Source organism: Balaenoptera borealis (assembly GCF_965194805.1).
Source record: "Balaenoptera borealis genome assembly, contig: HAP1_SCAFFOLD_626, whole genome shotgun sequence".
In the NCBI taxonomy this organism is placed as follows: Eukaryota; Metazoa; Chordata; class Mammalia; order Artiodactyla; family Balaenopteridae; genus Balaenoptera; species Balaenoptera borealis.
The window spans coordinates 4,311-76,399 of record NW_028123573.1 but is presented as its reverse complement, the minus strand read 5'-3'; the positions used below and the strand labels follow the sequence as shown (position 1 = coordinate 76,399).

The window sequence follows — 72,089 nt, the reverse complement described above, 5'->3', positions numbered from 1 at the left end:
GGGTGGTGATTCCTTAAAAATCTAAAAACCAGAGCTTCAGAGCATATGGCGCTTCCACTCCTGGGCCTGTATCTTGGAAAAAACGTAAATTGACAGGACCCAGGCACTCTAAAATTTATGCAGCCCTGTTTACAAGAGCCTCTACTCGGAAGCTACCTAAAAGTCCTTGGAAGGAAGAATGGATAAAGAAATTATGGTAGATATGTACAATGGAATATTACTCAGCCATGAAGTGAATGAAAGAAGGCCATTTAGGGCCACTCAGAAGGACCTACATACATTCATACTAAGTGTCATAAATCAGGCAATGAAAAATATCATATGATATTACTTATCGGTGGAATCTAAACATTGATAGAAAGGTACTGTCTTACAACACAGAAACAGAGTCCCAGACTTAGAACACAAACTTATGGTTACCAAACTGGAAAGGTGTGTTGGAGGCATAAATCATGAGGTTGGAGTTAGTATATACATATTTACAGAGAGAAAACTTGTAATCAACATGGACCTGCTGTAGAGCACTTGGAACTCTTCTCAACACCCTTTAGTAACCTCAATGGGAAAATAATTCTAAAAAGAATATATAGTTATCTCTGTATAAATGAATCATGTTGGTGTATGACAAAAATGAACACAACATGATAAATCAACTATATACTCCATTATAAATTTAAAGTTAAATTAAAGAAAAGAAAAATGATCACTAAATTTGTTTAGTCGCAGTGAACGTACTAGTGTCACATCCCTGGACACAGACACAATTTGGTCCCAAGGCTGGACTGTTGTGGGCCTGAGGACCTCGGGAGGATATGCCAGCTAATTCGCCCCCCTTGAACATGTAGTACCTGGTCCCCTCTGCATGGGATCACTATCTCCAGATCTAAGTGTGCCCTCATACTACTAAACCAACCCTCTGACACCCAAAGGATGGTGGACTCTCTGGGCTGGATGACATTTGGAAAATCACCTGCTCTCAACATATCCTGGTGTTTGGGTTCCGACCTCCTGACTCCTTCGTAAGGGTCATCCCACTCTACAAGACAGCACCCTCAACAGCTGATTTTGCAGGGGTTTATACTTGTTCGGGGGATGAAGGGTAAGGGGGAAGAAGGAATGGGACAGAAGCCCTTACATGTTTGGTCAGGCACATTCCACTCTAATTTAATACCCAAGAACAGGACTTGCCCTACATCTAAGGTTGTGTCAGTAACCAGAGAGGGACAGTAGAAATCCTGCCGCCTTCTGTTTCCCATAACAACAATTCTAAAACTGGACCTTATACGCACTTCATATTCACAATGCCTGGGGAGCTGTAAATGACAACAGCCCTCAAAAAATGTCTTGGGGTAGGTAATCGAAGTAGACTTCAAAACAAGGCAACCTTTCAATAACCCTTTTTCAAGGGATAAATCTTACTGACACTGTTCCAAAAAAAAAGCACATATGAAGATACTCACCATTGCTTTATGTTAGACAAATGCAAATCAGATGTACAAAGAAGTATCACCTGGAACCACTCAGAATAGCCATCATCACAATGTCTACAAACAAGAAATGCTTCAGAGGCTGTGGAAAAAAGAGAAACCTACTACTTATTTTTTTTTTTTTTTAATCTGCCTTGGCTCTTCGTTGCTGTGCGCGGCTTTTCTATAGTTGCAGCAAGCGGGGGCTACTCATCGTTGTGGTACGAAGCCTTCTCTTTGTGGTGGCTTCTCTTGTTGTGGAGCACAAGCTGTAGGCACACAGGCTTCAGTAGTTGTGGCTCGTGGGCTCTAGAGCGCAGACTGAGTAGTTGTGGTGCACGGGCTTACTTGTTCTGTGGCATGTGAGATCTTCCCGGGCCAGGGCTCGAACCTGTGTCCCCTGAACTGGCAGGCAGATTCTTAACCACTGCGCCACCACTTCTATGCTATCGGTGGCAATGCCAATTGGTAACAGCCACTATGGAGCACAGAATGGAGGTTACCAGAGTAAGGGGAGGTGGGAGGGATAAATTGGAAATTGGGATTGACATATACACACCACTATATATAAAAGAGATAACAAATAAGGGCTTACTGTATAGCACAGGGAACTCTACTCAATACTCTGTAATGACCTGTATGGGAAAGGAATCCAAAAAGGATTGGATATATGTATAACTGCTTCACTGTGCTGTGCAGCAGAAAGTAACACAACATTGTAAATCAACTCTATTCCAAAAAAATTGAAATTGAAATGAAATGAAGTAAAATAAAATAAAATAGAGCTACCAGATGATCCAGCAAGTTCACTCCTGTGTGCATATCTGGAGGAAAGCATAAATCGAAAAGACACATCTTCCCCAATGTTCACTGCAACACTCTTTACAATAGCGAAGACAAGGAAGCAACCAAAATGTCCATCAACATATGAATATAGGTAAAGAATATGTGATACATACATATAATGGAATATGACTCAGCCATAAAATAGAAGAAAATAATGCCAGTTGCAGTAACATGGATGGACCTAGAGATGATTGTACTAAGTGAAGTAAGTCAGACAGAGTAAGACAAATATTGGATGATATCACTTCTAGGTGGAAGCTAAAAATTGATACAAATGAACTAACTTACAAAAGAGAGGCAGACTCACAGACCTGGAAAACAAACTTATGGTTACCAAAGGGGAGAGGTGGGGGGTAGGGATAAATCAGGAGCTTGGGGTAAACATACGAATACTACTATATATAACAGATAAGCAACAAGGACCTACTGTATAGCACAGGGAGCTCTACTCAGTATTCTGGGAATACCGTTATCAGAAAAGAATCTGAAAAAGAATGAATATATGCATATGTGTAACTGAATCACTTGCTGTGCAGCTGAAATGAGCACAACATTGTAAATCAACTATACTCCAATAAAATTTAAATTTCAAAATAAAGAAAATCACCTATATTTCAAAAGAAAAAAAAAAAGAATTCCCATCTCTTTATATGGCTTGATAGCTTACTTTTTTAGTGCTCAATATTATCCCATTCCCAGAATATATTAATACTATATCATTTCATTCACCTATTGGAGGACACCTTAGTTTCATTCACATTTTGGCAATATTGAATTAGGTGCTATAAATATCCATATGCAGGTTTTCCTCTGGAAGTATGTTTTAAACTACTTTCAGTAAATATCCATGAGAACACTTGACGGATTGTACAGTAAGGGAATGCTCAATATTCTAGCAAGTGTCAATCAGACTACCAAAGTAGCTGTATTATTTTTCATTTCCACCAATGACAAATGACATTTCCTATTGTTCCACATCTCCTACAGAATTTGTTCTTGTCATTGTTCACATTTTAGCCATTCTAAGTGTTACATAGTGGTATGTAATTGTATTTTTAATTTGCTTTTTCATGGCAGCATGTAATCTGGATTATTCTTCTGTATACTTATATGCATAGTGTCTATTTTCTTTGGTGAGGTGTCCATAAAGTTTATTGGTCCACATTTTATTTAGGTTGCTTTCATTTTTTTCTACCCAATCTGTATTTGTTTTGTTGATTTTCGTGCCTTATTGCATTAACAAGGACTTGGAGTAAAATATGGAAAAGGAGTCATGAAAGGGGACATCCTTGCTTTTACCTGAACTTAGTGGAAAAGCTTCATGGTTTTGACCATTAATCATGATGTAAGATAAAAGTTTCCTGTAAATCTTTGTTATCAACTTGAGAAAGCTCCAGTCTATTTCTTCAACTGAGAGTTTTTATGAAGAATGGGTGTTAGATTTTTTCAAAGGTCTTCTGAATCTATTGATATGCTAATGATTGTCTTCAAGGTGTTGATATGATGGATATAATTATTTGATTCTAGAATGTTGAACCAGCCTTTCATACCTGGGATTATTTCCTCTCATTCATGATATAAAATTCTCTCAAAATATTGTTGGATTCGATTTGGTAATATTTTGTTGAGGATTTTTGCATTGATGTTCCTGAGAGATACTGGTCAGTTTTCTTTACTATTCATATGTTCTTCTAAGTTTGGATGTTGTGGATTTAGTGTCAGACATTCATTTGGGGAGATTCTCAGTCATTTTTAAAAATATTTTCTGTTCTTTATTATCTTTATTCTCCTCCTGCTATACCCATTATGTATAGGTCACAGCATTTTTCATTGTTCCACAATTATTGATTACTCTGTTCTGTTGATTTCTTTCCTGCCCATTTTCTCTTTTCTTTTGAGATTTAAAGGTTTCTCCTGATATGTCTTCAAGCTCACAGATATTTCTCCTCAGCCAGCTCTTTGACTGCTAGAACAAAATACGAGAGACTTGGTATTTTATAAACAACAGATTATTTTGGTTTTCTCATAATTGCTGAGGCTGAAAAGTTCAAGAACAAGTAACCAGGGGCTTCCCTGGAGGTGCAGTGGTTAAGAATCTGCCTATCAATAAAGGGGACAAGGGTTCGAGCCCTGGTCCAGGAAGATCCCACATGCCATGGAACAACTAAGCCCGTGCACCACAAATACTGAGCCTGTGCTCTAGAGTCCACAGGCCACAACTACTGAGCCTGTGAGCCACAACTACTGAAACCCACACGCCTAGAGCCCATGCTCCGCAACAAGAGAAGCCACTCAATGAGAAGCCCGCGCACCGCACCAAAGACCCAACACAGCCAAAAAATTAATTAATTAATTATCTAATTATTTTTTTAAAAAAAAGAACAAGTTGCCAGCTGACAGTGTCTGGCGAGGGACCAATTTCTGGTTCATAATGTGGGTCTTCTCGCTCGGCAATGAAATCATGGAATGGTCATAAGATCTTCTGTGTGCTACATTTATCAGGTCACTAATCCCATGTTTGAGGTCTCTGGCCTCATAACCTAATCACCTCCCAAAAGCCCCACCTCCTAATACCATCAACATGGGAGCTGGGTTTCAAAATTTTAAAATTAGAGGTACAAAATATTTACACCATAACAGGGACCACAGAGTTAACTGATTTTTCCTTTCATGTTAAAGGTTTGCACATTTATATTTATTATATAATCCCAAAACCCTTGTTTTTTTTTTATAAGATTCTTTTTCCGTATACGCCAGTACAGACCACTGAGTAGAGTTCCCTGTGCTATAAAGCAGGTCTTTATCTATTTTATATATAGTAGTGTGTATAAGTCAGTCCCAATCTCCCAATTTATCCCTTCCCCACTTATCCCCTGGTAACCATAAGTTTGTTTTCTATATCCATGATTCTATTTCTGTTGTGTAAATAAGTTCATTTGTACCTGTTTTTTTTCTTTTTTAGATTCCTCATATAAGCAATATCATATGATATCTGTCTTTCTGTGTCTGACTTGCTTCACTCAGTATAACAATCTCGAGGTCCATCCATGTTGCTACAAAACCCTTAATTGTTAAGGATAACTCTCAATTTTTCCCAGTATCATCAGCAATTCTTTCTGGCAGACACGTGATAACACTTTTTAAACAGGGATATTGAGACCAAGGCTCCTGACCTGCAAACAGACAAAACATCATTCATATAGTGAAAACTTTGCAAATCAAAGGATGAAAGCACTTGGTCTAAATCCCTTTGCACCCACTGCTGACAGAGGGCAGAGGAGTTTGACTCACTAATCTTCCTTACGTGCACTTCTTCCTAATGGGGTATTCCATCTAAAACTTATAAGAAGCGGGGATGTATCATGGAACACACCAATCGCTACTACAGATTCTGAAGCAGCAAAAAAAAAAAACAAAAACAAAAACAAAACATGATGAATCCATCCAAAGGGTTCTGTCCACATTGTTACAATAGTTTCCCTCACACTGCGAACCCTTTTCAAACCCTATCACTTGAACCTATTTTTATTTTTTTCAACAAAAATAATGTTAATCTGCAGTCAGACACTCCAGTAATATTACACTATCCCTTGTGCAAGTATGTAGGGATTTGAGGAGCTATGGGAGGCCACCATGAGAGGTTGCCTAGAGTAATTAGGACATTTCATTTAATGTTGGTTCTTCTCCCTAAGATGTCTGCTATCCTCTTCTTTTTGTAGCTACTAGCATTGAGAAAGTGATCAAGATGAGGCCCTTCTCTTTTACTGCCCATGAATGCAACTGTGATTAACCCCACAGAACTTGGTGCTTCCAGAATCCCCTGAACCTACTGACCCTCCATGCATGGCATGACATAGATAAGGATGGTGACGTGTATCCTTGTATAGAGCATGTTATAAAATGTTTGACTCTTCCCTTCCTCATAATTCCAAAGAATAGATTTCTTTGGATTTCTGCTTAATGCTGCTGGAGTTGGTACATAAGTTGAGGGAGGTATCAGGGCACACCAAAAGAGAGGGTAACTGCACAGAAAATACAAGCAGGTACATTTCTGTGTAGTTTCAAGCAGCTTATTTGCTATATCAACCATGGTGACATGTTGACCCTTCCTCTTTCTACTAGTAGTACAACAAACATAAAGGATATTTAGGCTGCTTGTTTTATCCCCACCTCTCACAATTGATCTGCATTAACATATAGGACAATGAAGGGCCCTTTCTACCATCTTAACCAATATTTGAGAACTAGAAAATGTCCAGATTTTGGGGGGTTTATTTTCATATTCCCCAATCAGGCCTATGAAGGAATCTTACCTATTGTGTTTAATGAAGTCATATCTCTGACGGCATCCCATCATCAACAAAACTGGAAAGAAATTTGAAGGGTCTTCGATTTTACCATATTTGAAATAACAATATTTTAGCCTGACACGTTTTTGGATTTTAGAAAAAAATATTTTAAATGAGACAAAAAATCATTTTTATGACACAAAAAGACAGCAATAGTTTTATATTTTTATCTGTTCCACTTGCACACAAGTGTCTCATGGGGTTATGTAAAGCTCTCCTGTTGGGTGCTGTGCATGGTGCAAGTATGGATTAAAGCTTAGGAATCTTAAGCTTCAGTCACCTGAAACATTTAAATTAGGATGCAAGCAATCCTGTCCAACATTTGAAAAGAGCAAGACACTCTCTTTATTTTATTTGTTAGGTAATTAATCTGTCTTTTCCCCAAGGAGAGAAACAAGTGGCATCTTCCATCAATGTGTTGCACAAATATCTTTGAACAGAGAGTGCAAGCAGAGGCTGATACAGGATGTGAAAAAAAAAAAATGAGAGACCCTCTTGTGGCATTTTCTCCTAACTTATTGCAATCTCCCATTTAAAATGTGGGAATAATCAATCTTCTGAGGAAAAAGGCCCAAGGAAGGTTTTTGCTTCTGTGGAATAATGGGATTGCTAAAGATTTCAGGAGGCAAGACGAGTTAGTGAGAATGACCATGAGAAATCAGAGAAAAGTCAGATCCATGGATGAAGTGATGTTTACCACTGTGAATCAATGAGAAGTAGGAGCAAAGGAAAAGAAAGCTGATACAACATTTTCTGAATAAATGTAACCTTTCAGCTGTCATAGAAAAATTAATACTCACTATGATACAACATATTTAGTTTAGAAAGTTAACTTAAATTTAAAGCTTAATAATTACATTTATTGAAGAAATGAAAACATATTTGTGGTTTAGAATAAATAATGTGCTCTGCTACAGGTAAGAAGACTACATAAATCAATAGAAATAAGACTAAATAAATAAAGAGGAAAATAACAAATTAGATGTTATTAACATTAAAAACTGACACTCATCTAATGAAAGAGAAGGAGAGACAGAAAGAGAGAAGAACTCATCTCAAGCATGTATTAAAAACTCCTAAATAAGAAGTCTTCAGATGTTAAAAAAAAAAAAGGAAGTCTTCAATAAGAAGATAATGGAATAGCAAAATGGGGGAAATATACCAAAAGATATTTCAAAAAAGAGAGTACAGAATGTTAAGTAAACATATCAAAAGATGCTTGGCTTCTTAGTAGTCAATTAAATGCAAAAGCGTGATACCTGGAATTATCACTCACCAATCAGAAAGTTCAGATGAAAATGACAGGTATTATCAAGTTTGACAAGAATGTGTATAATCCTTGAATCTCATTCACTGCTGCTGAAGAGGAAAAATCATACAAATGTTGTGAAAATATTTAGAAATATCTAAAAAGATAAACACAAGAAAGCTATGACTCGAACATTTTACTACTACGTGTATACTGAACAATAATTTATACACACATCACCAAAGCTCAAGTTCTAGAATTTATATACCAGTGCTGTTCTCAATAGACACAAACTGAAAATCACTCATATTGTAATACATATTGGAATAAATTAATTAATAGTTAAATATTTACATTATGGAATCCTATGCAACAGTGGCAATGCATGATCACAGCAATAGACAACCATATAGGCATATTCACAAACAACATAAAATAAAACAGCCCAATCCAAAAGTGATTTTACTGTGCCATAACATTTATATAAAATACAAAATACAGGTAAAGTTATCTTTTTGTTAGATACCAGAACAATATTAAACCTTAAGGGGAGTCACTAGAATGGGACCAGGGGGCCTCTGAGTATCTGGCAATTTTCTGTGTCTTTATCTAGAAGCTATGTTTAGAGTGTATTCAGATGCTGAATTTTCTGAAATTTGTCATTTCCTTACAAACCATGCATGTTTTTCGTTGTTTTTTATACATAACAAAAACTAAAAAAGATAGACCAGGGAAGGTAATTGTATTAGCACTTTAATATCCATGCTTTTCAAGGTGGAAGTGAAAAGTATTAAATACTTGACATTGTGATTACTTCTTAAAAGTAAGGTGAAAATTTGAGGTTAATAAATAAGACATACTTCTTCATATATAATCCTCAAAGAGGAGGGGTAGAAAGGAGTATTATTTTTTTTTTCTTTAATACAGAATCGTTAAGATAGAAAATAATGAAAACAGACTAGGTTTAAAAAAGAGCACACTGGACTTCCCTGGTGGCACAGTGGGTAAGAATTTGCCTGCCAATGCAGGGAACAGGGGTTCCATCCCTGGTCTGGGAAGATCCCACATGCCGCAGAGCAACTAAGCCCGTGTGCCACAAGTACTGAGCCTGTGCTCTAGAGCCTGCAAGCAACAACTATTGAGCCTGCATGACACAACTACTGAAGCCCATGCACCTAGAGCCCATACTCCACAACAAGAGAAACCACCGCAAGGAGAAGCCCGTGCACCACAATGATGAGTAACCCCTGCTTCTCTAGTAACAACTGGAGAAACCCTGTGCAGCAACGAAGACCCAACACAACCAAAAATTTAAAAAATTAAATCTTTTGACTTCTGAGATGACTCACTCACGTGGCTGTAGGTAAGAGGCCTCAGTTCCTTGCCACATGGATCTCTCTTTAGGGCTGCTTGAGTGTCCTCATGACATGGCAGCTGGCTTACCCCAGGATGAGTGATCTAGCAGAAACCAAAGCAGAAGCTGCAATGTCTTTTATAACTTTGGAAGCTGCACTTTGTCATTTCTGCAATTTCTTATTAGTTAAACAGTCAACCCTTTTCAAGTGCGAGGAGCCACACTGGTACATGGAGACTGGGAGATAATTAGGGGATAATTAGGTCCATCTTGGAGGCTGGCTACCAAAGTGGCTGACTAGCCAAAGTCTGAATTTTGTTTTCTTCACTTCTGGAGAGAAAATGGTCAGTGAACCTCATTGGTGGTCTTTGAGATGTACCAAAGCTACCTCTTGCTCTCACCCCCAGCTGTGTGGCTGACAGGGTCTTGGTGCTCCAGCCGGGTGTCAAGCCTGTGCCTCTGAGGTGGGAGAGCCGAGTTCAGGACATTGGTCTACCAGAGACCTCTGGCACCTTGTAATTTCAAATGGCGAAAGCTCTCCCAGAGATATCCGTCTCAACGCTAAGACCCAGCTCCACTCAGAGACCAGCAAGATCCAGTGCTGGACATCCCATGCCAAACAACTAGCAAGACAGGAATGCAGGCCCACCCATTAGCAGAGAGGCTGCCGAAAATCACAATAAGTTCACAGACACCCCAAAACACACCACCAGATGCGGATCTGTCCACCAGAAAGACAAGATCCAGACACACCCACCAGAACACAGGCACCAGTCCTCTCCATCAGAAAGCCTACACAACCCACTGAACCAACCTTAGCCACTGGGGGCAGACACCAAATACAATGGGAACTACGAATCTGCAGCCTCTGAAAAGGAGACCCCAAACACAGTCCCCAAAGCCAAATGAGAAGACACAGAAACACACAGCAGATGAAGGAGCAAGGTAAAAACCCACCAGACCAAACAAATGTGGAGGAAATAGGCAGTCTACCTGAAAAAGAATTCAGAGTAATGATAGTAAAGATGATCCCAAATCTTGGAACTGGAATGGAGAATAGACAAGAAACGTTTAACAAGGACCTAGAAGAACTAAAGAGCAAACAAACAATGATGAACAACACAATAAATGGAATTAAAAATTCTCTAGAAGGAAACAATAGCAGAATAACTGAGGCAGAAGAATGGATAAATGACCTGGAAGATAAAATAGTGGAAATAACTACTGCAAAGCCAAATAAAGAAAAAAGAATGAAAAGAATTGAGGACAATCTGAGACATCTCTGGGAAAACATTAAATGCACCAACATTCGAATATAGGGGTCCCAGAAGTAGAAGAGAAAAAGAAAGACACTGAGAAAATATTTAAAGAGATTATAGTTGAAAACTTCCCTAATATGGGAAAGGAAATCGTTAATCAAGTCCAGGAAGCGCAGGGAGTCCCATACAAGATAAACCCAAGGAGAAACATGCCAAAACATATATTAATCAAACTATCAAAAATTAAATACAAAGAAAAAATATTAAAAGCAGCAAGGGAAAAACAACAAATAACATACAAGGGAATCCCCATAAGGTTAACAGCTGAACTTTCAGCAGAAACTCTGCAAGCCAGAAGGGACTGGCAGGACATATTTAAAGTAATGAAAGGGGAACAGCTACAACCAAGATTACTCGACCCACCAAGGATCTCGTTCAGATTCGACAGAGAAATTAAAACCTTTACAGACAAGCAAAAGCTAAGAGAATTCAGCACCACCAAACCCGCTTTACAACAAATGCTAAAGGAACTTGCCTAGGCAGGAAACACAAGAGAAGGAAAAGACCTACAATAAGAAACCCAAAACAATTAAGAAAATGGTAATAAGAACATACATATCAATAATTACCTTAAATGTAAATGGATTAAATGCTCCAACCAAAAGACATAGACTGGCTGAATGGATCTGAAAACACGACCGGTATGTATGTGGTCTACATGAGACCCACTTCAGACATAGGGACACATACAGATGGAAAGTGAGGGGATGGAATAAGATATTCCATGCAAATGGAAATCAAAAGAAAGCTAGAGTAGCAATTCTCATATCAGACAAAAAAGACTTTAAAATAAAGACTATTACAGGAGACAAAGAAGGACACTACATAATGATCAAGGGATCAATCCAAGAAGAAGATATAACAATTGCATATATTTAGGCACCCAACATAGGAGCACCTCAATACATAAGGCAAATGCTAACAGCCATAAAAGGGGAAATCGACAGTAACACAATCATAGTAGGAGCTTTAGCACCCCTCTTTCACCAATGAACAGATCATCCACAATGAAAATAAATAAGGAAACACAAGCTTTAAATGATACATTAAACAAGATGGACTTAATTGATATTTATAGGACATTCCATCCAAAAACAACAGAATACACTTTTTCTCAAGTGCTCCTGGAACATTCTCCAGGATAGATCATATCTTGGGTCACAAATCAAGCCTTGGTAAATATAAGAAAATTGAAATCGTATCAAGTATCTTTTCCGACCACAATGCTATCAGACTAGATATCAATTACAGGAAAAAAATCTGTAAAAAATGGAAACACATGGACGCTCAACAATACACTACTTAATAACCAAGACACCACTGAAGAAATCAAAGAGGAAATAAAAAAAAATACCTAGAAACAAATGACAATGAAAACATGAAGACCCAAAACCTATGGGATGCAGCAAGAGCAGTTCTAAGAGAGAAGTTTATAGCAATACAATCCTACCTCAAGAAACAAGAAATATCTCAAATAAGCAAGTTAACCTTACACCTAAAGCAATTAGAGAAAGAAAGAAAGAAAAAAAAACAAAGTCAGCAGAGGAAAGACATCATAAAGATCAGACCAGAAATAAATGAAAAAGAAATGAAGGTAACAACAGCAAAGATCAAAAAAACTAAAAGCTGGTTCTTTGAGAAGATAAACAAAATTGATAAACCATTAGCCAGACTCATCAAGAAAAAAAGGGAGACGACTCAAATCAATAGAATTACAAATGAAAAAGGAGAAGTAACAACTGACACTGCAGACATACAAAGGATCATGAGAGATTACTGCAAGCAACTATATGCCAATAAAATGGACAACCTGGAAGAAATGGACAAATTCTTAGAAAAGCACAACCTTCCAAGACTGAACCAGGAAGAAATAGAAACTACAAACAAACCAATCCCAAGCACTGAACTTGAGACTGTGATTAAAAATCTTCCAACAAACAAAAGCCCAGGACCAGATGGCTTCACAGGCAAATTCTATCAAACATTTAGAGAAGAGTTAACACCTATCCTTCTCAAACTCTTCCAAAATATAGCAGAGGGAGGAACTCTCCCAAACTTATTCTATGAGACCACCATCTCCCTGACACCAAAACCAGACAAAGATGTCACAAAGAAAGAAAACTACAGGTCAATATCACTGATGAACATAGCTGCAAAAATCCACTGCACAATACTAGCCAACAGAATGCAACAGCGCCTTAAAAGGATCATACACCATGATCAAGTGGGGTTTATCCCAGGGATGCAAGGATTCTTCAGTACATGCAAATCAATGTGATACACCGTATTAAAAAACTAAAGGATAAAAACCATATGGTCGTCTCAATCGATGCAGAAAGTGCTTTTGACAATATTAAACACCCATTTATCATAAAAACCCTCCAGAAAGTAGGCATAGAGGGAACTTTCCTCAACATAATAAAGGCCATCTATGACAAACCCACAGCCAGCATCGTTCTCAATGGTGAAAAAGTGAAATCATTTCCCCCAAGATCAGGAACAAGACAAGGTTGCCCACTCTCACCACTATTATTCCACACACTTTTGGAATTTTTAGCTACAGCAATCAGAGAAGAAAAATAAATAAAAGGAATCCAAATCGGAAAAGAAGAAGTTAAGCTCTCACTGTTTGCAGATGACATGATACTATACATAGAGAATCCTAAAGATGCTACCAGAAACCTACTAGAGTTAATCAATGAACTGGTAAGGTCGCAGGATACAAAATTAATGTACAGATATCTCTTGCATTCCTATACACTAAAGATGAAAATTCTGAAAGAAAAATTAGGGAAACACTCCCATTTACCACTGCAACACAAAGAATAAAATACCTAGGAATAAACCTACCTAAAGAGACAAAAGACGTTTACTCAACAAACTATAAGACACTGATGAAAGAAATCAAAGATGACACAAACAGATACAGAGATATACCATGTTCTTGGATTGGAAGAATCAACATTGTGAAAATGACTCTACTACCCAATGCAATCTACAGATTCAATGCAATCCCTATCAAACTACCAATGGAATTTTTCAGAGAACTAGAACAAAAAGATTTCACAATTTGTATGGAAACACAAAAGACCCCGAACAGCCAAAGCAATCTTGAGAAGAAAAACAGAGCTGGAGGAATCAGGCTCCCTGACTTCAGACAATACTACAAAGCTACAGTAGTCAAGACAGTATGGTACTGGCACAAAAACAGAAATATAGAGCAATGGAACAGGAGAGAAAGCCCAGACATAAACCCATACACATATGGTCACCTTATTTTTGATAAAGGAGGCAAGAATATACAATGGAGAAATCACAGCCTCTTCAATAAGTGGTGCTGGGAAAACTGGACAGCTACCGGTAAAAGAATGAAATTAGAAGACTCCCTAACACCATACACAAAAATAAACTCAAAATGGATTAAAGACCTAAATGTAAGGCCAGACACTATCAAACTCTTAGAGGAAAACATAGGCAGAACACTCTATGACATCAATCACAGCAAGATCCTTTTTGACCCACCTCCTAGAAAACGGAAATTAAAAAGAAACATAAACAAATGAGACCTAAGGAGACTTAAAAGCTTTTGCACAGCAAAGGAAAACGTAAACAAGATGAAAAGGCCACCCTCAGAATGGGAGAAAATATTTGCCAACGAAGCAGCTGACAAAGGATTAATCTCCAAACTTTACAAGCAGCCCATGCAGCTCAATATCAAAAAAAAAAAAAAAAACCCAATCCATAAATGGGCAGAAGACCTAAATAGACATTTCTCCAAAGAAGATATACAGATTGCCAACAAACACATGAAAGAATGCTCAACATCACTGATCATTAGAGAAATGCAACTCGAAATTACAATGAGGTATCACCACACACAGGTAAGAATGGCCATCATCAAAAAAATCTACAAACAATAAATGCTGCAGAGGTGTGGAAAAAAGGGAACCCTCTTGCACCGTTGGTGGGAGTGTAAATTGATACAGCCACTATCGAGAACGGTATCGAGGTTCCTTAAAAAACTAAAAATAGAACTACCATATGACACAGCAATCCCACTACTGGGCATATACCTGGAGAAAACCATAATTCAAAGAGTCATGTTCCACAATGTTCATTGCAGCTCTATTTGCAATAGCCAGGACATGGAAGCAACCTAAGTGTCCATCAACTGATGAATGGGTAAAAAAGATGTTGCACATCTTCAATATAAAATGGAAGATTACTCAGCCATAAAAAGAAATGAAATTGAGTTATTTGTAGTGAGATGGATGGACCTAGAGTCTGTCATACAGAGTGAAGTAAGTCAGAAAGAGAAAAACAAATACTGTATGCTAACACATATATGTGGAATCTAAAAAGAAAAGGAAAAGAAACGGTTGGGAAGAACCTAGGGACAGGACAGGAATAAAGACGCAGACATAGAGAATGGACTTGAGGACATGGGGAGGGGGAAGGGTAAGCTGGGACGAAGTGAGAGAGTGGCATGGACTTATATATACTACCAAATGTAAAATAGCTAGCTAGTAGGAAACAGCTGCATAGAAGAGGGAGATCAGCTCAGTGCTTTATGACCACTTAGAGGGGTGGGATAGGGAGGGCGGGAGGGAGATGCAACAGGGAGGAGATATGGGGATATATGGATATGTATAGCTGATTCACTTTGTTCTAAAGCAGAGACTAACACACCATTGTAAAGCAATTATAGTCCAATAAAGATGTTAAAATTAAATAAATAAATAAATAAATAAATGAATAATTTATGCCCCCCCCCTCCAAATTAAATCTTTTTTAAAAATAAATAAATAAAAAAGAGCACTCAATGACATGGAACACTAAACCTAAGTATTTTCAGTACTATAGTAAATGTAAATGGATTAATATCTCCTATTAAAGTGTAATTTTTTATATTATGTGCAACTAAATTTTTTTCACAATATACAGGTAAAATAAAAGAATTACATTAGAAAGGAGAAAACATGCCATGTATTTAAAAACAATAAAACAATAAGCATATAATATGCATCTTAGATATAAGTAGTCTTTAAGTTCAGAACAATTTGTCATTATTGTAATTAGTATTATTATACCAATTTCTTTAAAACATTTCAATACTTGTTTATTTGAAAAAATATTTTAATATTTTTTCTTCTCTCTTTTGTGGTCTAATACATGGTAAGTATTTAGCTGCTAACATAACTTAAAAATATATTTTGTTTTTTTACAGCCGAACAAAACTGAATCAAGAAGAAATAGATAACTTGAACATACTGATCACTAAAAGCAAAATAGAGGGCTTCCCTGGTGGCGCGGTGGTTGAGAATCTGCCTGCCAATGCAGGGGACACGGGTTCGAGCCCTGGTCTAGGAAGATCCCACATGCCGCGGAGCAACTGGGCCCGTGAGCCACAACTACTGAGCCTGAGCGTCTGGAGCCCGTGCTCCACAACAAGAGAGGTCACGATAGTGAGAGGCCCACGCACCGTGATGAAGAGTGGCCCCCGCTCGCTGCAACTAGAGAAAGCCCTTGCACAGAAACGAAGACCCAACACAGCCAAAATAAATAAATAAATAGAATTTTTTAAAAAATAGAATCTGTAATTTAAAAAAACTCCCTACCAACAGAAGTCCAGGATCAGATGGTTTCACAGGCAAATTCTACCAAATATAAAAAGCAGAACTTACACTGATTCTTCTCAAACTCTTCGAAAAGATTGAAGAGTAAGGAATGCTTCCAAAGACATTCTATGAAGCCACTATCACGCTGATATCAAAAACAGATGGGGAGGGGGGCTTCCCTGATGGCACAGTGGTTAAGAATCTGTCTGCCACTGCAGGGGACATAGGTTCGAGACCTGGTCTGGAAAGATCCCACATGCCATGGAGCAACTAAGCCTGTGTGCCACAACTACTGAGCCTGCGCTCTACAGCCCACGAGCCACAACTACTGAGCCTGATAGCCACAACTGCTGAAGCCCACGCACCTAGAGCCCATGATCTGCAACAAAAGAAGCCACCACAATGAACAGCCTGCGCACCACAACGAAGAGTAGTCCCCGCTCACCACAACTAGAGAGAGCCCGAGCACAGCAACGAATGCCCAATGCATCCAAAAATAAATAAAGAAAGAAATTTACTTAAAAAAAAAAACAAATAAAACAGATGGGGACTTTTCTGGTGGTCCAGCAGTTAAGATTTCGCCTTCCAGTGCAGGGGGTGCCTGTTCGATCCCTGGTTTTGGAGCTAAGATCCCACATGCCTCACAAGCAAGAAACCAAAACATAAAACAGAAGCAATATTGGAACAAATTCAATAAAGACTTTAAAAAAAAACACAGAGAAAGACACTACCAAAAAAGAAAACTGCAGGCCAATATCGTTGACAAATATAGATGCAAAAATTCTCAACTGAATATTAGAAAACCGAATCCGACAACACATAAGAGGATCATACACCATGACCAAATTTGATTCACCCCAGTTTCACAAAGCTGTTTCAACATATGCAAATCAATCAACATGATACACCCCATCGACAAAGGAAAAACAAGAAACAAACGACCATCTCAATAGATGGCGAAAAAGCATTTGAAAAGCTTCAACATCCATTCATGGTAAAAACACTTACCAACGTGGGTACAGAGGAAACATATCTCAGCATAATAAAAGCTATTTATGACAAACCCACAGCCAATATAATACTCAACGTTCATAAGCTGAAAGCCTTCCCGCTAAAATCTGGAACAAGACAAGGATGCCCACTCTCACGTCTTCTCTTCAACATAGTATTGGAAGTCCTAGCCACAACCATCAGACAAGAAAAAGAAATAAAATCTAACCAAATTGGAAGGGAAGAGGTAAAGTTGTCATTATATGCAGGTGACATGATAATATATATAAAGGAAACCCTAAAAATTCCACACAAACACTACTAGAACTGATAAACAAATTCAGCAAAGTAGCAGGATACAAGATTAACATATATAAATTGGTTGCATTTCCTGGTTTTTCTTTCTTTTTTTAAAAAATTTATTTTGGCTGCATTGGGTCTTCATTGCTGTGCACGGGCTTTCTCTAGTTGTGGCCAGTGGGGACTAGACTTTCTTGTGGTGCGCAGGCTTCTCATTGCAGTGGCTTCTCTTATTGTGGAGCACGGGCTCTAGGCATGCAGGCTTAAGTAGTTGTGGCACATGGGCTCAGTATTTGTGGCTCACTGGCTCTAGAGTGCAGGCTAAGTAGTTGTGGCACACAGGTTTAGTTGCTCCACGGCATGTGAGATCTTCCTGCATCAGGGCTCAAACCCGTGTCCCCTGTATTGGCAGGCGGAGTCTCAACCACGGAGCCACCAGGGAAGTCCCTGGTTGCATTTCTTTACACTAACAATGAAATATCAGAAAGGAAATGTAAACAAGCAATCCTTTTTTTAATGGCATCAAAAAAATAAAATGCTTAGGAATAAACCTCACCAAGGAGGTGAAAGACTTATATACTGAGAACTACAAAACATTAGTAAAGGAAGCTGAAGATGATTCAAAGAAATGGAAAGACATCCCACGCTCTTGGATGGGAGGAATTCATACTGTTAAAATGGCTATACTACCCAAAGCAATCTACAGATTTCATGTGATCCCTATCAAATTACCCATGACATTTTCCCCAGAACTAGAACAAATAATCCTAAAATGTATCTGGAACCATAAAAAGTCAGAAATGTGAACACAATCCCCAGGAAAAAGAACAAAGCAGGAGGCATAACCCTCCTAAACTTCAGAAAATACTACAAAGTTACAGTAATCAAAGCCGCATTGTATTGGCACAGAAAGAGATACATGGATCAATGGAATAGAATAGAGAGCTAAGGAATAAACCCACACACCTATGGTCAATTAATCTTTGACAAAGGAGGCAAGAATATACAATGGGGAAAAGACAGTCTCTTCAGCAAGTGGTGTTTTGAAAGTTGGAGAGCCGTATGCAAATCAGTGAAGTCAGAACATACCCTCACACCATACACAAAAATAAACTCAAAACGGCTTATATGCTTAAATATAAGATAGGACACCTTATAACTCCTAGAAGAGAACATAAGCAAAACATTCTCTGACATAAGTCATACCAAAATTTTCCTAGGTAGTTCTCCCTAGGCAGTACAAATACAGTAAGTCACCTACATACGAACCTTCAAGTTGCAAACTTTCAAAGATGCAAACGTCCATTCGCGTGTCCAATCATGTAAGTTAGTTCACGTGTCTGGCATACATTGTCACGTGCGTGCTTCCTCTATATGTGGTTGTGCTTTTGTGTACTTTACAGTACTGTATAGAGTACAGTAGTACAGTACCTTTATTTCAAGCCCAAGATGTCTGGAAGCAAGCGTAAAAGCAGAGGTGATGTAGCTGGTACTGTTAAGAAGCGCCAAGCGATAATGACGGAAACAAAAGTGAAAGTAATTGAGAGAGTGGAGCGAGGCAAAAAGATGTTAGACATCGCTCATTCTTACAATATGAATCATTCAATCATTGGCACGAATCTAAAGAACAAGGACAAGATCATGGAACATGTGAAGTCTGCTGTGCCGACGATGTTGACACAATATCCAAGAAGCATGGAAAAGTGATGGAGGAGATGGAGAAACTTCTCAGTGTGCGGATGCAGGATCAACATCAGCGCTGAGTCCTGCTCAACTTAACGCTGATTCAAGAGAAAGCTAAAAGCCTTTATGAAGACTTGAAGAAGAAACATGGCAAAGAATCAGAGGGCACATCTTTTAATGCCAGCCATGGCTGGTTTCATCGGTTCAAGGCTAGAGCCAGCCTTCACAATGTAAAAGTAAGTGGAGAGACAGCAAGTGCAGATAGGATAGCTGTCCAGGAACTTCCAGAAACACTTTGAGAAATTATTGATGATGGTGTGTATTTACCCAACCAGGTTTTTAATGTGGATGAGACACAACTGTACTGGAAGAGGATGCCAGACCGAAGTTACGTCAGTAAGGAGGAAAAGTTGATGCCGGGCTGTAAAGCAGCAAAGGATAGGCTAACTGTTGTTTGGTGGCAATGCTTCCGGTGAATTGAAGCTGAAACCTCTCTTAGTTTATCATTCACAGAACCCAAGAACCCTTAAAAACATAGCCAAGGGCTCTCTTCCTGTTGTGTGGAAGCGTAACCCCAAATCCCGGATTACACAGGCCACGTTCCAGGACTGGTTTTGCCACCACTTTATCCCAGATGTAGAGAAATATTGCTTGGAGAAGGACGTTCCAGCAAAACATTCTTTTGCTGCTCGACTATGCTCTGGGCCACCCCCCATTCATGGATGACTTTCATCCCAACGTCAAAGTACTGCATCTGTCACCAAATACTACGTTGCTCATCCAACCTATGGACCAGGGCGTTATAGCGACTTTCAAGAAATATTATTTATGTCACACTTTTTGTCAGGCAGTAAAGGTAAGTGACAAATCAGGAACAACCTAGGGACAGCTTTGGGAGGACTATAACATCTACAAGACCATAAAAAAAATTGACTTTGCATGGTGTGAGGGTATGGCGGTCACGATGAATGGGGTTTGGAAGAACCTTTGCCCACAGTTTGTTCATGATTTTTGTGGATTTGAGAAGGTAGATCAGAAGTCCGAAGAGGTCTTCAGCAACGTAGTGACCCTCAGCAAGAAGCTGGAGCTAGATCTGCAAGAGGACGATTTCGCTGAACTCCTTGCTGTGCAACATGAGGAGCTTACTGATGGAATTGGAGGCCCACAGAAAGGATGAAGAGGGACAGGAGGAAGAAAAAGTAACTGAAGAACTGAAGAGATTCACGACACAGAAAATGGCAAGGGAATCTTCGTTATCTGAGGAAGCACTGTTAGTTTTTGAGGCACAGGACCCGAACCTAGAATGGGACCCAAAGGTGGCAGCAGCCATTCAGATTGCAATCCAGTGTTACCTTGTCATCTATGATGAGAAAAAAAGAGCTACTACCCAGACATCAATGGATCATTCTTTCAAGAGGGTAGATAGAATTAAATCCAGCAAGGAACCAGAACCTTTGCCATCAACGTCAGGTATGAGTGAAATTGCAGCTTGCCCTCTGTCTCCTACTGTTGATAATCCTTCACCCCTACCATCTCCCACCTCCCCTCCCTCCTCCAATCAGTAACTCTGCTCGCCTGTTCCCTCGATGCCAGCCCGAGTATCCTAGCTGTTGTACTGTATTACTGTACTTTTCAAGTTACTGTACTGTAAGATTAAAAATGCTTTCTTTGTTTTTGTGCTTGTTTTTTATGTATTGTTTGCGTGAAAAGTATTATAAACCTATTACGGTACAATACCATACAGCCGACTGTGTAAGTTGGGTACCTAGGCGAACTTTGTTGGACTTACAAACAAATTGAACTTACAAACGCACTCTTGGAACAGAACTTGTTCATATGTAGGGGACTTACTGTAAAAGCAAAAAAGAAACAGGAACTAATCAAACTTATAAGCTTTTGCACAGCAAAGGAAACCATAATCAAAATGAAAATACAACCTATGGACTGGGAGAAAATATTAGCAAATGATGAGACTGACAAGGGCTTAATTTCCAAACTATACAAACAGCTCATACAACTCAATAACAAAATAACAAATAACTCAATGGAAAAATGGGTAGAAGACCTAAATAAACATTTCTCCAAAGAAGACATACAGAGAGCCAATAGGCACATGAAAAGGTGCTCATCATCACTAATTATTAGATAAATGCAAATCCAAATTACAATGAGGTATCACTTCACACTGATCAGAATGGTCATCATTAAAAAGAAAATCTACAATTAACAAATGCTGGAGGGGGTATGGAGAAAAGGGAACCCTTCTACACTGTCGGTGGCCATGTAAGTTGGTGCAGCCACTATGGAAAACAGTATGGAGGTTCCTCAAAAAAACTATAAAGAGAGTTGCCATATGATCTAGCAATCCCACTTGTGGACATATATCTAGACAAAACTATAATTCAAAAAGATACATGAAACCCTATGTTCATAGCAGCACTATTTATAACAGCCAAGACATGGAAACAACCTAAATGTTCATTGAAAAATGAGTGTATAAAGAAGGTGTGGTATACGTATACAAAAGATATTACTCAGACATAAAAAAGAATGAAATAATGCCATTTGCAGCAACATGGATGGACCTAGAGATAATGATACTAAGTGAAGTAAGTCAGAGAGAGAAAGACAAATACCATATAATATCACTTATATGTGGAATCGAAAACAGGACACAAATGAGCATGTCAGCGAAACAGAAACAAACACACAGATATAGAAAAGAGAGTTGTGGTTGCCAAGGAGAGAGTGAAGGAAAGATTGGGAGTTTTGGAATAGCAGAAGCAAACTATTCTACATAGGATGGACAACCCACCAAGACCTACCGTATAGCACAGGAAACTATATTCAATATCCTGTGATAAACCATAATGGAAAAGAATATATATAGATATATAGATATAGATATATAGATATAGATAGATATATATAAAACTGAATCACTTTGCTGCACAGCAGAAATTAATACAACAATGTGTAAAGGCTGCAGAGGGTGTGGAGAAAAGGGAACCCTCCTGAACTGTTGGTGGGAATGTAAACTGATACAGCCACTATGGAGAACAGTATGGAGATTCCTTAAAAGCTAAAAAATAGAACTACCATATGACCCAGCAATCCCACTACTGGGCATATACCCGGAGAAAACCATAATTCAAAAAGATACATGTACCACAATGTTCACTGTAGCACTATTTACAATAGCCAGGACATAGAAGCAACCTAAATGTCCATCGACAGATGAAGATATAAAGAAGATGTGGCACATCTATACAATGGAGTATTACTCAGCCATAAAAAGGAACAAAATTGAGTTATTTGCAGTGAGGTGGTTGGACCTAGAGTCTGTCATACAGAGTGAAGTAAGTCAGAAAGAGAAAAACAAATACCGTACGCTAACACATATATATGGAATCTAGAAAAATGGTACTGACGAACCTAGTGACAGGGCAGGAATAAAGACACAGATGTAGAGAACGGACTTAAGGACACAAGGGGCAAGGGGAGACAGGGACGTAGTGAGAGAGTAGCACTGACATATATACACTACCAAATGTAAAATAGCTAGTGGTAAGCTGCCGCATAGCACAGGGAGATCAGCTCGGTGCTTTATGTCCCCCAGAGGGGTGGGATCGGGAGTGTGGGAGGGAGGCTCAAGGGGGGGGGGGATATGGGGAATATATGTATACATATAGCTGATTCACTTTGTTGTAAAGCAGAAACTAATACAGTGTTATAAAGTAAGTATACTCCAATAAACATGTATTTAAAAAAAACCCACAACATTGTAAATCAGCTACACTTGAAAATATTTCTTAAGTGCAAACAATTTTCTGAATGTAAGTTTTACTGTGTGTGTGTGTACCACAGGTTCAATATATATGAATTATGTCAAATTGATTACATTGCTTTTCAAAATAAAGAGTTTTTGATATTTTACATCAGCCTCATGTTATAAATGCAGAAAAACTATATTATTTTTTTCTAAAGTTCAGAAATAGCCATTTTGCTCATTCGGTATGCTATAAACCATTAACTATTAAAAAGGGATTCGTGACCTCTTCCTTCCAAAGAAATATTTCTCCACTCACACAAGTTTAATAGAATGTTCCACCATGAACTGACTTCCCACCTTAGAGACACGAGATTTGCATCCTGAAATCTCTTTCTTGCAAAAATGTCCAATTATCATCCTAGCATTACAGAAAAGAAATGCTTTTTTCCAGATCTCAAATTCCATACAACTTTAGTCAAGACATCATGTATGTTTTTTTTTTTCACACACACACAGACTGTATTTTATTTTTACAAGAGATAAATCAACTGACACCAAGCACTGTAAATGGATGACCACAACAAAAGCAACAATGATTGCAATTACCAAACACGAAACACACTCATACTATGTCATAATATTGACATTCAGTCCAGTAATCCTCCACTGTAACAGCTCATTTACTTTGCAGTGAAAGACATCATGCATTTTTAAATAATCAGCACTCACCTGAGGTCTTTAAAATTCAACATAAACATAATGTTGTGTTCTCTTTCATTTACTCTGGTTCTAAGTGGTCATTTCTAAACGAAAGTATTTAAGTATGTTAACGTCATCTTATAACATCATATTTCAAATGACTACCGTGTCTCCAAAGATGAAATATGAGGAACTCACAATTAGGCTCTCCAAAGTTTTGCTCTCTGAATGTGTATGACCCTTCTGCTGAACTCCACACTGTTCATTATTCTCTGAGAATATTCTTTTTCTTGTATGGCCATCTCACATGCTCTTTCATTTCATGAAGTTTTTTCCTACAATGTTATGCCTAGTTTATTTCTGAGAATATGCATTATTTCAGAATGATATTTATAGACACAAAGACTTCTCTATAATTCCCTGAGAGTTTCAAGAACTCCTTCTTTTTTTTTTTTTAATACCTAGATTCTGAAGCTCTCCACAAAGCATTACTAAACTTGCATTTACATAAGTATCTACATATTAATCACACATTAATGCATTCACAATTGTATTATGATTTCTTGCTAATTTTGGAGCTGTCTTACATACCACCCTCTTGGAAATCACTTTAATATTTGCACTTAGGACTTGAAAGAGAATGGATAAATAAAAACCTGAAGAATATGCAAATACAATTTATATATTTCTCATAAAATTAGGTGATTATCTAACCTTTATCCAGAAAAAAAGAAGAGCCCAGATACTCTGCAGGCATGATCCTCGAGAATGTGTGGTCTTCCAGCAGGAAAACATGCAGTAATCCATGTGGCAGAGTTTACCTGTGACCAGCTGGGGTTAGTGACCTATGCATTCCTTACATGCAACATATCAGGAGTGGAAAAAGGGAATTTGTCCGTTGTGGCAATAAGTATAATGAAGATTTGTAGCAGGTCATGCTCATATGTTCAACACAGGTACAATCAAAAGTTTGCTCAATTCTGGTAGATCTAAGTCTGTATCTGTTACCTTGTCTTTAACGAGGAAATGTCAGAACTGACTTACCAAAAAAAAAAGTGTTTTGTTTGTTTGTTTGTTTTAATTAGAGTCACGGTGAGTAAGGCAGAGTTCAGAACAGCTAATGTGACGTAGTGATTCTCTCATCAGGAAATACAGTTTCTACTTCCCTGTTGATTCTCCACATCCTGTAGTAAGTCAAGTTTCAATGAAAGATAAATCTACAGCGTGAAAAGAAAAGAAAACTTACATGTGTTGATAGGGTCATTTTGACAGGTTTTACCACGTATGTCAGTGTTTCTGGGGATGGACACAAGCCAGAGCTCCCTACTCTGACATTTTCACTGATGTCATTCCCCTTGATCCTCAATTTGAAAGTGGATAAAAAATTTTCTATGCTTTCTTCTTTAAGAAATTAAATAAAGAATGTTTTCTAGACATGATCCTCTAATGATTTGCAGTCAGTGGTCATCAACAGAGGAAAAGCACAGAATCTCATCCCCACAGAAGGGTGACATTCAGTCAGGTAAGAAAATTCTCCCCGAAATCAGAGCTTCATCTTTAACATGCAATCAAAGGCTTTCACAGGTTCTTCATCACTCTGCACTCAGCCCTACCATATGGGATTGGCTCTGAGAATCTCACATCAGATGACTGACAAACATGTCATAGTACACTGATCTGGTACCAGATCCTGCCTCTCTTAATGATCTCCCACAGGGACATTGGAATATTCTAGGATATTTCCTGGAGCCCTCTATTCTACACAGGTACACTTCCAAGTAGAAACAGAAGCTTGGATTCTCACTGGGACCCCTGCTCTGTCCAACCAACCTCTCTAGAAATATGATGTTCTAATCTCTCCTGATTAGAACATTTCAAGGTCTCTCCCTGTGCTAATTTAGTAAAGGTAAAAGAGAAACAAGAAAGAGCAAACTATGCAGGGAGCAATATATAAGATTCCTTTACTTAACGTATTTATCTGATATACCCAAATACTGAGAAATATAGATTCATTTCATAATGTTCAAGAAAAGAGGAGGAGGAACCTCCATGCCAACAGTATATATAAAATGGAATCAATATTGCATAAGCTCCAGCTTAAGCTTAGCTACGAGGTACTAACCCTTCTCATAAAGAAGCAATAGTTCTCCATCATTTGAAGCACACTGAGGACTCAGACAGCTGGACACTGAAGGTGTAGCCTCCTCACTCGAATTCTGTACCTGCATCACAGAGCAGTGAAATATTCCCAAAGAATTATTAAGGATGAGGGGGGGAGGCGAAATAAAAAAGATGAATCCATCGTCTGTCCTACCGTCTGTTCTGTTGGATATTACCACCATCTTGGCCCAATATGACCTTCCCACTTTTCTCTGGGTCTCCCTACTTTCCACCTCCATCCTCTCATTATATCTTACCTACACTTGGGAACGACTCTAGTTTTTCCACTTATCTTTATCAACAAGTAATCCAAATAGCAACTGTGTATATAACTCCTTAGAAACCTCAGGTCTGACTCAGTAATAATACATGACCTTCAAAGTCCAAAGTTTTCCTAATTCCCTTTATTATTATTTTTTTCTAATTTCCATGTACTTACACTCTTAAGACCTCCACTGTTCTCAGGTTCGTCTTCCCTGCAAAATCTGTCAACCTAGACATAGACTTAAGTACCACCCTCTAATTATCTCCTAGGGAATCCAGTTTTTTAAAAAGCCTCAGCAAGCCTTATGGACTTTATTAAAGACTCTTTAAGATAACCCATGAGAGATAGCAGCACACCCACAGATATCTATCTAATACACCCTCAGAGTAATTTTTTTTTTTTTTCTCTTTTATAAAGTCTCTTCTGGCCAATGAAGACTCTCAGCTCTTCTTCTTCAACATATGCAGTGTCTCACCCTTCTGATTACTCTCTGCTCTATCCCAGGTCCACTCCCTTTCCTGATATTACATTCTTTCCCAATTTTGTATGTTGGTAAAATCAAATAACATAAAATATAACATGTTAGTTATAATAAAGTGCACCGTTCAGTGATATTAAATGCATTCATATTATTGGGCGATCAACATCACCATTTATCTTTCTAATTCTTTTCTACGTTTTAAAACTGTCACCCTATATCCTTTAAATATAACTTTCCTTTTTGTTCCATAACCACCTGAAAAGCGTCATTACCCTCCCAATTTCTATGGTTTTGACTACACTAAGTACCCCCATATAATTGAAATAAGTAGTTGTATTGTTATGACTCACTAAAAGTCATAAAAATGGCATTTTTGGTAGCTAAATTTCCTCAAGATTCATCCATGTTGTAGCATATTCCTAGATCTTTTCCTTTTTAACACTGAATAATATTGTATAATATGGGTATACCACACTTTGCTTATCCAGGAACTAGTGGATGAACACTTAGGTTGCTTTCATATTTTAGCTACTGTGATTATTACTGCTCTAAACACTGGAGTACAAATATTTCTTTAAGACCCTGATTTCAATACCTTTGGGTATACCTCATAGTAAAATTCCTGGATCATGTAGTAAGTCTATTTTTCAATATCTGAAAAATTGCCATACTCTTTTGCAAAGCAGCTGTATCATTCTGCATTCCCTCTGACATAGCACAATGGTTCCAACTCCCTCACATCCTCACCAATAGTCGTTTTCTGCTTGTGTGTGTGTGTGTGTGCTTGTGTGTATATGCATGCACACAAATATATAAACATGCATTTAGTGATATGGAGCATCTATTCAAGTGCTTAGTCATTTGTACATCTTTGTGAAGAACCATCTATTCAAGTCTTTTATCCATTTTTGAATCAGGGTGTTTGCTTTTTGTTCAGTTGTAGGAGTTCTCTGTATATTCTGAATAGAAATCTCTTGTCAGATAGATGGCTCTGAAATATTTTCTCCCATCTTGTGGGTTGCCATTTTATTCTGTTTACATTTCTTTGATACACATTTTTTTTAACTTATGTACTGAAAATTGTTTATTTTTTTGTTAGCTGTACCTTTGTCGTTCCTTCGTTTCATATGGAGGAAAACACTGCCAAATCCAATATCATGAAGCTCTTGTCCTCTATCTTCTTCTAAGACTTTTTATATTATTAGGTCTTATATTTAGTTTCTTGATACGTTTTCATTAATTTTTGCATATGATGTTAGGTAAGGGTCCATCTTCCTTCTTTAGCATGTTGCCCACAAGACTTCTCAGCACCATGTGTTGAAAATACTATCCTTTCTACTTTGAAAAGTCTTGGCAACTTGTCAAAAATCATTTGGCCATATATCAGGGTTTATTTCTGGGTGTTGTATTCGATTCTATTCTATTGGTCTTGAATAAGGGAGAAAATAGTATAACCTATCCAGGTTGATGAAGAACATAAAGAAAGACCAGGACTGAGAATTAGGAGGGCAATATAAAACAGCAGGGAGTAAAAGACAGTGTGAGAGAAGATCTTGTATTTGCGAGTTCATGGAAATAGGATCATGCTAAAACCACTAAACGCCTGCCTTTGAACAATACGGTAAATGTGCCAGCAAGAAACATAACACTTACCCATCTCTGGGAAATATAGTATGGGCATAAAGATAAACTACACACAAATATATTAAAAAGGGAAGGGTTTTCATGGTGTGAGAATATTGTGGCATTTGAAATACAATTTACTTCTGTTCTACCATTGTCTCTAAAATTTATCAAAGTGTATATACAAGCAATTCCAATTCTGGTAATGTGCTTGACAGGTTTATATATGAACTTCAGTAGAGCAGTAAATGTACATTCATAGTAGGACTGTTCCCTAAACCAAAAAAACAAAACACAAAAACTGCAAAGACTAGAGTTCACTTTGTCAACACACATACAGATGCAATGATGGTTAACGGTCCGAAAACAGAAGGTGAGCATGGGTGCAAGAGGTTAATCCCCAGGCTGGGGTGGGGTGCAGAGTTTGAGGGTAACACAAATAGAAAAGGCTTTTGTCCTATCCTTGCTTTTTGAGGTATGGAAATTCACAGGTCACTACCTTCATTTCAAACTGAATGAATGCACTATTCAATTTTTTTAAACAGGCGAAGTAAACATGAGTGATAATAAATTTCAAACTGTCGCTAATCAAATAAGATACTAAGAAAACTTAAATAATATGATTTAGGAATGAAGTAGAGAGATTGTCCAACATGGTAGCATTCAAAGACCCAGAGCTTGATGCCTCTCATGGGCACACCAAAGTCACAACTGTTTACAGAACAGCAATTGATGAAAAAGGCCGGGACCTACCATAAAAGATGTTTTACAGCTAAAGATATAAGGAAGGCACCTCGACAAGACAGAAAGGAAGGGCAAAATCTCAGTAGAGTCAAGACCCATACCACCAAGTGGGTGGCCCACAAATGGGAGAATAATTACAATTTCAGAGGTGCTCCCAGGTAGCAAGGGGTATGAAGCCAACATCAGGCTCCCAAGCCCAGGGATCCTGTTGTGGAAAGAAGAGCTCCTAGAAAGTTGGGCTTTGAAGACCAGTAGTGCTTATTTTCCAGAGAGCCAGAGGGATGTGGGAAATAGAGATTCCACTCTTAAAAGATGCTCACAAAATCCCACATGATCTGAGAATCAGAACAGAAGCAGTCATTTGAAAGGATCCCGGGTCACACCTACCTCCTAATCTTGGAGAGTCTCCCAGAGAGGCAAGAGGCAACTACAGCACAGCCTCAGGGACAGAGACACTGGCAGCAGCCATTCGGGGGAGCTCCTTCTACCTCGTGGACGCTGGTACCAGCAAGCATAATTTCAGAATCCTCCCTGTAGCTTATCAGCCTCAGGACCGAGCCCCACCCATTTCCACCAGACTACAGACACAAGTACTAGGATGCTGCAGGCCAAGCAACTAACTGAGCAGGGGCATAGTCCCATCCACCAGCAAACAGGCTGCCTTCAGATCCTCTCAGTGCACAGCTGCCCCTGGACATGGGTCCAGCCACCAAAAGCCCCAGGACCAGCCTCCACACCTCAGTGGACAGGCACCAGCCCCAGAGTCCCTGGCCCCTCTGACAAGTGAGCCTGCTCTGGCCTTGGAGTCAGCCTCACCATCAGCAGGTGGTAACTGCACAGGGACTGGATGGAGCTTGGACCTACCCAACAGCAAACCTGCTTTAGCAGTGGGATCAGCCTCATACACCAACAGGCACACACCAGCTCCAGGAATACCACAGCCCAGCAGCCTGTGTAACCAGGCCACTTAATTGCAGGCCAGAAGCAGCCATGGACTCAGCTGGGTCCTGACCCTGCCCATCAGAATGCCAACACAAGATTAGGGATACCCCCGGCCCTGCAGAGAGCTGTGTCAGGAACAGTGATCCAACACCAACCCTGTGGCTCCTGGGCCCTGCAGCCAGAACGCAGAACCTGTCTCTTCCTCCCAGTAGCCAGCATAGCCCCAGAACCAGTGACTGGGCACTAGCCCTGATATCACCTGGACTGCAATTCTACCCATAAGTGAACCAGCACCAGATTTGGTGTCCCCCAGAGTTGTGCAGCCAGCTGCCTTATGATTTAGTCTCACCAAGCAGCACAGACAGCCTCCATACAAGGCAGAGCCTGGCAAACAAGCAGTCTGGGGGCAGCCAAGCCTACCAGACTACCCACAGTAGTCAGCCCACCACAGCAGAAGAGCCCAAGCAGCCCACATAGGGGGTACACCTAGAATATATAGCTCTAGTGACCAGGGGAGAGGGGGCTGCTGGGACCCATAGGACAGCTCCTACAAAAGGCCACTTCCCCAAGGTCAGGGAATGTAACGAACCTACTACACACATAGCAATAAAAACAGGAAGTTAAGAAAAATGAGGTGACACAGAAACACGATCCAAATGAAGGACCAAGATAAGAATTCAGAAGAAGATCTAAGTGAAGTGGAGATAGCCAATCTCCTCAACAAAGGGTTCAAGGTAATGACTGTAAAGATGATCAAAGAACTCAGGAGAAGAATGGACGACCAGAGCAAGAAGTTAGAATTTTTTTTTAAAAAGAGTTAGACCATTAAAGAACAACAAAACAGAGATGAGGAATACAATAACTGAAATGAAAAATACATTAAAGGAAACTACTGTAGACTCAATGATACAGAGGAATGAATCAGAAAACTGAAGGACAGAGTACTGGCAATCACTGAAGATGAACAGTAAAACAATAGATTAAAATGAAATGAGGAAAGCTGAACAGACTTGTGAAACAACATCAAGTGTACTAATATTTGCATTATACTGGTCCCAGAAGCAAAAAGGAAAGACAAAGCAGTGTAGAACATACCTGAAGACATAAGAGTTGAAAACTTCCCTAACCTGGGAAAGAAAACAGACATCCAAGTCCAGTAAACACAGTAAGGCCAAAACAGGATCAACCCAAAGAGGACCACACCAAGACTCATTGTAATTAAAATGGAAAAAAAAAAAATAAAGATAAAAAGACACTATTAAAAGGAGCAAAGGAAAAGCAACAAGTTACAAACATGGGAAATTGCATAAAGTTATCTGCTGACTTTTCAGGATAACCTCTGCATGCCAGAAGGGAGTGGCATGGTATATTTAAAGTCATGAAAGGGAAAAGCCTATAAGCAAAAATACTCTACCCAGCAAGGCTCTCCTTCAGATTTGATGGTGAGATCTAAAGTTTTACAGAGAAGCAAAACTAAAAGAGCTCAGCATCGCCAAACCAGCTTTATGAGAAATCTTAAAGGGGCTTTTCTAAGTGAAAAAGAAAAGGTCACGATTGAAACATAAAAATTAGGAAAGGAAACTTACTAAAGGAAAAACCTCATTGGTTAAGGCAAATATTCAACAAAGGTAGTAAATCAACCATGGACACAGCTAATAGGAAGGATGAAAAAAAAAACAGTAATAAAATCATCTATATTCACAATAAGAAGTTAAGGGACACACAAAACAAGTAGATGTAAAATATAAGGTCAAATTCAGTAACTGTGGGGGAGCAGAGTAACAATACAGGGTTGTTAGTGTCCATGTGAAATTAAGAGCTCAGCAACTTAAATAATCACACACACACACACACACACACACACACACACACACACACATAAACAAAACTGAAAGAAATCCAAACATAATATTAAAGATAGTCCTCACATCACAGATGAAGGGAATAAAAGGGGAAGAAAGGAACACTGAAGAAATTAAAGAGGGATTCTAAAAATACCCAAGACAAATGAAAATGAACACAAAATGATCCAAAATCTATGGGACACAGCCAACGCAGTTCACAGGGGGAAGTTATAGTGATACAAGCTTATTCTTAGGAATCAAGAAAAATATCACATAAACAACCTAACATTACACCTGAAGGAATTAGAAAAAGAAGAAAAAACAAAACTCAAAGCTGTCAGAAAGAAAAATTAAGAAAACTATACCATATGCAATGACATCAAAAAGAATAAGATACCTAGGAATAAACACACCTAAGCAGGTAAAAGACATGTGCTCAGAAATCTATCAGCCATTGGTGAAAGAAGTTGAAGACAACACAAAAAGATGGAAAAATATAGCATGTGCATCGACTGGAAGAATTAATACTGATAAAATAACCATACTACCAAAGACAATCTACAGATTTAATGCAATCCCTATCAGAATACCAAAGCATTTTCACAGAACTTGAAAAAGTAATTTTAAAATTTGTATAGAAACACAAAGACCCCAAATAGCCAAACAATCTTGAGAAAGAACACAGCTGGAGGCATCATGCACCTTGACTTCAGACTATACTGCAAAGCGACAGTAATCAAAGAGAAAGGTACCAGAGCAAAAACAGACACAAAGATCACTGGAATAGAATAGAGATCCCAGAAGTAAGCCCACACACTTATATTTAATTGATTTATGACAAAGCAGGCAATATGGAGAAAAAACTGTCTCTTCAATAAGTGGTACTGGGAAAACTGGTCAGCTACATGGAAAAGAATAAAATTAGATTATTTTAGCACACCATATATAAAATAAATGCAAAACTGAATAAAGACCTAAATGTAGGACCAGAAACCATAAAACCCCTAGAGGAAAATATAGAACATTCTTCAACATAAATGATAGCAACAGTTTTAGGTTCAGTCTACTAAGGCAAATGAAACAAAAGCAAAAATAAACAAATGGGACTTCACTAAACTTAAAAGATTTTGCACAGCAAAGGAAACCAAAGACAAAATGAAAAGACAACCTGCTGAGGGAGAGACAATATTTGCACATGATAAGAGGTTAACATCAAAAAAGATGACCAAGCAAGGGTTCATACCTAAACTACAGAAACAGCACATACAACTCAATATCAAAAAAACACCCAAAATCTTTTTTAAAAAAATGAGAAGCCCTAAATAGACATTTTTTCCAAGGAAAAACTACATATAGACAGCCAGAACTCACAAAGATGCTAAACATAGCTAATCGGCAGTAAAATGCAAATCAAAACTATGAGATATATCACCTCAGTCTTGTCAGAATGGCTGTCATCCAAAAGATCACAAATAACAAAGGTTAGTGAGGATGTGGAGAAAGGGAAACTCTTGTACACTCTTGATGTGAATGTGAAGTAGTGCAGCTACTGTGGAAAGCAGAATGGAGGTTCCACAAAAAACTAAAAATAGAACTACCATAATATCCAGCAATTTCACTGTTGGGTATATCAGAAGAAAACAAAAACACTATTTCAAAAAAAAAATAACTGCACACCAATGTTCATAACAGTGTTATTTGCCATAGCCAAGATATAGAGTCAAACTAAGTGTTCATCAATAGCTTAGTGGATAAAAAAGATTTTTTATGATGACTTCAGCAAAAAATGAAATTTTGCCATTTGCAAGAACATGGATGGATTTGGAGGGTATTATGCTTAGTAAAATAAGCCGCAGAGAAAACAAGCATGGCATGTTATGAGAAAAAAAGCATGGTATGGTATGAGAAAACAAGCATGGTATGTTATCACTTACACGTGGCATCTAAAAAATTGAATACAATAACAACAAAAAAACAGACTCACAAATTAAAGAACAGACTAGTGGTTACCAGCAGGGAGAGATAGGGTGGAGGAGCAAAATAGTGGTAGGAGATTTTGAGGTACAATCCACTATGTATAAAATCAATAATCTACAGTGATGTACTGTATAGCATGGGGAATATAGCCACTCTTTTATAATAACTATAAATGGAGAAGAACCTAAACATTTATGAATCACTATGCTGTACCTCTGAAACTAATATAATAATGTAAATTAACTATAGATCAATAAAATATAAAGTAAGAAACTATAAAGGGGAGACACAGATTATTAGATAGAAATCAATTAAATAAACACAAGTTTTGGAAATCAAGGAATTAAAAAACAACACGTAAGACACAACATTGGCATTTAAAGTGTACAATCTATTCATTTAAAAGAAATCATTTAAGTGGTAAAAAATGGTACCCATTCTCACAATTTTGTATATCTAGGATAAATTATTATCTACAAAAATATGTTACAAATATTCGCTCAAAAAGAAAGAGAAAATTGGGATAAACCCATTTTAGTATCCAAATTTAATATCAAAGTCTCTATGCAAAATTGATTTGAATAAGTTCTGTTAGCCACTTCTAGTTTCTTTGTGATGTAAAATCTTTTAAAGCATAAAAATCAGCCTTTCTACATTATTCCATTAGACATACATAGAAGTTAAAAGAAATGAGAAGACAGAACAATCAACCAGGAAGGTGAATTTACTGAGAAACAGTCATTCGTTCTCCCTCTTCCTTTTCTTTTCCTCCTTTTCCAGGTCTCTTTCGGTTCCGATCAAGACAAATCTTGAGAGTTCTGAGAATATTTCTTTGAGGGCTTCAAATCACCATACCTACATCCTCTGCCACAACTACACACACGGGAACAAAAATAAACCTCTGCTATCTACTCACGTAGGAGGGATTCATGCAAAATAAACTCCTACATGGAGACCAACAGGTGAGTTTTCTACCTGTTCTTTCTAATGTCCTTCCATTATAGTAAATCCCACACATTATGAGGAAGAAACGGTTATGCGAGCTTTTCCTTGAAGTCAAAAATCTTGCATTCATTTCAAGTACCTGGTGATCATAGGGTACAGCCAGGGAAGGTGCCATCCCCCTTGGGGGGAGGGGCGGTGGATGGGCTCCCGCGCCCATGCACCTCCTGATGCACAGATTCTGGAGAAACAAAGGGCGGTCACACCGCAGTCAGCCTGTCAGGCTGTCGGGCCACTGGGCAACCCGACCAGCCTGGAAGTGCCCCATCAGTTTGCTGAAAGCAAAACCCTGTCCCCCCTGTGAAGCCAGGCAATTTGGGTCAGAGAGTCAGAGGAGACCGGTAATCAACTCCTCCTCTCTGCTCACCTCCTTGGGGTTACAGCAACCCCATCTCCAAACCCAAATCTGACCCTGGAGTGCCAAACTGGGAGTGGCAGGTGGGCTCTGCCGGTGCTTCAGCGCCCTCTGGAGGTTGTCTGCTCTAATGGCAACTCTCAGCCCTTCCTCCTCCTCCTTCCCTAGTCCTGGGGGCTGCCTTGGCCTCCTGCAGCTGCTGGCCTGAATTCATTCTTCTTTTTTCTCCAATTACAATGAAGTGTCTTACAGAGGTTTGGAATCTCTTGAAGAAGGAAGATCTTTTAGCCAATACACCTTAACCGTGAGAAGTTGGTTTCAAGAATGAACCTGAAATACTGTATTTTTCTCCTGATGATTCCAAGGAGAGACAGCTCAAGTTTTCTAAATCATAAGAAAAACCAAGGTAAATATGATATTCTGAGCCAGAGATGAAAAAGCAGTTTTTAGCACCCCCTCCTCATGTCATATGACCGGGATTTAAATCAATCAACTGCCACTGGTTTTTAGATCAAGCGACCCAACTTTAAATCCATCAGCTGCTTCCCTGTAACTCACGTGACTTGGCTTTGAATAGTAAGAAATGCAGAGGTATAAAAATGATGTTCTGAACAATAAATGGAAAGACAACATTTTAGAAAGTTTTTTTCCTTTTCGAATGGACCATTCATTGCCTACAGAATAAAGGATTCCCTTGTGGATTTCTTGAACTGTAAACACTTACATTGTCTCCGTTGGCTTGATTGACTTAGATTTTGGGTTTTTTTTGTTGTTGTTGTTGTTGTCCTTAACATCTTTATTGGAGTATAATTGCTTTACCTTGTTGTGTTAGCTTCTGCTGTATAACAAAGTGAATCAACTATTCGTATACATATATCCCCATATCCTCTCCCTCTTGTGTCTCCCTCCCACCTTCCCTATCCCACCCCTCTAGGTGGTCACAAAGCACTGAGCTGATCTCCCTGTGCTATATGCAGCTGCTTCCCAATAGCTATCTATTTCACCTTTGGTAGTGTATATATGTCCACGCCACTCTCTCACTTCATCCCAGCTTACCCTTCCCGCTCCCTGTGTCCTCAGGTCCGTTCTCTACATCTACGTCTTTATTCCTCTGCAGCGACTCCTGCTAGGGACGGATACTTCCTTTTATGCTCAGGGAAATCCCCTAGTTTGAATATGATTTGAGTTTGATCCTGTGAAACCATCAGAACTTCCCACCAGAGATAAATGAGGAGATTCTGGCCTTTATTAGTATGCATGATGAACACGGGTGTCCTGGCTGTACTTGCCAACCCTCCTATTTTACCCACCTATTTTTATCCACCTTCCTCCCTGTGAGTACCTTTGACCAACCCTGAGTTCAGACTCCTGACCTATTACAGTGACTTTGTCAGCCTTTCTTTAAAAATGGACAGGTAATAAAACGAATTTAACCTAGAAGCAGCAGCTCAGTAAGGGAAATAAAATCATCAGAAGTTATCTGATCACAGCCACAGCCATCCAGGGCTCTGTCTTACCTGCTGGGTCATAAGAATGGGACCTTCCTAAACTTGAACGACATCCAATCAAATAAGTAAAGGTCTGCTCACCTCTGGCTCTTGGAGGGATTGCTAGGCACTCTACCCAGTGTATACTAACTGCAAAACACTGTCATGGTTGTGAAACACCTATGTTCCAGGAAAGCTTTTTGGGGTGCATGGGGAAGGTTTCTTTTTGACATCAAGCAAAAAATAAATCACCAAGCTCTTTGAGCACAGGGGTTCTTAAGAGGGCAGTAGAAGGAAGGAATGGGCAGAAAAGACGATCTCCAGTGAAGTGAAGGCCGTTTTTCCAAAAGAGTAGGATTTAGTCTCAGTTTAAGGAGAACACTTTTAAATAGCTGGGACAGCTCCAAACTGCAGTTTAGGGACCGAGTGCTTCAAAAGAACAGTGCTTTAAAAGTCCTGGCAAGGCAGCAAGAGGATGAAGAGTTGGTTTTGCATAGTTTTGAACACAGGAGTAAAGAAGCAGAGGCATCTCTGACTAAAAGGCCCTGAGATCCTATGGCATCAATGGGTCAGTTGCAGGGGCAGGGGGTGTGGGGGGCGATATTTCTCTCTCAACGTCTCCCAGGGCAGCCACCCCTCCCGACCCCACACCCCCACTCCCTTCACCCTTCCTCCCTCCACTGTTGGGTCCCCAGGGACAGCACTTTTCAAGCTGGAGCCCTCAGGCACCATCTCTGCTGTCTGGATTCTTCCTGGAGCCTGGCAAGTTCTGGGACAGGAAGGCGGGTCTGCAAGGCCGCTGCGGTGCAGTCGGACCTGGAGGCCTGGAGGGGAACTGGAGCCCTGAAGCCCACCCACGTCCTTGAAGCCGAGGGAGGAACACATCCTCCTAACAGTACTTCTCAGGGGTCAGCGTGCTCCCCACCCAACGGTGATCCATACTCACTTGAGGCAGCAAGGACTGCCTCTAACTGGCCCCCTCGATTCCGCCTTAAGGGTCCTCGCACATGTGTGATAGCGCAGGCCCCGGATCTCTTTAGTCAGCTGAGGCCAGTGCTGCCGGCATCCCTCCAGTCCCATCCCCCAGCCCCTCCCTCTGGGACTGTATCTAATAGAAGAAAGAGCACAGAGGAATTGGCTGAATCAAGGGACCTGGGAGCCTGGGGATGAGTTTGAAGACCGAGAACCTAAGGCGCAATTACATATTATTGGAAACTCTTGTGGAGTGTGTGGGGGGGAGGTTAGGAGGCTGAGAGGCTGAGTCGACCTGGTGAGTCCAGCCCCAGGACACCACACAGCCCTGTCCCCCTTTCCCTGCCATCAGACAAGCGGTGCCGCAACTCCAGCCGGGACTCTGCACTTCCCCCTCCCTGATTCTCCAGAAGAGCAGGTGGCCCCCCTCTGAGGGCAGGGGCAAGACAACGGACCAAGTCCCCCTGCACTAAGGCGCTACTGGAATCTCTTCCTGAACAGCAGTGCTGGCTTGGAGCGAACCCGTGCACTGCCAAAGTTGGTCTCGTCCTGCAGCTGAGGGACGCAGGCTTTAAGTCAGCTGCCTTGGCTTTAAATCAATCAGTCCCCCCTTTAAGTCAGGTGACCCGACTTTAAATCACTGTGTGCCCCTCAAGCCTGCCACTTCAAAAGTTGGGAACTTCACTTTGATCCCAGCACCTCACACAGCTGAATGCACACTGTAGTCACCCCCAAGCCTGGCTTACAGGCAGGATATAGGTAAGGGGATGGGCTGCACACATGGTGAGGAGGGTGCACTTCATGTTCCAGAAGGGTCCAGGTACTCTGGGTACAGCAAGCAGTGCACGATACAGCAGCTCCCTGGCAAAGCTGGTGATGCACAGGGGGAGCAGGCACACCCAGGCACGCAGAGGTTTCAGGCCGGGAGCTGGGGCACAGCCAGCCGGCAGGGTGTGAAAGCCGAGGATCTGAGCCTTCTTGAGAAAGGCAGACACAGAGGATGGATGAGAAACAAAGACCAGATGAAACATGGATTTGAAAAGCACACCCTGCTCTTGAAATTGGGGTGGGGTCACCCCAGATTTGAGTCTTCTTACGCCCCAGTATCTAGTGCTTTGGCATTTGCCCAATTACTTATAAAATGTGACTGATAATATCTAAACCATAGAATACTGCATTTGGAGTGGTTTTGCGTGTTTATGTTTCTATAGTAGAATAATCTTTTCTACAAGAAAAATGTACACAATCTGAAATAAATTCAAACCCCTCTTTAAAAAGTACTATATCGGACTTCCCTGGTGGCGCAGTGGTTAAGAATCTGCCTGCCAAGGCAGGGGACATGGGTTCAAGCCCTGGTCAGGGAAGATCCCACATGCCGCGGAGCAGCTAAGCCCATGGGCCACAACTACTGAGCCTGCAGACCACAACTACTGAAGCCCGCGTGCCTAGAACCGGTGCTCCACAACAAGCACAGCAAGAGAAGCCACCGCAATGAGAAGCCCGGGCACCGCAACAAAGAGTAGCCCCCGCTTGCCGCAACTAGAGAAAGCCTGTGCATAGCAACGAAGACCCAACGCAGCCAAAAACACATTAATTAATTAATTAGTTAACTATTTTTAAAAGGTACTATATCCTTCTGTACAGCTTCTCTGGGAGGAACAGAGAGATGGCGTAGGAGAGTGAGAAAGACCAATATTTAGTGCACATCTCTCATGCAGGTGCTCTGCTGGCTCAGATAGATTTATCCCCACTTTACAAAGGAGGAAATAGTCTCAGAGAGGCTTAGTAATTTTCCCAAAGCCAAACAGCTATGGAGTGGCAGAACCAAGATCTGAACCAAGTCTGTTACCTTCAAAGCCTAAGTCCTCATCACAACAAAACTCAATTAATATTTACATTTATCGAATTACATTGCAACCTGGGGAGTTCTTGGCACAATCCTGAATAAGAGTGAGAAAGAAAGAAATAGCATTGTTCCTACAGTCAACCCAAATTTTTGGAGCAGCTGCTAGATGGCTGGCCCATTTTGGGGTTCAGCAGTGATCAAGACAGGAAGAGTCCTGCTTTCATGAACCACGTAGTGGGGAGGAGAGACGGGTGCAACTTGGGTGAGGGATTTCACCTTGCTGGACCTCTGTTTTGTCATCTGGAAAATGGGATGGCTGTTCCTCATTTTCTGGGATTGTCCAGCCCTCACATTCTCTGATTCCATAAGAAGCATTTGTTTTCCTGTTTCTTTAAAATTCATTCAGGCCGTGAGCTGTGATGAATGTTGTTAGCTGCTCCCCAAAGCACTCTATTCCCACCCTTTTCCTGTGATCAGGTCTTTCCCGAAACATGACTCACAGTCAGTCAGTCAAGTCACAGAACCTAAGGGGCACCCAGCAGAAAAATTCCAACCCTTGCTTCCCAGGAGCTCTGCGGTCTACCTGCCAGGTAAACTTAACTCACCTGGCACAAGGTGGCCATCCCTGGTTTCACATCAACATGATCTCAGGCACAAACCTCCTTGTTTTTCCATTTTGTCTTTAAGTTACTTGTTGAAACAACTGCACAAATATGACACAGATATAAAATCAGGCATCTTCTGCCCCCAGTGCCTACTAATAAATGATTTTCTGCCACTTTAGTGATAAAGATAGAAAATTTCAACATTCTGCTACCCTTATTATTTGTCATTTTTGTTGATATTTCTATTGACTACATCTTTCAATATTTTAACAATGGAACATTTATTTAGGTTGTTCCAGACCCAGCCTTTAGTGGTAAAGGTTTTGTTGTTATATTTCTATTATGTTTCCTTTAAAAATCATTATCCTATTTAAATGGATTAAGTCAATTCTATAGGCATTTATCTTATGATATTGATGAAATTGATACATAGAGGGCAGTAGTACAAGTTGATTGGACTTGAGAACCTCTATTAGCACAGTTAAGTATAAATATTATCTATATGTAAACCAAAGTACATGCCGAGTGAGATTCTCTGACTTTTTTTCACTGTCTGCCCCTCAAGCCGGTGGGAAATGGAATATTTCTTGCCCTATCAGTAAACAAAGGATGTCACAGTCTTCAGCACTTGCAGCCCTCCAATGTGAGCCGGCGGGCCCTGAGGCACTCAGGATATGCAAATACGGAATGCAGGCCCCAGAGAGCTGAGGTGCATATCAAAGGAAGGATTTCAGTGAGCCCATGCAAAGAAAAGCGCCGCATTCCTCACCTTGGGAGAGCTGGTTTTCCTTAGTTAACAATCACCTTTTGATGTTCCCCATTACCAGTCCCCTGCCCTGTCCCCTCCCCCCGGTACTTTAGCTCAGGGAGGAAGGAGCGCAGAGGGACTCGGCTGAATAAGGGGCCTGCGCGCCTCGGGAGGAGTTTTCAGCCGCTTTCCCCGCAGTCGGGAGGAGGGGCGCTGACGCTGCAGCCACACCCTGCGCCTCCCTTGCCCCGTTTCCCCTCAGGACGCTCAGGCCGACCCCCTCCCCACGCCCACCAGGCCTCGCGAGCCAGGCCGAGGGCAGGGGCGAGAGGAGGGACCGTAGTTCCCGGGGACCAGACGCTGGAGGCCGCTCTTTCTGCACAGCAGCGGCGGGTGGCAGCGAAACCCTGCCCCTCAGAAGCTGGTCTTGTGCTGCCGCCCGGGCACTGGACCAGGCGGAGGGTCGGCGCCCACTTACCCGGCCCGCCGTCCCCGCGACTGTCACGGCTTCGGCCGCCGGGGCACCTCCAGAGCCGGCAGCCTCAGTGAGGTCGCCCTCCCCTCGGGCTCTGGGGCAGTTCCGTGAAGGCGGAGGGAAGAGACCCCGCCCGAGCCGGGAGTTCCAGCTCTGAGGAAACGCGGGCTCTGTTCAGCGCGCAGTGGGTGGGACCGCTCTGCCCCGAGGCCTTCCGGGAGGGAGCGGGGCGGCGGGGGAGGGAGCCGCCAGGAGCGCAGGGCCCCGTCGGGGGTCCTGGAGGGGCGGCCCGGCCTGGGGGCCACGCCCACTGTGGCCGCAGCCCAGGCCTTTCTCCTGGAATCCTACACGAAAAAGTTAGAAAGATACACAGTCTATAGTAAATATTCACAAATGATTGTTGCTGCTGTGCTCACTATTCTATTAAAGGTGTAAAATCCATAAAACACTTTAAGTTCAAAATTAAATATGAATTTTTACCTTTCTAATTATGTCTCTGATATTCACAGTTGTGGTTAATGAATCAGAGACTGTGGCATCACTAGTTAACCATGAGCTTGTTAAAAAAATAGAATTCAGGCCCACCGGACCTACTGAATCACAATCTGCACTTTTACAATCTCCCCAGTGTACTTGTGTATCCATGAATAGTTGAAAGGTACATTTCTACCTCGACAGGTCTTTTCTGTATGAGAAATACACACATTTTATCCAGTTTGACATAATAAAACACTCAAAAATGCATATGCCTGTGTTGAAACCATCATTTTATCATTTCTTTTCCAGACAAGTATAGTCTCTATACTGGTTTTGTGGATCACATGCCATACCCTTTTCTTGTAGTTAGAAATAAGGTAGAGAAAGTTACTTTGTAAAAAAAAAAAAAATATATATATATATATATATATATTAGTGGATAATTGAAGACACTCTTCTAAATTAAAAGCAGTTCTCTTAACTTGCTGTTTTCTTCTTGGGTCACATTATGAACTCTTCCCGTGGCCACATGGCATGTGTACTTTTAATTTCAGGGACTGCTGACATTCCAGGATGTGGCCATAGATTTCTCTCAAGAGGAGTGAGAATGCCTGGACCAAGATCAATGGGAATTGTACAGGGATGTGATGTTAGAGAAGTATAGGAACCTGCTCTCCTTGGGTGAGGATACCTTCCTTCCAGAATTCCTTATCCAACCACAGGGTTTGGAGTCCTTCATTTGTAGAATGTCTCCTGAAATCTTCTGCTTCCTACAATAGGGTTTCAGATTGCAACGTTTCAGGAAAGATTGGGAGTTTGTGGGTATAATTTTTCTTATTCTTTTAAAATTGCAGCCTCCCTTTTAATATACTTTGTAACTGCTTGGGATGTGTCTATATGAACTGTGTACTATATGCTTCTGTTACAGTCCTTACAATATTTTATTGTCTTATTTTCTGTAACCATTTTCCATGGATTCTTTGGGCTTAAGGTATATTAAAAGGGAGACTGCGATTCTCCCTTTAAAAGGGGACTTATTAAAAGGGGACTTCCCTGGTGATGCAGCGATTAAGAATTCGCCTGCCAATGCAGGGGACCCGGTTCGATCCCCGGCCTGGGAAGATCTCACGTGCCACGGAACAACTAAGCCAGTGGGCCACAACTACTGAGTCTGCACGCCACAACTACTGAAGCCGGTGTGTCTTGAGCCCGTGCGCCATTTATTTTTTGGAGAATAAAACCACTTCTGAGTGATTAAAATTTAGGCCAGCTAGTCAAAATGCTTTATCACGTGTTCTTCTAAAACACTGATCAATGGAACAAGTTTTGCTAGGGATAACAGTGTAATTGTATTCTGGAGTTCATATGGGCAATATGGTTTATGACCTTGATGCTGGATCACGACATTTCAATGGTATAACTGCTATTAATTGTCTGTTTGTTCAACGATTAAAGTCTCACGTGATCTGAGTTCAGACTGGAGTCATCCTGGTTGGTTTCTGTCTATTGCAGATTTCTTCCAGTATGAAAGAAAGGACAAGGGCAATACGGCTTACTTTACAAAATGTCTTCAAACTAAATGATGATATAATCTACATTCAATTAATTTATACATACCCTACTGTAGAACAGGGTTCGTTACGCTGGCAGAGCCCGGTAATTATGTAAAACTGAAACTTTTTCTGCACTGGTTCAAGTCCTCTTCCTAAGAATGTGTTTATAATCAACATTCTTTCACAAATTACCCAATTGAATTCACCATAGCATTCCTCATATTAACTAAATGGAAAATCCTAGGCTATATACAAGTCCAGAAAGGGCCAAAAATCATCAGCCCCCATGGATGATTACAAGCCATTGCTGAGGCATTCAAATTACTTATTAAAGAACCACTATGTCCATCAACATCATCAATTTATATATTATTGCCCCAATGCTAGCCTTAACCCTGGCTCTCACAACATGAATTCCTCTTCCCATATCTTATCCACTAATTAGTATAAATGTAGGCATATTATTTCTATTAGCCATATCACACCGAGCCATTTATTCCATCCTCAGATCTGGATGAACTTCGCATTCCAAATACTCACTCACTGGAGCTCTAGGAACAATAGCACAGACAATCATCTCATATGAAGTAATGTAGCAGTTATTCTCTTCTCAGTCTTACTGATAAATGGATCATTTACACTTTCAACAGTAATTATTACACAAGAACACCTATGACTAATTTTCTCCTGACCGCTACCCAGAATTTGATTATCTCCGCAGTAGCAGAAATCCAATGAAGCCCCACTTGATTTAACAGAAGTAGCATCAAAACCTGTATATGTCTTCAATGTAGAAAATGTAGCAGGCCCATTCACCCCGTCCCTCCTAGAGAATATGTCAATTTCCCTATAATAAACATTTCCACAGCAATCTATTTTTAGGAGCATTCGACAATCCCTAGGTGCCAGAATTATAGATTCTTTCATCTTGTAAATATCGTTTTTTTTAAAAAAAATAATTTTTATAGTTTTACTACCTGTAAACAAAATGTACTCCATTGCTGTGGAATATTCCTTCATAGGAGCGTGCATGGTTCATTTCTGCATCCGCCTGTGATGGCCTTCAGGTTCTTTCAGGTTTGGCTCCTGTGGCTGCGAGTCCATGTCCGTGTGTCCTGGTGCAGGGCTGGTGGGTTTGTGTTCACCTGGGAGGAGCACTGTGGGTCTCTGTGCAGGGACTTCGCTATCTGAGGCCCGATTGTTTCAGAAGTGGTTGCATCCCCCCGTTGCGTACCAGGCTTTCCATTGCTCCACATCCTGCTGATATTTGATACTATGTCTTTCATGTCTGCCATTCTGGTAGGTGTATGCACAGTATTTTTCTTACGGCTTTAATCCCTCTGTTGTTAGTGAAGTTGTGCATCTTGTGGTATTCATGGACTATTTCCTGTTGTTTTTTAAAAAGTTTTAAAAATTGTGGTCAGATATACATAACATAAAATTTACTATCTTAACCATTTTTAAGTGCACATTTCAGGGTCAAGAAGTAATTCACACTGTTGTGCAAACCTGACCACCATCATCCTCCAGAACTTTTTCATCTTGCAAAATTGAAACAGTCCCCATTAAACACTCACTCCCCATTGTCCCTCCCTCAGCCCCTGGCACTCAACATCCTACTTTATGTCTCTATGTTTCCGACTGCTCTAGGGGTCTTGTATGAGTGGATCAAGCACTGTTTGTTTTTTTGTGTCTAGCTTACATCACTGAGCATAATGCCCTCAAGGTTCATCCCTGCTGCAGCCTGTGTCAGAATTGCCTTCCTTTTTAGGCTGAATAGCATCCCCTTGTATTGATGGACCGTGTTTTTCTTCTCCATTCATCCATTAGTGGACACATGTAATATCTACATTCATTTCTCCTGTCATAATATTTGTGGAATAACATCAGAAAGTCCTATGAATCAAAAGTCATTTGCCATTAACTTTTTTCTTAAACTTTTTGTTGTGGAAAACATCAAGGCTAAGAAAAGGGAAAAATACATGTCAGCTTCACTTGTGTTCAGGAATTAATGCTTTACGGATTCACTTTATTCCCTGTGTGTGTGCTATGCGTGTGCATGTGCCTGTTTGCATACCTATGCTGTGCATGTGCATAGGTACGTGCACTTGCACACATTAGTGTGTGCATGGGCATATGCGTGCATGTGTGTTCACATGCTAGTGTGTGAATATATTTGTGCCGTGCACGTGCATATGTTTGTGTGTGTGCTGTGCCTGCCTGTGCGCACACCTGTGTGTTTGCTGGAACCACTTGCAAGTTGGTTGCAGACTGAATTGTGCCCCAGATATATCCGCACGCAGCTGCTCTAACAATCCTGCGTAGCCACGTAAAGGTCACAGATCTCAGGGATTTAAATGGATGGAGCAGGATATCCTGACACAGAGTTTGTCTTCCAATGACTGTCACTGTCTCAGTAACATCCTTCACACCTTCTTTAAGCCCCATTCAGGGTCCAGTTTAGACTCCCATTACATTCAGTCGCCTGCCCCAGGTCCCGTAAAGCAACAATGTCACCGTTGGAGAGCCCGGCCAAGGCTGGGGGTGCCCCTCCTGTTGGCTTGGCCTCCAGGCCCTGCCCTTGGCTCCTGTGTTCCCATCTCTCAGCCAGGCCCCGACTTGGATGGGGCCGCCACCTCTTTCCACACAGGGTCCCATCGCCCAGTCAAGGGGGTTCATTCTCCCCAAACACAGCATCAGGAGTGGGGTGGGGGGGTGACAGTCCCCACTGGGTCTCCTTCATGTGAGACACTGTGCTGTTGAAAGAGCAGGCACCCTGCCCTCGGGGGTGGGGGGCTGGGGGGTGACATGCGGCCCACGATGGGCAGGCGGGTCTCCGGGTGGGGCGAGCCAGTGTGCAAGGAGTTCCGCGGTGGGTTCTCCTCTCCAACGGCTTCTGTGCCCCTACCTCTCCCCGTGCCTCCCCTCGAAGACAGCGCGGTGCCCGGGACGGGAGCCATGGGAGCCGTCAGCCACCGCCCCCTCTACACACACGCACACGCACACGCACACGCACACGCACACGCTGCAGGGAAGCAGGACCTGAGTGCAGGGCTCTCAGCGGCCCTGAGCGCCCCGCCCGGAATCGGCCAGCCGAATGGACAGACTGGATCTCCCGGCCCGGACCACGCAGGACTCTCCTGCCTGGGCTTCCAGTGTGGCCGCCTCCTTCTGGAAGCCTGGGAGGCTGGAATCAGGCCACTTCTTGTCTGTCCTGGCAGCAGACTGGGCTGCACTCTAAGAAGTTCGTGGCTCGCCCGTGGATCCTGACCATCAGGTGGCCAGAGAAATTGGGAACATTTCTGTTTTGCCTGTTGAAATGTTTAATGCCAAAGATTTTGTTCAGTTTCCTGATGTGGGTGTCCAAAGATGAGAGACCCATGTGTGTGATCTGTACCTCCTATGAGATCAGCCCTAAGCTAGTTTAAACATGATCAAGTTGTGTCTACATGGTAGATTTAGACCTCTGCATGTCCTGTCTACTGATTATGTTTAGAGCTGACCATGTGTTGTCTATAATAAGAAGATTTAGACCTGACCATGTTCTGTGTACGCTAGGACTATGGGGACCTGGGTAGAGACCCGGCCTGGCCTCAGTACTGGGAAGCTCCGTGCCTGCATCTGAATGTCAAGGCTTAGATGTCTGGGGTCTGGAGCTGAGGTGGGCTTGTCTACGTAACAGCCTCTCTTCTGAGTGTGGTGACCTGGTCCTCCCAAGGGTCAGTGCTATGGTCGGGGCCTTAGTCTTAATCCCTGCAGGGTTCACCTTCCCTGGGGCTCATGGAGAATCCTCAGGAGGACTACCTGGCAATAATTCCAATTTACCAGCACGTGCATGGTGCATAGGGAAGCAGGTTTAGCTGGTGAATTGATTGCAGGGCACGCAGATCGGGCAAAAGGCCGATGGGTGACAGCTGAGGCTGCTGCTGAGCTCTCCCTCCAGTCTACCGTCCCTACTCAGCAGAGTCCAGAGCTGCCCCTCGGCTTTCAGCCCTGCTGTCCTGTGAGTTTTCTCAACATGTAAGCGAGACGAGAAAGGACTGAGCACGCCAGCACCAGGGTCGTGTGTTCAACTCTAGTATGAAAGCTTTAAAAACAGTTAAAATCACACAGAACCAAAGTGAGAAGAGGAGGACTCCTCTGGGACAAGTGTGGGGAAAGGAGACCCACCTGACACTTTTTCCCATCCCAGGAGGTCCCAGGGACCCAGCTTGTTTCCACATTGGGGGAGCCCCCTGCAGAGCCATGGTGTCCTGACCAAGGGGACGTGTGACCCCAGGTGCAGGGTCTGGGGAGGTGAGGTCACCCTGGGACTGTGGACATGTGACCCAGGTGGAGGGGTCTGGGGAGGTGGGTCACCCTGGTGAGTGTGGATGTGTGGCCCCAGGTATAGGGTGCGGGGACTGTGTGGGTCTCACCATACCTGCATGGGTCAGGATCACATGTATGGGGAGACCGCATATGCGCTCTTTGCCTGCAGTGTGTCCTGTCCTCTTTGAGATTTCCAACCTCTGCATTAAGGGTGTTGTCCTGATTAACCTGTGGTTCCTTTTCTTCTCTTCATCTTGTCACAATCATATGAGGTCAGGCATGTTTGAGTGGGTTGATGCTCTGTGTTCCGGTGAGTGACAACACTTGGTGGTATCATATTAATACTATAGCATATCATATGTCTAATCTATGGGGGTCACCACTGCCTGGGTCCCCCTGGACAGAGGTCAGGTGAGCACAGACTAGCCCCCCACCCCAAGAATGGTCTCCCACGTGCTCTGTGAGGGTACCGTGATGGCCCCTAAGGTAGGGGACTGTGTCTGGGCCTCCGACATTTGTGATGAGGGGGAGTCGAAATGGAATCTCAATTAACAAGACATTATTTTAAGAATTTATTTTAAGTGAAATAAAACACACGTCACATACCCTTTACCATCATCACCATTTTAAGTGCACGTTTCTGAGGCCTCAGATATATTCACTTTCTCGTGGAGCCATCACCACCATCCCTAGAACTTTTCATCTTGCAAAACCAAAATTCCACAACCATGAAAGTCTCATTCCCCATTCCCTCCCACTGCCCCTGGCACCGATATCCACTTCAGTCCCTGAGTTGTCGACTCCAGGGCACCCACTGGAGTGGAATCCTGCAGTGTTTGCTGACGGGTCATTTTGGAAGAGCTGACTTTCAGTCTGAAGCTCTGCCTGTTTGCATCTGACGAATCTGCATTTAAGGAGAGGGTGTATGAGGAAGGGGGTGTATGCGGGACAAAGGTGTCCGGGGTGCAGGTGAGCCAGGACCTGACCAGCTGCCTTTTGGGTCCCCTGGTCCCATCTCTTGATCTGTGCCTCATCTGCATCATCACTGTCCCCGCTGGCACCGCTGGGGTGTTGTTGTCTGAGTGAGAGTCCCCTGGTGCCCCTGCTCTCCTCCCCTCCTCCTGCTGGTTGGGGAGGGAACTGCTTGCTGTGTGGTCTCTCCTCCTGAGGCATGAAGGACCCTGTAGCATGGACCTGCAGAGTGTGGGGTGTGGTCCCAAGAGCATGGGGCCCACATAGGACACGACATCGGGGCGTGACAAGTGCTAGGGCTGCCTCATCACTGACAGGGAATGTTGCCCAGATCCTGCTCGAGAGGGCGTGGTGGGTGGCCTGGGACCCTAGCGGCCCCATTCCTATACTGGAGCTTGGAGAGTGCATCCCCATGGGCTCCAGATTCACCCCATATCTCAGCCATATCCCTCTGTCCTGTCTTTGAACTCAGGAAAACGAGCTCTCTTGTCCACAACATAGGCCTGGTCCTGTTGATATTAGGATTCTTTAAGTTAGGCGTCCTGGGATAGCAGCTCTTTTTAGGCCTGAGAAGGAACAACTCCGGAGTGTACAACAATTTCAGATGAAACTAATATTCAATGACTATCCCTAACTACTCGGTTGTTGACTTCTATTAGTCATTATTCTCCTGGTTTTAGCTCTGATGTGGGGATTACAGAGGAGTCAACGTTTAAATCTTCATAATCTGTGTATTTGTAGCTTCAGTATCATTACTGACCCATAGTTTTTTATGGTTTGGGAAGAGTTATTGATTTCACGTATCATGTAAAGGATTCACAATGATGATAGGGCAATTAAGATTACAATAATAGCTAGTAAATTGTTCACATTTTCTCTACCTGTGCATCTACTGTATGCATATGAGTTTAGATGTCAATATTAGTGAAATGATATAGAGGACTAGAGAACTTATTTTAAAAATCACTATTAATGTGTGATGAAGAAAATGTAAAAGTTCTTCCATAATCGGTGATGTTGTATCTTGAGAGCCTAGATGAAATTGATATGCCTTAGTGATATACAGGATTTTAGCCTATCATTTAACTTTGACAAAGCTACATCACTTTTTACTTTTATCTCATTTATTGAGGAAGACATAATTGTTATGGTGTTGGCTTGAAACTGGTTGAAAAGGACTTGAGTCCTTCCTTATTCTACATTTCCATAGGGAGGATCTTGAAACATAGGATATGGTGGAGGACATCCGTGTAACCATTCTAGGTTAGGAGTAGCAATTTCCACTGCTAAGACTTCTTGTTTAGACACAAATGCTTTTCAAAGTATGAAGATTATTAGCATTACTGCTGCTACTGAGATGAATGAGCCTAAAGACAAAATATTTCATGTTGTGTGTGCCTCAGGGTACTCAGACTAACGTAGTGACATCCCTGAGAGGCCACGAAAGTGCTGCAGGGAGTCATATTTACTACTACAAATATACTTGTGAAGTGAATTTTTGCTCATGCTGAGTTAACTGTATAACCTGAGAATAGTGGGAATCAGTGTAGGAAGCCTCCTATAATAGTGAAGACTGCTCCCATGGACATTAGGTCATGGAAGTGTGCTACTAAATAGTATGTATCCTGGAGGACAATGTCTGGGGATGAGATGGCTAAGATGATTCCTGTCAAACCACCTACTGTAAAAAGAAAAAAACTAAAGCCTAAAACTCATAATATATTGGGAGGTCATATAGTATTACCTCCGTGAACAGTTGCTAACCAGGGACTTCCCTGGTGACGCAGTGGTTAAGAATTCGCCTGTCAATGCAGGGGACACGGGTTCGAGCCCTTGTCTGGGAAGATTCCACATGCCGCGGAGCAAAAAGCCCGTGTGCCACAACTACTGAGCCTGCCCTCTAGAGCCCGCAAGCCACAACTACTGAAGCCCACGCGCCTAGAGGCCGTGCTCTGCAACAAGAGAAGCCACTGCAATGAAAGGGCCGCACACCGCAACGAAGAGTAGCTGCCGCTCACCGCAACCAGAGAAAGCCCATGCGCAGCAACCAAGACCCAACTCAGCCACAAAAAAAAAAAAAAAAAAAGAAAAGAAAAAGAAAAATTAAATAAAGAGTTGCTAATCAGCTAGATACTTTTACTCCTGTAGGGATAGAAGTAATTACGGTAGCTGATGCAAAGTATGCTCCTGAGTCCACAGCTATCCCTATGGTAAACATATGATGGGCCCACAAGAGAACTCCTAAAAAACCAGTGGACATGACTCATACTATTCCCAGATAGCTGAAAGGCAATTTTTGTCCTAAATAGTATGTAATGATATGTGAGTTTATAACAAATCCTGTTAGGCCATGAATACAGACTTCAGGGTGAGCAAAGTATCAACATAGGTGTTGGTATAGGATTCGGTCTCCTCCTGCAGGGTCAAAGAAAGTAGTGTTTAGATTTCTATCTCTTAACAGCATGGCAATTCTGGCTGCTTGGACTGAGATTGGTAATTATAGTAATATGGCTATAGTTGGGGAAGATTAAACAAATAATGGTGTTTGGTATTGGGATATGACTGCTGGTTTTGTATTAAAGACTATAGTAATAAAAGTAATAATACCAAGAATTGAGGAGACACCTGCTAAATGGAAGGAGAAAACAGTTAGGTCGACAGAGGCTCCTGCATGGGCCAGATTGCAGGCTAGAGCTGAATACACGGTTCCACTGGTACCAGAACCAGCTTCTACTATTGGTGATATGAGTAGGAGTAAGAATGATGGGGGAAGTAGTCAAAAGTTTATATGATTTATTGGGGGAAATGCTACTTCAGGTGTCTGAGTTATTAGTGGCCCAAGTCAGTTTTCAAAGCCTGCAATCATAACGGGTACAGCTATAAAGAAAATTATTACAAGTGCAGGGACTGTTATGACTACCTTACAGATTTGGGCATCTCCAAGTAGCGGTCCAGGTCAGCATAGCTCAGCCTCGATTGATATAATTAAGGTGCTGCCTGCTACTCCAGCTCAAGCACCAAATAGTAAATATAAAATGCCGATATCTTTGTGATTTGTTGAAAATAATCAGCAGTGTATGAACAGAGGTAAAATGACTGAGTTAGCATTAGACTGTAAATCTAAAGACAGAGATTGAGCCCTCTTTCTGGCAAACCCTGTGGTGAATCAACAAATTGAATTGTAACTTCAGAGAAGCAGCTTCAATTCTGCCAGTGATTTTCCTGCTTTTTTTTTTCTTTTTTTCTTTCTCAAATGAAGGAGAAGTAGACTGAAGCCAGTTGACTAGAGGATTTGCCTGTTAACTAAAGTTTCCTGGGGTTAAAACTCATCAATCTCGTAAAGATTTGGCTTAAATACAGTGTTTGCTTTACATTCAGTTGATGTAGAATAAAGTCTTGCAATCCTTATTTTTAGGAATAAAGTAAATTTCACTTGTTTAGGGTTTTGAAAGCTCTTGGCCTGAACTAACCTAAATTCCTAGTCCAGCACCGATAGAATGGGTGTTGTGTGTAGTAATCGTGTGGGTATTATGATTGGTAATGATAGGAAGGTTATTTCTTTGTACGTTCAAATTGTTTTGTGTTTGTGTTGTTTAATGAAGGGAATATAGTTAGTGATGTGGAGTATGTTAGCTGCAAGTAGAAATATATGCTGAGGGCTGCTATGATGGCTATTAGTGTTGGTAGAATGATGTTGTCGTTTTTGTTATCTCTTGGATAATTATTCATTTGGGTAGAAACCCTGATAGTGATGGGCGATGTCCTAATGATACTATAATGGTGAGGAAAATGATTGTGATGGGAGGTGTTTTACCTCATGTGTGTGATAATGATACTCTTGTAGTACATGATCTGGGCATAAATAAGAAGAAGATAGTGTTGTTATGATATAAATTAGTATGTTTAGGATCGTTATAATCTGAATATACATTATAATAGCTGTTATTCATCCTATATGGGCAATTGATGAGGAGGGTGTAATATTTTCCAGGTGAGTATGGCGAAGTCTGCCTCAGCCTCCAGCTATGATTTATAATATCACTATGATTAATAGTATATTTAGGTTGATGGATGGTGACATGTGGTATAAAACTGATAGGGGTGCAATTTTGTCATGTTGATAGCATCAGGTCTGCTGTTCATGGGATGCCTTGTGTGACTTCAGGCACTCAGAAGTGAAATGGGGAAAGTCCTACTTTTGTGACAAGGGCGATTGTCATGAGGGTGGATGCTGCTGGATTAAAGAATTTTGTTATTCATTGTGCTCTTTGACCAGAGTATATTAGATTAATGATAATAGCCATTATAAGTAGTATTGATGTGGTGGACTGTTTTAGGAAATATTTGTTGGATGCTTCTGTAGCTTATGGGTTCATGTTTTTTATTAGAATGGGGATACCATTAACCAGTGTGAGCTGGTTATACAATTATTATATTTCCTGAGAAAATGGTCAGTAGAATGATGGTAAAAACAATGAGAGTTTATTTGCACAGGAAGGATATACAAAAATATTTTGGGGGTATGGGCCTGAAGCTTACTTAGAGAACTTTACTATATAGCATGTGGTGTAATGTGGTAGGTAGCATGGAGAATGTAAAATTATTAGGAAGAATTCAATTCCAGGAATAAGAGCACTGAAACCTCTATGATTTACTCTATCAAAGTAACTCTTTTGTCAGACATATTTCTTAAATTTGTGGTGGGTTGCCTGGTATGATGACAAGTAGTGAAAACTCTCATATACATAGGGTTAATGTTAGTCGTAAAAAAAAACTTTTTATAAGAGATGTATGCGTTGATCATATCAAAATTGTAGGTAGGAGGCTCAAATTCATAGAAAGGAGATTGTTAGATGTGTTTTAATGATGACTTGGGCTGTATATAATTCTGGCACCTAGGGATTGTCGAATGCTCCTAAAAATAGATTGCTGTGGAAATGTTTATTATAGGGAAATTGACATATTCTCTAGGAGGGACGGGGTGAATGGGCCTGCTACATTTTCTACATTGAAGACATATACAGGTTTTGATGCTACTTCTGTTAAATCAAGTGGGGCTTCATTGGATTTCTGCTACTGCGGAGATAATCAAATTCTGGGTAGCGGTCAGGAGAAAATTAGTCATAGGTGTTCTTGTGTAATAATTACTGTTGAAAGTGTAAATGATCCATTTATCAGTAAGACTGAGAAGAGAATAACTGCTACATTACTTCATATGAGATGATTGTCTGTGCTATTGTTCCTAGAGCTCCAGTGAGTGAGTATTTGGAATGCGAAGTTCATCCAGATCTGAGGATGGAATAAATGGCTCGGTGTGATATGGCTAATAGAAATAATATGCCTACATTTATACTAATTAGTGGATAAGATATGGGAAGAGGAATTCATGTTGTGAGAGCCAGGGTTAAGGCTAGCATTGGGGTTAAGGCTAGCAAGAGAAGCCACCGCAATGAGAAGCCCGGGCACCGCAACAAAGAGTAGCCCCCGCTTGCCGCAACTAGAGAAAGCCTGCGCATAGCAACGAAGACCCAACGCAGCCAAAAACACATTAATTAATTAATTAGTTAACTATTTTAAAAAAGTACTATATCCTTCTGTACAGCTTCTCTGGGAAGAACAGAGAGATGGCGTAGGAGAGTGAGAAAGACCAATATTTAGTGCACATCTCTCATGCAGGTGCTCTGCTGGCTCAGATAGATTTATCCCCACTTTACAAAGGAGGAAATAGTCTCAGAGAGGCTTAGTAATTTTCCCAAAGCCAAACAGCTATGGAGTGGCAGAACCAAGATCTGAACCAAGTCTGTTACCTTCAAAGCCTAAGTCCTCATCACAACAAAACTCAATTAATATTTACATTTATCGAATTACATTGCAACCTGGGGAGTTCTTGGCACAATCCTGAATAAGAGTGAGAAAGAAAGAAATAGCATTGTTCCTACAGTCAACCCAAATTTTTGGAGCAGCTCCTAGATGCCTGGCCCTTTTTGGGGTTCAGCAGTGATGAAGACAGGAAGAGTCCTGCTTTCATGAACCACGTAGTGGGGAGGAGAGACGGGTGCAACTTGGGTGAGGGATTTCACCTTGCTGGACCTCTGTTTTGTCATCTGGAAAATGGGATGGCTGTTCCTCATTTTCTGGGATTGTCCAGCCCTCACATTCTCTGATTCCATAAGAAGCATTTGTTTTCCTGTTTCTTTAAAATTCATTCAGGCCGTGAGCTGTGATGAATGTTGTTAGCTGCTCCCCAAAGCACTCTATTCCCACCCTTTTCCTGTGATCAGGTCTTTCCCGAAACATGACTCACAGTCAGTCAGTCAAGTCACAGAACCTAAGGGGCACCCAGCAGAAAAATTCCAACCCTTGCTTCCCAGGAGCTCTGCGGTCTACCTGCCAGGTAAACTTAACTCACCTGGCACAAGGTGGCCATCCCTGGTTTCACATCAACATGATCTCAGGCACAAACCTCCTTGTTTTTCCATTTTGTCTTTAAGTTACTTGTTGAAACAACTGCACAAATATGACAAAGGTATAAAATCAGACATCTTCTGCCCCCAGTGTCTACTAATAAATGATTTTCTGCCACTTTAATGATAAAGATAGGACATTTCAACATTCTGCTACCCTTATTATTTGTCATTTTTGTTGATATTTCTATTGACTACATCTTTCAATATTTTAACAATGGAACATTTATTCAGGTTGTTCCAGACCCAGCTTTTAGTGGTAAAGGTTTTGTTGTTATATTTCTCTTATGTTTCCTTTAAAAATCATTATCCTATTTAAATGGAATAAGTCAATTCTATAAGCATTTATCTTATGATATTGATGAAATTGATACATAGAGGGCAGTAGTACAAGTTGATTGGACTTGAGAACCTCTATTAGCACAGTTAAGTATAAATATTGTCTATATGTGAACCAAAGTACATGCCGAGTGAGATTCTCTGACTTTTTTTCACTGTCTGCCCCTCAAGCCGGTGGGAAATGGAATATTTCTTGCCCTATCAGTAAACAAAGGATGTCACAGTCTTCAGCACTTGCAGCCCTCCAATGTGAGCCGGCGGGCCCTGAGGCACTCAGGATATGCAAATACGGAATGCAGGCCCCAGAGAGCTGAGGTGCATATCAAAGGAAGGATTTCAGTGAGCCCATGCAAAGAAAAGCGCCGCATTCCTCACCTTGGGAGAGCTGGTTTTCCTTAGTTAACAATCACCTTTTGATGTTCCCCATTACCAGTCCCCTGCCCTGTCCCCTCCCCCCGGTACTTTAGCTCAGGGAGGAAGGAGCGCAGAGGGACTCGGCTGAATAAGGGGCCTGCGCGCCTCGGGAGGAGTTTTCAGCCGCTTTCCCCGCAGTCGGGAGGAGGGGCGCTGACGCTGCAGCCGGACCCTGCGCCTCCCTTGCCCCGTTTCCCCTCAGGACGCTCAGGCCGACCCCCTCCCCACGCCCACCAGGCCTCGCGAGCCAGGCCGAGGGCAGGGGCGAGAGGAGGGACCGAAGTTCCCGGGGACCAGAGGCTGGAGGCCGCTCTTTCTGCACAGCAGCGGCGGGTGGCAGCGAACCCCTGCCCCTCAGAAGCTGGTCTTGTGCTGCCGCCCGGGCACTGGACCAGGCGGAGGGTCGGCGCCCACTTACCCGGCCCGCCGTCCCCGCGACTGTCACGGCTTCGGCCGCCGGGGCACCTCCAGAGCCGGCAGCCTCAGTGAGGTCGCCCTCCCCTCGGGCTCTGGGGCAGTTCCGTGAAGGCGGAGGGAAGAGACCCCGCCCGAGCCGGGAGTTCCAGCTCTGAGGAAACGCGGGCTCTGTTCAGCGCGCAGTGGGTGGGACCGCTCTGCCCCGAGGCCTTCCGGGAGGGAGCGGGGCGGCGGGGGAGGGAGCCGCCAGGAGCGCAGGGCCCCGTCGGGGGTCCTGGAGGGGCGGCCCGGCCTGGGGGCCACGTCCACTGTGGCCGCAGCCCTGGCCTTTCTCCTGGAATCCTACACGAAAAAGTTAGAAAGATACACAGTCTATAGTAAATATTCACAAATGATTGTTGCTGCTCTGCTCACTATTCTATTAAAGGTGTAAAATCCATAAAACACTTTAAGTTCAAAATTAAATATGAATTTTTACCTTTCTAATTATGTCTCTGATATTCACAGTTGTGGTTAATGAATCAGAGACTGTGGCATCACTAGTTAACCATGAGCTTGTTAAAAAAATAGAATTCAGGCCCACCGGACCTACTGAATCACAATCTGCACTTTTACAATCTCCCCAGTGTACTTGTGTACCCATGAATAGTTGAAAGGTACATTTCTACCTCGACAGGTCTTTTCTGTATGAGAAATACACACATTTTATCCAGTTTGACATAATAAAACACTCAAAAATGCATATGCCTGTGTTGAAACCATCATTTTATCATTTCTTTTCCAGACAAGTATAGTCTCTATACTGGTTTTGTGGATCACATGCCATACCCTTTTCTTGTAGTTAGAAATAAGGTAGAGAAAGTTACTTTGTAAAAAAAAAAAAAATATATATATATATATATATATATTAGTGGATAATTGAAGACACTCTTCTAAATTAAAAGCAGTTCTCTTAACTTGCTGTTTTCTTCTTGGGTCACATTATGAACTCTTCCCGTGGCCACATGGCATGTGTACTTTTAATTTCAGGGACTGCTGACATTCCAGGATGTGGCCATAGATTTCTCTCAAGAGGAGTGAGAATGCCTGGACCAAGATCAATGGGAATTGTACAGGGATGTGATGTTAGAGAAGTATAGGAACCTGCTCTCCTTGGGTGAGGATACCTTCCTTCCAGAATTCCTTATCCAACCACAGGGTTTGGAGTCCTTCATTTGTAGAATGTCTCCTGAAATCTTCTGCTTCCTACAATAGGGTTTCAGATTGCAACGTTTCAGGAAAGATTGGGAGTTTGTGGGTATAATTTTTCTTATTCTTTTAAAATTGCAGCCTCCCTTTTAATATACTTTGTAACTGCTTGGGATGTGTCTATATGAACTGTGTACTATATGCTTCTGTTACAGTCCTTACAATATTTTATTGTCTTATTTTCTGTAACCATTTTCCATGGATTCTTTGGGCTTAAGGTATATTAAAAGGGAGACTGCGATTCTCCCTTTAAAAGGGGACTTATTAAAAGGGGACTTCCCTGGTGATGCAGCGATTAAGAATTCGCCTGCCAATGCAGGGGACCCGGTTCGATCCCCGGCCTGGGAAGATCTCACGTGCCACGGAACAACTAAGCCAGTGGGCCACAACTACTGAGTCTGCACGCCACAACTACTGAAGCCGGTGTGTCTTGAGCCCGTGCGCCATTTATTTTTTGGAGAATAAAACCACTTCTGAGTGATTAAAATTTAGGCCAGCTAGTCAAAATGCTTTATCACGTGTTCTTCTAAAACACTGATCAATGGAACAAGTTTTGCTAGGGATAACAGTGTAATTGTATTCTGGAGTTCATATGGGCAATATGGTTTATGACCTTGATGCTGGATCACGACATTTCAATGGTATAACTGCTATTAATTGTCTGTTTGTTCAACGATTAAAGTCTCACGTGATCTGAGTTCAGACTGGAGTCATCCTGGTTGGTTTCTGTCTATTGCAGATTTCTTCCAGTATGAAAGAAAGGACAAGGGCAATACGGCTTACTTTACAAAATGTCTTCAAACTAAATGATGATATAATCTACATTCAATTAATTTATACATACCCTACTGTAGAACAGGGTTCGTTACGCTGGCAGAGCCCGGTAATTATGTAAAACTGAAACTTTTTCTGCACTGGTTCAAGTCCTCTTCCTAAGAATATGTTTATAATCAACATTCTTTCACAAATTACCCAATTTAATTCACCATAGCATACCTCATATTAACTAAATGGAAAATCCTAGGCCATATACAAATCCAGAAAGGGCCAAAAATCATCAGCCCCCATGGATGATTACAACCCATTGCTGAGGCTTTCAAATTACTTATTAAAGAACCACTATGTCCATCAACATCATCAATTTATATATTATTGCCCCAATGCTAGCCTTAACCCTGGCTCTCACAACATGAATTCCTCTTCCCATATCTTATCAACTAATTAGTATAAATGTAGGCATATTATTTCTATTAGCCATATCACACCGAGCCATTTATTCCATCCTCAGGTCTGGATAAACTTCGCATTCAAAATACTCACTCACTGGAGCTCTAGGAACAATAGCACAGACAATCATCTCATATGAAGTAATGTAGCAGTTATTCTCTTCTCAGTCTTACTGATAAATGGATCATTTACACTTTCAACAGTAATTATTACACAAGAACACCTATGACTAATTTTCTCCTGACTGCTACCCAGAATTTGATTATCTCCGCAGTAGCAGAAATCCAATGAAGCCCCACTTGATTTAACAGAAGTAGCATCAAAACCTGTATATGTCTTCAATGTAGAAAATGTAGCAGGCCCATTCACCCCGTCCCTCCTAGAGAATATGTCAATTTCCCTATAATAAACATTTCCACAGCAATCTATTTTTAGGAGCATTCGACAATCCCTAGGTGCCAGAATTATATACAGCCCAAGTCATCATTAAAACACATCTAACAATCTCCTTTCTATGAATTTGAGCCTCCTACCTACAATTTTGATATGATCAACGCATACATCTCTTATAAAAAGTTTTTTTTTACGACTAACATTAACCCTATGTATATGAGAGTTTTCACTACTTGTCATCATACCAGGCAACCCACCACAAATTTAAGAAATATGTCTGACAAAAGAGTTACTTTGATAGAGTAAATCATAGAGGTTTCAGTGCTCTTATTCCTGGAATTGAATTCTTCCTAATAATTTTACATTCTCCATGCTACCTACCACATTACACCACATGCTATATAGTAAAGTTCTCTAAGTAAGCTTCAGGCCCATACCCCCAAAATATTTTTGTATATCCTTCCTGTGCAAATAAACTCTCATTGTTTTTACCATCATTCTACTGACCATTTTCTCAGGAAATATAATAATTGTATAACCAGCTCACACTGGTTAATGGTATCCCCATTCTAATAAAAAACATGAACCCATAAGCTACAGAAGCATCCAACAAATATTTCCTAAAACAGTCCACCACATCAATACTACTTATAATGGCTATTATCATTAATCTAATATACTCTGGTCAAAGAGCACAATGAATAACAAAATTCTTTAATCCAGCAGCATCCACCCTCATGACAATCGCCCTTGTCACAAAAGTAGGACTTTCCCCATTTCACTTCTGAGTGCCTGAAGTCACACAAGGCATCCCATGAACAGCAGACCTGATGCTATCAACATGACAAAATTGCACCCCTATTAGTTTTATACCACATGTCACCATCCATCAACCTAAATATACTATTAATCATAGTGATATTATAAATCATAGCTGGAGGCTGAGGCAGACTTCGCCATACTCACCTGGAAAATATTACACCCTCCTCATCAATTGCCCATATAGGATGAATAACAGCTATTATAATGTATATTCAGATTATAACGATCCTAAACATACTAATTTATATCATAACAACACTATCTTCTTCTTATTTATGCCCAGATCATGTACTACAAGAGTATCATTATCACACACATGAGGTAAAACACCTCCCATCACAATCATTTTCCTCACCATTATAGTATCATTAGGACATCGCCCATCACTATCAGGGTTTCTACCCAAATGAATAATTATCCAAGAGATAACAAAAACGACAACATCATTCTACCAACACTAATAGCCATCATAGCAGCCCTCAGCATATATTTCTACTTGCAGCTAACATACTCCACATCACTAACTATATTCCCTTCATTAAACAACACAAACACAAAACAATTTGAACGTACAAAGAAATAACCTTCCTATCATTACCAATCATAATACCCACACGATTACTACACACAACACCCATTCTATCGGTGCTGGACTAGGAATTTAGGTTAGTTCAGGCCAAGAGCTTTCAAAACCCTAAACAAGTGAAATTTACTTTATTCCTAAAAATAAGGATTGCAAGACTTTATTCTACATCAACTGAATGTAAAGCAAACACTGTATTTAAGCCAAATCTTTACGAGATTGATGAGTTTTAACCCCAGGAAACTTTAGTTAACAGGCAAATCCTCTAGTCAACTGGCTTCAGTCTACTTCTCCTTCATTTGAGAAAGAAAAAAAGAAAAAAAAAAGCAGGAAAATCACTGGCAGAATTGAAGCTGCTTCTCTGAAGTTACAATTCAATTTGTTGATTCACCACAGGGTTTGCCAGAAAGAGGGCTCAATCTCTGTCTTTAGATTTACAGTCTAATGCTAACTCAGTCATTTTACCTCTGTTCATACACTGCTGATTATTTTCAACAAATCACAAAGATATCGGCATTTTATATTTACTATTTGGTGCTTGAGCTGGAGTAGCAGGCAGCACCTTAATTATATCAATCGAGGCTGAGCTATGCTGACCTGGACCGCTACTTGGAGATGCCCAAATCTGTAAGGTAGTCATAACAGTCCCTGCACTTGTAATAATTTTCTTTATAGCTGTACCCGTTATGATTGCAGGCTTTGAAAACTGACTTGGGCCACTAATAACTCAGACACCTGAAGTAGCATTTCCCCCAATAAATCATATAAACTTTTGACTACTTCCCCCATCATTCTTACTCCTACTCATATCACCAATAGTAGAAGCTGGTTCTGGTACCAGTGGAACCGTGTATTCAGCTCTAGCCTGCAATCTGGCCCATGCAGGAGCCTCTGTCGACCTAACTGTTTTCTCCTTCCATTTAGCAGGTGTCTCCTCAATTCTTGGTATTATTACTTTTATTACTATAGTCTTTAATACAAAACCAGCAGTCATATCCCAATACCAAACACCATTATTTGTTTAATCTTCCCCAACTATAGCCATATTACTATAATTACCAATCTCAGTCCAAGCAGCCAGAATTGCCATGCTGTTAAGAGATAGAAATCTAAACACTACTTTCTTTGACCCTGCAGGAGGAGACCGAATCCTATACCAACACCTATGTTGATACTTTGCTCACCCTGAAGTCTGTATTCATGGCCTAACAGGATTTGTTATAAACTCACATATCATTACATACTATTTAGGACAAAAATTGCCTTTCAGCTATCTGGGAATAGTATGAGTCATGTCCACTGGTTTTTTAGGAGTTCTCTTGTGGGCCCATCATATGTTTACCATAGGGATAGCTGTGGACTCAGGAGCATACTTTGCATCAGCTACCGTAATTACTTCTATCCCTACAGGAGTAAAAGTATCTAGCTGATTAGCAACTCTTTATTTAATTTTTCTTTTTCTTTTCTTTTTTTTTTTTTTTTTTTGTGGCTGAGTTGGGTCTTGGTTGCTGCGCATGGGCTTTCTCTGGTTGCGGTGAGCGGCAGCTACTCTTCGTTGCGGTGTGCGGCCCTTTCATTGCAGTGGCTTCTCTTGTTGCAGAGCACGGCCTCTAGGCGCGTGGGCTTCAGTAGTTGTGGCTTGCGGGCTCTAGAGGGCAGGCTCAGTAGTTGTGGCACACGGGCTTTTTGCTCCGCGGCATGTGGAATCTTCCCAGACAAGGGCTCGAACCCGTGTCCCCTGCATTGACAGGCGAATTCTTAACCACTGCGTCACCAGGGAAGTCCCTGGTTAGCAACTGTTCACGGAGGTAATACTATATGACCTCCCAATATATTATGAGTTTTAGGCTTTAGTTTTTTTCTTTTTACAGTAGGTGGTTTGACAGGAATCATCTTAGCCATCTCATCCCCAGACATTGTCCTCCAGGATACATACTATTTAGTAGCACACTTCCATGACCTAATGTCCATGGGAGCAGTCTTCACTATTATAGGAGGCTTCCTACACTGATTCCCACTATTCTCAGGTTATACAGTTAACTCAGCATGAGCAAAAATTCACTTCACAAGTATATTTGTAGTAGTAAATATGACTCCCTGCAGCACTTTCGTGGCCTCTCAGGGATGTCACTACGTTAGTCTGAGTACCCTGAGGCACACACAACATGAAATATTTTGTCTTTAGGCTCATTCATCTCAGTAGCAGCAGTAATGCTAATAATCTTCATACTTTGAAAAGCATTTGTGTCTAAACAAGAAGTCTTAGCAGTGGAAATTGCTACTCCTAACCTAGAATGGTTACACGGATGTCCTCCACCATATCCTATGTTTCAAGATCCTCCCTATGGAAATGTAGAATAAGGAAGGACTCAAGTCCTTTTCAACCAGTTTCAAGCCAACACCATAACAATTATGTCTTCCTCAATAAATGAGATAAAAGTAAAAAGTGATGTAGCTTTGTCAAAGTTAAATGATAGGCTAAAATCCTGTATATCACTAAGGCATATCAATTTCATCTAGGCTCTCAAGATACAACATCACCGATTATGGAAGAACTTTTACATTTTCTTCATCACACATTAATAGTGATTTTTAAAATAAGTTCTCTAGTCCTCTATATCATTTCACTAATATTGACATCTAAACTCATATGCATACAGTAGATGCACAGGTAGAGAAAATGTGAACAATTTACTAGCTATTATTGTAATCTTAATTGCCCTATCATCATTGTGAATCCTTTACATGATACGTGAAATCAATAACTCTTCCCAAACCATAAAAAACTATGGGTCAGTAATGATACTGAAGCTACAAATACACAGATTATGAAGATTTAAACGTTGACTCCTCTGTAATCCCCACATCAGAGCTAAAACCAGGAGAATAATGACTAATAGAAGTCAACAACCGAGTAGTTAGGGATAGTCATTGAATATTAGTTTCATCTGAAATTGTTGTACACTCCGGAGTTGTTCCTTCTCAGGCCTAAAAAGAGCTGCTATCCCAGGACGCCTAACTTAAAGAATCCTAATATCAACAGGACCAGGCCTATGTTGTGGACAAGAGAGCTCGTTTTCCTGAGTTCAAAGACAGGACAGAGGGATATGGCTGAGATATGGGGTGAATCTGGAGCCCATGGGGATGCACTCTCCAAGCTCCAGTATAGGAATGGGGCCGCTAGGGTCCCAGGCCACCCACCACGCCCTCTCGAGCAGGATCTGGGCAACATTCCCTGTCAGTGATGAGGCAGCCCTAGCACTTGTCACGCCCCGATGTCGTGTCCTATGTGGGCCCCATGCTCTTGGGACCACACCCCACACTCTGCAGGTCCATGCTACAGGGTCCTTCATGCCTCAGGAGGAGAGACCACACAGCAAGCAGTTCCCTCCCCAACCAGCAGGAGGAGGGGAGGAGAGCAGGGGCACCAGGGGACTCTCACTCAGACAACAACACCCCAGCGGTGCCAGCGGGGACAGTGATGATGCAGATGAGGCACAGATCAAGAGATGGGACCAGGGGACCCAAAAGGCAGCTGGTCAGGTCCTGGCTCACCTGCACCCCGGACACCTTTGTCCCGCATACACCCCCTTCCTCATACACCCTCTCCTTAAATGCAGATTCGTCAGATGCAAACAGGCAGAGCTTCAGACTGAAAGTCAGCTCTTCCAAAATGACCCGTCAGCAAACACTGCAGGATTCCACTCCAGTGGGTGCCCTGGAGTCGACAACTCAGGGACTGAAGTGGATATCGGTGCCAGGGGCAGTGGGAGGGAATGGGGAATGAGACTTTCATGGTTGTGGAATTTTGGTTTTGCAAGATGAAAAGTTCTAGGGATGGTGGTGATGGCTCCACGAGAAAGTGAATATATCTGAGGCCTCAGAAACGTGCACTTAAAATGGTGATGATGGTAAAGGGTATGTGACGTGTGTTTTATTTCACTTAAAATAAATTCTTAAAATAATGTCTTGTTAATTGAGATTCCATTTCGACTCCCCCTCATCACAAATGTCGGAGGCCCAGACACAGTCCCCTACCTTAGGGGCCATCACGGTACCCTCACAGAGCACGTGGGAGACCATTCTTGGGGTGGGGGGCTAGTCTGTGCTCACCTGACCTCTGTCCAGGGGGACCCAGGCAGTGGTGACCCCCATAGATTAGACATATGATATGCTATAGTATTAATATGATACCACCAAGTGTTGTCACTCACCGGAACACAGAGCATCAACCCACTCAAACATGCCTGACCTCATATGATTGTGACAAGATGAAGAGAAGAAAAGGAACCACAGGTTAATCAGGACAACACCCTTAATGCAGAGGTTGGAAATCTCAAAGAGGACAGGACACACTGCAGGCAAAGAGCGCATATGCGGTCTCCCCATACATGTGATCCTGACCCATGCAGGTATGGTGAGACCCACACAGTCCCCGCACCCTATACCTGGGGCCACACATCCACACTCACCAGGGTGACCCACCTCCCCAGACCCCTCCACCTGGGTCACATGTCCACAGTCCCAGGGTGACCTCACCTCCCCAGACCCTGCACCTGGGGTCACACGTCCCCTTGGTCAGGACACCATGGCTCTGCAGGGGGCTCCCCCAATGTGGAAACAAGCTGGGTCCCTGGGACCTCCTGGGATGGGAAAAAGTGTCAGGTGGGTCTCCTTTCCCCACACTTGTCCCAGAGGAGTCCTCCTCTTCTCACTTTGGTTCTGTGTGATTTTAACTGTTTTTAAAGCTTTCATACTAGAGTTGAACACACGACCCTGGTGCTGGCGTGCTCAGTCCTTTCTCGTCTCGCTTACATGTTGAGAAAACTCACAGGACAGCAGGGCTGAAAGCCGAGGGGCAGCTCTGGACTCTGCTGAGTAGGGACGGTAGACTGGAGGGAGAGCTCAGCAGCAGCCTCAGCTGTCACCCATCGGCCTTTTGCCCGATCTGCGTGCCCTGCAATCAATTCACCAGCTAAACCTGCTTCCCTATGCACCATGCACGTGCTGGTAAATTGGAATTATTGCCAGGTAGTCCTCCTGAGGATTCTCCATGAGCCCCAGGGAAGGTGAACCCTGCAGGGATTAAGACTAAGGCCCCGACCATAGCACTGACCCTTGGGAGGACCAGGTCACCACACTCAGAAGAGAGGCTGTTACGTAGACAAGCCCACCTCAGCTCCAGACCCCAGACATCTAAGCCTTGACATTCAGATGCAGGCACGGAGCTTCCCAGTACTGAGGCCAGGCCGGGTCTCTACCCAGGTCCCCATAGTCCTAGCGTACACAGAACATGGTCAGGTCTAAATCTTCTTATTATAGACAACACATGGTCAGCTCTAAACATAATCAGTAGACAGGACATGCAGAGGTCTAAATCTACCATGTAGACACAACTTGATCATGTTTAAACTAGCTTAGGGCTGATCTCATAGGAGGTACAGATCACACACATGGGTCTCTCATCTTTGGACACCCACATCAGGAAACTGAACAAAATCTTTGGCATTAAACATTTCAACAGGCAAAACAGAAATGTTCCCAATTTCTCTGGCCACCTGATGGTCAGGATCCACGGGCGAGCCACGAACTTCTTAGAGTGCAGCCCAGTCTGCTGCCAGGACAGACAAGAAGTGGCCTGATTCCAGCCTCCCAGGCTTCCAGAAGGAGGCGGCCACACTGGAAGCCCAGGCAGGAGAGTCCTGCGTGGTCCGGGCCGGGAGATCCAGTCTGTCCATTCGGCTGGCCGATTCCGGGCGGGGCGCTCAGGGCCGCTGAGAGCCCTGCACTCAGGTCCTGCTTCCCTGCAGCGTGTGCGTGTGCGTGTGCGTGTGCGTGTGCGTGTGTGTAGAGGGGGCGGTGGCTGACGGCTCCCATGGCTCCCGTCCCGGGCACCGCGCTGTCTTCGAGGGGAGGCACGGGGAGAGGTAGGGGCACAGAAGCCGTTGGAGAGGAGAACCCACCGCGGAACTCCTTGCACACTGGCTCGCCCCACCCGGAGACCCGCCTGCCCATCGTGGGCCGCATGTCACCCCCCAGCCCCCCACCCCCGAGGGCAGGGTGCCTGCTCTTTCAACAGCACAGTGTCTCACATGAAGGAGACCCAGTGGGGACTGTCACCCCCCCACCCCACTCCTGATGCTGTGTTTGGGGAGAATGAACCCCCTTGACTGGGCGATGGGACCCTGTGTGGAAAGAGGTGGCGGCCCCATCCAAGTCGGGGCCTGGCTGAGAGATGGGAACACAGGAGCCAAGGGCAGGGCCTGGAGGCCAAGCCAACAGGAGGGGCACCCCCAGCCTTGGCCGGGCTCTCCAACGGTGACATTGTTGCTTTACGGGACCTGGGGCAGGCGACTGAATGTAATGGGAGTCTAAACTGGACCCTGAATGGGGCTTAAAGAAGGTGTGAAGGATGTTACTGAGACAGTGACAGTCATTGGAAGACAAACTCTGTGTCAGGATATCCTGCTCCATCCATTTAAATCCCTGAGATCTGTGACCTTTACGTGGCTACGCAGGATTGTTAGAGCAGCTGCGTGCGGATATATCTGGGGCACAATTCAGTCTGCAACCAACTTGCAAGTGGTTCCAGCAAACACACAGGTGTGCGCACAGGCAGGCACAGCACACACACAAACATATGCACGTGCACGGCACAAATATATTCACACACTAGCATGTGAACACACATGCACGCATATGCCCATGCACACACTAATGTGTGCAAGTGCACGTACCTATGCACATGCACAGCATAGGTATGCAAACAGGCACATGCACACGCATAGCACACACACAGGGAATAAAGTGAATCCGTAAAGCATTAATTCCTGAACACAAGTGAAGCTGACATGTATTTTTCCCTTTTCTTAGCCTTGATGTTTTCCACAACAAAAAGTTTAAGAAAAAAGTTAATGGCAAATGACTTTTGATTCATAGGACTTTCTGATGTTATTCCACAAATATTATGACAGGAGAAATGAATGTAGATATTACATGTGTCCACTAATGGATGAATGGAGAAGAAAAACACGGTCCATCAATACAAGGGGATGCTATTCAGCCTAAAAAGGAAGGCAATTCTGACACAGGCTGCAGCAGGGATGAACCTTGAGGGCATTATGCTCAGTGATGTAAGCTAGACACAAAAAAACAAACAGTGCTTGATCCACTCATACAAGACCCCTAGAGCAGTCGGAAACATAGAGACATAAAGTAGGATGTTGAGTGCCAGGGGCTGAGGGAGGGACAATGGGGAGTGAGTGTTTAATGGGGACTGTTTCAATTTTGCAAGATGAAAAAGTTCTGGAGGATGATGGTGGTCAGGTTTGCACAACAGTGTGAATTACTTCTTGACCCTGAAATGTGCACTTAAAAATGGTTAAGATAGTAAATTTTATGTTATGTATATCTGACCACAATTTTTAAAACTTTTTAAAAAACAACAGGAAATAGTCCATGAATACCACAAGATGCACAACTTCACTAACAACAGAGGGATTAAAGCCGTAAGAAAAATACTGTGCATACACCTACCAGAATGGCAGACATGAAAGACATAGTATCAAATATCAGCAGGATGTGGAGCAATGGAAAGCCTGGTACGCAACGGGGGGATGCAACCACTTCTGAAACAATCGGGCCTCAGATAGCGAAGTCCCTGCACAGAGACCCACAGTGCTCCTCCCAGGTGAACACAAACCCACCAGCCCTGCACCAGGACACACGGACATGGACTCGCAGCCACAGGAGCCAAACCTGAAAGAACCTGAAGGCCATCACAGGCGGATGCAGAAATGAACCATGCACGCTCCTATGAAGGAATATTCCACAGCAATGGAGTACATTTTGTTTACAGGTAGTAAAACTATAAAAATTATTTTTTTTAAAAAAAACGACATTTACAAGATGAAAGAATCTATAATTCTGGCACCTAGGGATTGTCGAATGCTCCTAAAAATAGATTGCTGTGGAAATGTTTATTATAGGGAAATTGACATATTCTCTAGGAGGGACGGGGTGAATGGGCCTGCTACATTTTCTACATTGAAGACATATACAGGTTTTGATGCTACTTCTGTTAAATCAAGTGGGGCTTCATTGGATTTCTGCTACTGCGGAGATAATCAAATTCTGGGTAGCGGTCAGGAGAAAATTAGTCATAGGTGTTCTTGTGTAATAATTACTGTTGAAAGTGTAAATGATCCATTTATCAGTAAGACTGAGAAGAGAATAACTGCTACATTACTTCATATGAGATGATTGTCTGTGCTATTGTTCCTAGAGCTCCAGTGAGTGAGTATTTGGAATGCGAAGTTCATCCAGATCTGAGGATGGAATAAATGGCTCGGTGTGATATGGCTAATAGAAATAATATGCCTACATTTATACTAATTAGTGGATAAGATATGGGAAGAGGAATTCATGTTGTGAGAGCCAGGGTTAAGGCTAGCATTGGGGCAATAATATATAAATTGATGATGTTGATGGACATAGTGGTTCTTTAATAAGTAATTTGAAAGCCTCAGCAATGGGTTGTAATCATCCATGGGGGCTGATGATTTTTGGCCCTTTCTGGACTTGTATATAGCCTAGGATTTTCCATTTAGTTAATATGAGGAATGCTATGGTGAATTCAATTGGGTAATTTGTGAAAGAATGTTGATTATAAACACATTCTTAGGAAGAGGACTTGAACCAGTGCAGAAAAAGTTTCAGTTTTACATAATTACCGGGCTCTGCCAGCGTAACGAACCCTGTTCTACAGTAGGGTATGTATAAATTAATTGAATGTAGATTATATCATCATTTAGTTTGAAGACATTTTGTAAAGTAAGCCGTATTGCCCTTGTCCTTTCTTTCATACTGGAAGAAATCTGCAATAGACAGAAACCAACCAGGATGACTCCAGTCTGAACTCAGATCACGTGAGACTTTAATCGTTGAACAAACAGACAATTAATAGCAGTTATACCATTGAAATGTCGTGATCCAGCATCAAGGTCATAAACCATATTGCCCATATGAACTCCAGAATACAATTACACTGTTATCCCTAGCAAAACTTGTTCCATTGATCAGTGTTTTAGAAGAACACGTGATAAAGCATTTTGACTAGCTGGCCTAAATTTTAATCACTCAGAAGTGGTTTTATTCTCCAAAAAATAAATGGCGCACGGGCTCAAGACACACCGGCTTCAGTAGTTGTGGCGTGCAGACTCAGTAGTTGTGGCCCACTGGCTTAGTTGTTCCGTGGCACGTGAGATCTTCCCAGGCCGGGGATCGAACCGGGTCCCCTGCATTGGCAGGCGAATTCTTAATCGCTGCATCACCAGGGAAGTCCCCTTTTAATAAGTCCCCTTTTAAAGGGAGAATCGCAGTCTCCCTTTTAATATACCTTAAGCCCAAAGAATCCATGGAAAATGGTTACAGAAAATAAGACAATAAAATATTGTAAGGACTGTAACAGAAGCATATAGTACACAGTTCATATAGACACATCCCAAGCAGTTACAAAGTATATTAAAAGGGAGGCTGCAATTTTAAAAGAATAAGAAAAATTATACCCACAAACTCCCAATCTTTCCTGAAACGTTGCAATCTGAAACCCTATTGTAGGAAGCAGAAGATTTCAGGAGACATTCTACAAATGAAGGACTCCAAACCCTGTGGTTGGATAAGGAATTCTGGAAGGAAGGTATCCTCACCCAAGGAGAGCAGGTTCCTATACTTCTCTAACATCACATCCCTGTACAATTCCCATTGATCTTGGTCCAGGCATTCTCACTCCTCTTGAGAGAAATCTATGGCCACATCCTGGAATGTCAGCAGTCCCTGAAATTAAAAGTACACATGCCATGTGGCCACGGGAAGAGTTCATAATGTGACCCAAGAAGAAAACAGCAAGTTAAGAGAACTGCTTTTAATTTAGAAGAGTGTCTTCAATTATCCACTAATATATATATATATATATATATATTTTTTTTTTTTTTTACAAAGTAACTTTCTCTACCTTATTTCTAACTACAAGAAAAGGGTATGGCATGTGATCCACAAAACCAGTATAGAGACTATACTTGTCTGGAAAAGAAATGATAAAATGATGGTTTCAACACAGGCATATGCATTTTTGAGTGTTTTATTATGTCAAACTGGATAAAATGTGTGTATTTCTCATACAGAAAAGACCTGTCGAGGTAGAAATGTACCTTTCAACTATTCATGGATACACAAGTACACTGGGGAGATTGTAAAAGTGCAGATTGTGATTCAGTAGGTCCGGTGGGCCTGAATTCTATTTTTTTAACAAGCTCATGGTTAACTAGTGATGCCACAGTCTCTGATTCATTAACCACAACTGTGAATATCAGAGACATAATTAGAAAGGTAAAAATTCATATTTAATTTTGAACTTAAAGTGTTTTATGGATTTTACACCTTTAATAGAATAGTGAGCACAGCAGCAACAATCATTTGTGAATATTTACTATAGACTGTGTATCTTTCTAACTTTTTCGTGTAGGATTCCAGGAGAAAGGCCTGGGCTGCGGCCACAGTGGGCGTGGCCCCCAGGCCGGGCCGCCCCTCCAGGACCCCCGACGGGGCCCTGCGCTCCTGGCGGCTCCCTCCCCCGCCGCCCCGCTCCCTCCCGGAAGGCCTCGGGGCAGAGCGGTCCCACCCACTGCGCGCTGAACAGAGCCCGCGTTTCCTCAGAGCTGGAACTCCCGGCTCGGGCGGGGTCTCTTCCCTCCGCCTTCACGGAACTGCCCCAGAGCCCGAGGGGAGGGCGACCTCACTGAGGCTGCCGGCTCTGGAGGTGCCCCGGCGGCCGAAGCCGTGACAGTCGCGGGGACGGCGGGCCGGGTAAGTGGGCGCCGACCCTCCGCCTGGTCCAGTGCCCGGGCGGCAGCACAAGACCAGCTTCTGAGGGGCAGGGTTTCGCTGCCACCCGCCGCTGCTGTGCAGAAAGAGCGGCCTCCAGCGTCTGGTCCCCGGGAACTACGGTCCCTCCTCTCGCCCCTGCCCTCGGCCTGGCTCGCGAGGCCTGGTGGGCGTGGGGAGGGGGTCGGCCTGAGCGTCCTGAGGGGAAACGGGGCAAGGGAGGCGCAGGGTGTGGCTGCAGCGTCAGCGCCCCTCCTCCCGACTGCGGGGAAAGCGGCTGAAAACTCCTCCCGAGGCGCGCAGGCCCCTTATTCAGCCGAGTCCCTCTGCGCTCCTTCCTCCCTGAGCTAAAGTACCGGGGGGAGGGGACAGGGCAGGGGACTGGTAATGGGGAACATCAAAAGGTGATTGTTAACTAAGGAAAACCAGCTCTCCCAAGGTGAGGAATGCGGCGCTTTTCTTTGCATGGGCTCACTGAAATCCTTCCTTTGATATGCACCTCAGCTCTCTGGGGCCTGCATTCCGTATTTGCATATCCTGAGTGCCTCAGGGCCCGCCGGCTCACATTGGAGGGCTGCAAGTGCTGAAGACTGTGACATCCTTTGTTTACTGATAGGGCAAGAAATATTCCATTTCCCACCGGCTTGAGGGGCAGACAGTGAAAAAAAGTCAGAGAATCTCACTCGGCATGTACTTTGGTTTACATATAGATAATATTTATACTTAACTGTGCTAATAGAGGTTCTCAAGTCCAATCAACTTGTACTACTGCCCTCTATGTATCAATTTCATCAATATCATAAGATAAATGCCTATA

General features: G+C 42.0%; 1 long non-coding RNA gene across 1 annotated transcript; it reads right to left on the bottom strand.

Moving 5' to 3' along the window:
• Positions 1-50,820: 50,820 nt before the first annotated feature.
• Positions 50,821-56,224, bottom strand: LOC309621542. Its single transcript, XR_014240079.1, has 3 exons — positions 56,120-56,224; positions 54,894-54,991; positions 50,821-50,899 (listed from the first exon to the last, which is right to left on the bottom strand). It is a non-coding gene; the product is annotated as an uncharacterized lncRNA (long non-coding RNA).
• Between the last annotated feature and the right edge of the window lie 15,865 nt (positions 56,225-72,089).